Consider the following 64,447-nt stretch of genomic DNA (forward strand, 5'->3'; position numbering starts at 1 on the left):
CCGGACTAGAACCGACAGGGTTGGGCCGGTCTAGGGTTAGTCTAGGGTCAACCCTGACCGATGCTCACCCCTATAACCACTTCCCCTTGTCCGAGTCAAACCGCTGCCATGAGCTAACATTTGGATCCTTCTAATATGGGGTTGTATAGTTTTTACCTTCCCCTTTTATCATATTTATTACCTTTACCAAAAAAAAAATAAAAAAATTCTAACTATTGTATGTTCGTGGGAGGCAATCTTGTGAGTTGAAAAAGTAAGAAGCAACAGGTGATCTCTCAATCAAGTGTAGATGCGGAATATTGAACCATGACTCATGTGACTAGTGAGTTGCTTTGATTGAGGATGTTGTTATCCGAACTTACCGTGCCATTTTCAGCTTCCTCAGTTCTATGTTGTAATAACCAATCCACTATGTATATCGCTTCAAATCCAGTTTTTCATGAGTGCATAAAGCATATTAAAGTAGATTGCCATTTTGTGTGAGAAAAGATTTAGACGAACGACCTAACACTTCAATTCTCATGGACTGAAGACCAACTTGCTGATCTTTTCACTAAGTCATTGCAAGGTAGTAGAGTAATTACTTTATACAACAACTTGGGACTCTTTAATATTTATGCCCCAACTTGAGGGGGAGTTTTGAAGGGTAGTTTAGTCATCTTCATTATTAGTGAGTCCTAATGCTCACTATATATATTGATGTAATCCACAATTATGAAAATAACAATTTCTTCTCTTTTGTTTACAGCATTTTGTATTGGCATTATCCCTTTTGATAATGGCTAGATGAATGGACTTCACAATAATACCCTGTGCATCATGTCTACCGCCAATGGCGACTGTCATTCCGTTCGACAATAAAAATTGCACATCATCACTTTGTTTAAATGGAAGGAAATGACGGAAAGAAGGTAAATGCGAAATTGAAATCAGAACTGAGATATCTAGACTATTATCCCACAAAAAATGATGAGAACCTTACTATCAACGTTAGAAAGGAAAGCTTACTGATTTTCTCTCCCCTCAATTTGGAGAGATTGTTTCATACTGGCGAAACTCATTATTTCACTTTCCTCCCCTCAATTTCTTTATGCTTGTTGCTTAGCCTCCTCTTTCCTCTCTCAATCAAAAGCTCTGTAAATGCAATTGTAGTGTCGGTACAAGAAGGAAATGATTCAGCACTGGTATAAATTAAGACCTGCCATTAACTCTCGAAAACCATACATAAAGAGATTACACATAAATGTGATGATTAATTTAAGTCTATCTAAATAGCTACACGGCACAAGTTGCCCAATCATGCGCAACTCATTCTAAAGGCTAGTTGTACAAAGCTTGACCATCTTCAGAAGTCACTGAAGGACTTCTTCGAGTCACTTGCATCTCCTTCATGAAAGATTGAAACAAACTTCTCTGCATCTAAGCAAGGGTACTCATCAGCACTTCTGGTTGTTCGGTGTCACTACTACATAGCTTAATTAATGCATGAGAGACTTGACACCACCTGAGCCACTAACGGCATACCGGCTAGCTTGGCATCACAATGGCCAATTGCAACTTCCCGCGGCGACAGAGTTCAACTGGGTTTGAAAATATTTTGATTTTGTTTTTGGCATGGCCCAGCAAAATGACACGTGCTATGCTGAAATTTTGACCTTTCTGATCTGCAAATTGCCACTCATTCGTAGACAGGGAGAACCAATCTTTCTCCTCCGATTGAGTTGTTTTGACTTCTATGTAGTGAAGTCTTTCTCCATCCTCTACGGTGATGTCATAGGGTAGACCAGTTTCGCCATCTTCATTGACCCACTTAACAGAACTCCGACTGAATTTCTTGGCAAGATGTCTAAAAGCAACGCGTTCTCCTAGGTTTCCCGTTAACATTGCTTGTTCTGGATCAGGCGTGCTGACATTGAGCATTGTTCTCCCAATCAACTGAGATTGATCCAAGTCCGGTAGATCAGACACTGGAGTCGTATCAATTTGATTAGCTGAGACATCTGAACAAGAATGCAAATTGCTGACATCTATTGATCTATCAGAAACTGAAAGTTCGATTGGAGAAGCTGCTGCTACATCTTCAGTCGTAAACTCAACAATCGCCTCATAGCCCCCGCCACTTTCTCCAATCAATTCATGACAAGTGCTTGTGGTTTTAGTTACTGCCTGTGTCTCAACTTGGCTATAAGGAGAATAAGCTGACCGTGGTGCACTTTTCCAGTCTGAAGGAGGCCAAGTTGAGGTAACTCCTGCCCTTCCCTTGGCCTTAAACAATTTTGGCACTTCTCTTGTTGCTGAAAAGCTGCTGTTCTCTAGTGATCCATCATCCTCAGACAAAGACCCTGAGGAGAGGGCCCACACGGGTTCATCACCTGGTAGGTTTGGCACCTTCTGACTATTCATGATAAAAGACTCTACCTGCTCCTCTCGAGAACCTGACTCTGCCATCGTTGTGATCATGTGAAGAAAATTTGCCAAGTGAATGTTCGGAGTGCCATCAAAGAATAGACGAGAAATCTCCATGTACAAGGCATGAGAATCAGACTCTGGAGTGACAAATAAAGTATTGCCCTGTCAAAATCAAGGAGTTATTTTAATACTTAACAGGGAAGGTCATGCTTCTAAGTGATAAGAATGTGGTCCTCTACTGCTTGATTAAAAGAACATTCCCCTATTTGTTCACAATAAACCATAGAAATGGTTTAGACAATAACATCACCAGCATCAGAACAGTGCAAATCCCAAGTATGGAACAGATTAAACATGTCGAAAATCAGATGAGCCCAACAAGCTTTGGAGTTGGATCAAATTTCAACTTGGAAGTCTCCAAGTGTCACAAAGTGATGTTCTCATTCTGTACAAGAAACATACATATAACAAAATGAAAGGTAAGAAATCTAGATGTCCACCCTCCGTACCATGCTTGTAGGTTGCTTTACATGTTCTTTGGTTAAACAAAGAAAAATAGAAATGTCCAGATTGTTACCGAATTCCTAGGACATACCTGAAGAAATGTTGTGGTCTCCAATCGCTTTTTAGAAGCAACGCTCAAATCCCTTATGATATTCTTATAGTATAATCTCTCCACAACAACAACACGCAAATGACTCAGATTATAAAATCCAGACTGTTTCAGTTTGGCATATGTGTCAGGATGTTCATAGTAAATATAACGCTGCGCATAAGGAAGAACCCAGTTTACAAAAGAAGCCTTGGAGCTAGAATCCATTAGACCATAATATATGGCTTCACGAGTTACAACCTGCATAAATGCTAAGTGTGAGAAAGTAAATATGATGATGAGTAGTTTGCATGACAATCTCGCGGTCCCTGAGCATATCATTCTAATAATGTGTTTGTGATGGTATCGCTAGTAAAGAATTTGCTATTATAAATAACTAAGTTAATTCTTAACATGAAATCTATACTAAAAAGGAGGCAACTTAATAGTTTTTCTTGGAAGCAGTATTTAAATCCCCCAGAACTTACCTAGACAGCAGATTTTTTTGTTTTGGCCAAAACCTAGACAACAGAATGAAACAATACAAGTTCAACCAATTCGAGAAATAAGTTCTTTTTCACCAAAAATATCTAGTAACTAAAGCGCATTTTTTTATTATAAAAAAAAGCTTTAATATTGTTGTAGCATCTAATTTACTTTGGTATATATGAGCATTCCTATATCCATTTTAGTAATCCAAATATTTCAATCGGAAATCTATTATAGGTGCTGAACTTGATATGGTCATTCGACAAAAATCTGCTTGTCACTGCATATCTAAGACAATCAGCCACAGCAAAATTAACACATCCTTCTCACTCTAGACTCGTACTCTCCATTTTACATTCCATCCTCTATCATTTTACACGTTGGTCACTGTTCACTGAACAATTATATGAAAAAAATATCTTGGTCAACAAGGGGTCACTGATCATAATGTTTGCTTCCCGGTTCTTTTCTCTCCTAATATGCAATAAAATCATTCCCCAACGTCACTCTGATTAATGGAAATACTGCCAGACCTGGCACCCTTGTTTGTACCTGTTCGGCAGTGTATGGGTAAGATGCTTTTACTTTAAAAGGAGCTACAGATACTCCAATACCGTGTTGACAGATTTTAAAGACAAAAATAAGAGAGTTTCGTAGCTCCCTTTTGGTGCCTCTACAATGCACTAGGATAAAAAATAGCTGAGGAACATTCTTTAACATTTTAAGCACTTCTCTGAATAAAGGGGTCCAAGACATTGCTCATTGCACGGATATTGCACAGTAGATTATTGTACATTATTTTGTTAATGAGTGCCCCTAGGGCACTAGTTAAACATCCAAATAAAGAAATTTTGTCATTTCTAAAGCAATGTTTCCCCATGCTATGCACAACCAAAGTATTGGACATGCAGATCTATTTATTGACCAGGCATGGTTAAAAGGGCCATGACGATACTCGTTAGCAAGACCCTATTGCATAGGAGGGAGAGCAAAATGCTGGCCAAAACCACAAGCGGTTCAGATGATTCTAGCAAAGCTAGGTAAGTGACATCTAAAAAGCATCCTTGTCAAAAACATATATGTCATGAGAAAATCCCTCATTTGAGTACATCGCATAATAAGTACCATGTGAGTGCAAAATAGAGATGAAAGGCCCTGGAAACTGTACTTCCCCAGTTCCGACCCCAATCTAGACACAACCTTCCATAATACACCGTGAGATAGAGTTGCGAGCAAGCAAATTACCTTAGAAAATGTGGGAATCCCTAGAGAATGCATGAGAAGAGGCAGTTTGACAGAAATCATCTCCTTTTCATCATCAGTGAGCTCCCCAAAATGTAGAAGTTCAATTTTATCCAAACTCCCAAATTCTTTCATTAGCTTCTCATCATCACACCAGCACACAAGTCCGAAGGAAGGGTGCAGAGAAACCCATCTATTATGAACGGTGGGAAGCACGGTATATTCTGATTTTTTAAGATATCCACTAACCTGTAAAGTATCCTCAGAACTAACCTTTCCACATTTCAGTTCATCTACCAACTTGAGAAAAACCTTGAAAACCTGATGCATAAAGCGAAAAAATGGGCTACTTTAGTGACACCTCAATAACCAATAAATGAACAACTTGTAGCACGTACATATTTTGCTGCTTGTGAAGGCAAAACAGTAGTTGATAGATAAAGCAAATTCTGAAAATGATCCTGGAAAGAAGGAATCTCGTAAACGCCGCATATATTGACAAAAAAATCCCGCAAGCCTGGATATATATTGCACAATGTCCTGCTCAACAGGCTATGCTTTGCTCCGACTTCACCAGACTCGGAATCAATTTCTTCCATTTGGGTCAATAACTCAGGTGAATCATGCCAACAAACTTCTTTTGGCAACAAAAATGAGCCCAACACAACATCCTCGACCCCAGAGGCACATGAAGAAGGAATAAATATAAATGGTTCTGAGATGAGATCTTCAACAATCTTCTTTTTTGAAGTATCAACTTCTTTCCAAAGGAAATTGTATAATTTCGACATCTGTGCAGCACTGGCATGAGAAGAAGAAAAAAGTCAACTATCTTGCAGAATAGCAATTCAACAGTAGAAAGAAGGAAAGAAAAGTTTCTTCAAATGAACCACATATGAGGATAAATCCAACTGAAAATCAGGCAAAAGAATGGGAGGACAATTTATCTTACTTTATAGAGCCAAAAGAAGGCACCTTGCAAGCAATCATAATAGCAGAAGAGATAAATGTTGTAAAAGTTCCAAGAGTCAGCCAGAAAATCTATTGAGTAAAGTTTTAATGCTTTTGTAAGATACATACCTGATGACAGCTTAAACTTTTTATCTGGATTTTCTAACAGTTTTACGTAAAAGTGGGACTTTCTTCGGTAACTGGGAGGACAGTTCTTTTATACCTATAAAATGCTATGCATTTCCTAATTTGGCGCAGAAACTAATTATTATACTAGTCCAATAAAGAGGATGTAGTTCCAAATTTCAAAGAATTGCACGTTCAGGAAATGATTAGGAGGGTAAAGATGGTAGGAAGATGACAACCTCATCAGCGGATTGCAATGACCTCGAAAAGAGTCGAAGAAAGAGCAGAAAGGGACAACTTAATGAATCACATTATATGATAACGTTTCCATTACCCAACTTATTAAATACCAAACTTATGAAACTAATAGCAACAATACAAGTTTGCGATGTGAGAATCAGTGTGGGCCAATCTTGACACATTAAATTTCCGGTTTCTCCACACCAGTAAAAAAACCCCTCCCAATGATAGAGATAACAGCTAGCATGACTTGATGGCCAAAATCATCAGACCTTTCCTTTTCCAGAACCGCACAGTCAATATAGCATAGATAGTGAATAAATGAATTAAATAGAGCAATGTATTTGGGAGTGCATGAAATGACATATTGAGTATAGACCTCAGGCCAGCAACAAATGCAGAAAAAAATAATGGGAGAGAATGCCAAGTTTATCCCGTGTTGTTTTCGCTTTATATTTTTGCAAACATGCTGTATATTGGATTGCCTTTTTATTTTTCTTAAACCTTCTCTCCTTATCAAATGAGAAAATAACAAGAATTTTTTTGAATGTGATGTGGTACCTAGACTTAAAAGTGGTCCCTGATCTTCTCCAGACTCCCAGCATTTCCACAACATCTTCAATGGTAACACTGGTCTTAAACCCAATATCATGTAAAAGAGCCATACTTCTCACCTGTTGAACAATCCCTTCATGTTCATTGACCAAAGTCCACAACAGACAGATTTATATATACTTAAAGATAATCATTTTGCATAACATCAAGAAATGAAGCAAAAGAGAGAGCATTATGTTAATGATTTGTTAAGTCAAAGTACCACAATCGATTGGTGGCATTACATTAAAAAGTTGCACTGCATTAACATCAATATCAAGTCAAGCATCTGCTGCCGGTCATGGGGAAAAAAGTCCTTACTTTTTATTTCTTTCTTGGACGGAGTTATCCTTGCATTTACTGCAGGTTGCCAAGTCAATGAAGCAACAGATGGCACCTGAATGCTGATATTAACGATACTGTGAAATAACGATTCAGTGCACTTCCATTTATTTTTATTGACTCTACCACTATTTCCACAGTTCTATCCACATGTAAGATTTGACAATGGAGGCAATGAATTTTGCATTGATAAAACACTTAGATTAATAAAATTATGAGTCCTAATCCTTGAAGACACCAACATAACATTTCCTGAATCACAGGGTATACCCACCAATATTGAGATATCAGATGTGACCGCTTGTTTTCTCTTTTTCCCTCCTGTGAATTCTAGTTTTCTTCTTCAGGGTCTACTTTTATCTAGTATGTGCCATTTCCAATCATTAGATGTCTGCAATTACATTCCTACTCAGAGACCAGAGTGTCAAACACTTCGACCAAAAAACTTTGATGGTATTTACATGATTGTTTCACTAATTCCAAAAAGGACCAAGGAAAAGGACCTGCAGAGGCATATATGAAAACTATACACATCAGTAATTGCCACAATCAATTGGATAAATACCGATATCTCGTATGTGGATGGTCTATACTTCTGCCCCTCACTCTTCCTTCGGAACTTGTCTCCTAAAACTCTTATCATGTTTCTAGGTTGCACTTCCAACTAGCATTTTCATGCTGCTTCCAATCATTGTTTTTCTAGAGTTCATACTCAAAGAAATACAGTAAAAGTGTCCTTACAGATCATGGAAGCTCAGTATTATCTTAAGATGGTTGTTTCAACACCCCCCCCCCCAAAAAAAAGGGGGAAAAGAGATATAGCAATCATGAAACTTTCAAAATGAGATATCTTGATCTTTTTGGAACAAATTTCTGCATAAAGTAGTAAAGATTATTTGCACAAAATTGATTATGATTATTAAACAGTTAAAGTAGGTACTAACAAGCCTGAAACTATCTTTTCATCCTCAAAATTATTTCCATATAGTATCCCCCTATCAAGAGTGTGAGGTCCAGAAAATGGATAACAAGAACATGAGCAAGAAAGAAGTCAACGGTCAAATGCTCAGACCTGGTCTGACAGTGGACAGTCCGGATGCACCCAAAGTAATCAGCAAAAGCAAATCCATAATGGAACTAACCTTTGGGACAGCGCAAGGAGCGAAAGAACCCAAAATAGAGTGCACAGAATCACAGTCGTAGAATAAGTCCTTAGGATAGTGAAGTTTGTCATCAATGCACGAAACAACCCATGGAACACCACAGATGCTGTTTAGGAATGAAGATTTGAAGGGTATCCTATTCCCATTGCACTTATCGTTGAAGTAACCTATGGTTTTTTCACTAAAGTAATCATCCCACAATTTATCGAAAACCTCTAAGAAAAATTCAGAACCAACTCGATTTCCACTTGCTGACAACAAGGACAATAAATTGTCCAACTCAAAGGATTCCCAATCCTCAGCTACAGATCCTGAGGAGATGTGGTTTCTGTCCACTCCTGCCTTCCCAAAACATGTATCGGGCATATCAACCATTCTCCGATCAACTTTAACTACTTGCACAAACTCTGTGATGCCTATTTCTTCAAAAAATCTCTTCCACTTTTTCTTTCCACCAACAACAGATTTAGTTGAAGAATGCTTCAAGTAGTTGGTGTCTACCTCATGCCAATCCAATTGAATGTCGTTGAAAAATTTACGGAGGTCAAAAGAGCTTCCATATTCTTTACCATAATGGATCGGTACCTCAATCGGTCTTTTGTTGCCCTGTTTTGTTACAATGAAAGCTCTGTTTCTCAACTCTGATATCAGAAAATCTCTTTCAACATGGCAACTGGGGCAGCTAGATTGTAGATGGATAAACACAAAGCAGAGAAATTCGGTCAACAGATTGTTGCTCCATCTTGCACTTTTGTCATCACATATAGAAGGCAAGACATGGACCTTCATTATTTCATGTGTAGATAGACGTTGGACACCCACAATAAGGAGCATCCTGATGATGTTGTCCTTTGAACACATGTCTACACAAGAGATATCCGCATCCAATGCAGTTAAGAAGGCAGGGTTTACAATGCGGAGTTTTGCATATAACATTGGAAAGGCATCCATTCCATGCTCACTGTCATTCCCAGATACATCAGAGTGCAGCCATATCGTATCTTCATCCACTGAGCTGAATGTTCCGTCAGAGAGAGGAATAAAAGGAAGCTTACGGAGGGTTTCTATGATATCTGTGCCCATTCCAAGGTCTCGTGATGCTTGCGCTGAATGCACATACATTTTATAAACTGCATTCAGCCATGCAGTCAACCAAGACAAACCCATTGATGGAAGGCTATCCTTTTTCTGGCATAAAGACGTTATAATCTGAAGTAGAAGTTTTGGGCCATACTCCTCGACCCCCAATGTCCTTGCCAAAGGATCAGATAGACTTATATCTTTCTTTATAAATCCTAGGCCAAGATGGTTTTGAAGCAAAAGATCAGGTAAAAGAACTTGAGCCTCTTCATTCCAACCTCGGACAACCTTGCAAGGAGGCACCCATGTAGCTTCATCTCCTTCCAGAAGTAGACAATTTGAGTGACGTAACTTAGAGATGATCGTTCGAGGAAGACTAGAAAAAAACCCATGCACTTCCCCGATCAATGGAACATAGCTCATGTAAGCTGTTACAGCTTTTCCTAGATTGTCCCTGAAACAAGGAAGAGAACAGAAAGATCCCTCCGCATTCACGAACAAATCAGGAAACTCTGACAACAGCCATTGGTTCCAAGGGTTATCTCCATCAACTTCTTCTCTGGATGAGGGAAGAACAAAATCACCTTGCAGTATAAATTTCAGACCATAAGTTCTTAGAGGAAGAAATGCAAAAACAGGTTGCATATCAAGACGTGGGATATAATTTCCGTCTGTTGATTCTTTAAGTCCAAATGCCAAGGCGATCTCTGTTGTTTGGACATTGCAACGACCGATATTCCCATGTAACTTCTTGCATGCAACAAACCAATTCATTTCCTCCTTACCATATGAAATCCTAATGATGCCATTACCACAAGTTTCCTTTCATGGCAATATGGGAATCGTCGTGCATATTTCTGAATGTAATACAACGAAGACGATGAAGAAATAGTAGCAAGGCTGGATGAATATCTGAGAACATGGATATGAAATTATTGCTTCCAGTTCCTTCTAACAAATCCGATCTGAAGGGAAGAACAATGCAAGTTTTCCAGCAGCTAGTATTGAAATGATCAATCTTAGCAGATGTGAACTTGCTTAACACATTATGATCAAGAGGAGGTATAACAGTTGGCAAAACAAAACCAATTTGTCCCTCACTTATGTCAAACTTTATATGGAACCCATTCGAATGAATCTCAGGTGCATCAGTAACCTGCAGAAGAATTTAAATATTTTTGGTGAAGTTCTTTCAGGATGCAATAGGGGCAATTTGCAATGACAATTGATAGCTTTATTTGCATACCATTTAGGAGAATGGTGACATGACGAATTTAGATTTGGCATTAATACTATATTAAAAATCCTAACCCAAAAGCTTAAGTAATTAGATGAAGAGTACATTCATATAATAGTGCAATCTCATTGCTGACTTTCTGTTTTTTTCCCTTCAAATCCATTTTACTGGCATATTGAATCCCTAAACCCCTTTTTGGGGTCTGGCAATAAAATAAGTACAGGATTTGCCCAAAGAAAAGGATATGATGGAATTGTATTAGGCATCTCTACTTACACGGAATACTGATTTGAAACCTATGCCTTTTTTCCCTATATATCCAGCACTTCCTTTTTTCGTAGAATTGCCAACGTCACATAGTGCTCTAATGTCTTGAGCAGAAAAGCCCCGTTCATTATTCAGAATAATGATTCCTGACTTCTGAAGGATAAATATAAGAGCTGGCTCAACATTTTCTAAATAGGTATTATCATCAGCATTTTGAACCTGCAGCAAAAAGTAAATACAATAGAGCATTGAAATTTAATCAGCATTTTTTTTCTGGTATTAAAATATAAATCCCTGTCCATAAGCTTTTTGTCTAACTACGAGGAATAGATAAAATAAATGTAAGGGGAAATATTGGTTAGGTTTACTGTACTCTGAATCGTAATATAAGATGACTAACACAGAAACAAAAAAAGTTCAGAGGAATGCAGATAAAGGATGATCACTTAAGACATCTATCTAAACCAGGGGAATCAAATGAAGCTTTGTCAAGTTTATAGAGTTTCAGTCTCCAAAAATTATCTGAATTAAGTTTATAGAGTTTCAGTCTCCAAAAATTATCTGAATTCGGACTTATCAAATTCAAAATCAAAGGATCTCCTGGAGCAGAAATTGAAATTTGCAGCATAAGCTGTATGTCCATATTTTCTTCGCATAATTGAACTAGATGTCATGTTCATCAGTAGAAGCATAGAAAGTGCACATGTTGACTAATAAAACTACCATAAAGCCATCAAGTTGCTCTTATACATACTATAAGTGTAAGTTGACTTCATTGCATAGTAATAAAAAACAATATACTCTTTGAACATATCACAACATTGATAAGGAAGGCCACTTTCTCTAATGCATATGACTAGGTTTTTGTTTGTTTGTGTGAATAATCAACTGGGCAAAATGATATCATTAACTGCTCCATTAAGGCAGTCAGTAGTCCTAGGCAGAAGTGGCATTTCTTCCTTGTTTCAGCTTGAGGCTTCAGCAAATCAAGCGTAGACTTTCAGCTTAGGCTGTTGGAAAAAAATTGACAGGCATTTAACTCGGTTTCCCTTGTTTGTCCACACATGTATGGGCGCATACTAATACCCTAAGGAACTTGACAAGAATGGATGAATGACATGACCACAAAAGATCATCGCTGACCATGAATCAGACAAACAACTAAAGCAAAAGCATGAGCGGGCCTCCAATGGGGCAAATGAATATTGTAAACTCACAGTACTATCCTGCTAAATGATGACTGCTACAGGCGTGGAAAAACAAAGATCAATGAAAAGTGACAGTGAACTTACTAACTCAAGAAGAAAATGAGAATCCTGAGAGTATAACTCCTGGGAAAGACAATGAAGTGCTCTCCCCAGACGGGCATGTTGCTTTTTCAACAAGCTACTTTCTGTACCAGAAAGACTAGGATCAAGACCAAATTCTTCTCGCCTTATAGATTCAATGATTGAGTAAGCATCCTCATATTCAACGGTTTCATTTTGTGCCAGACTCTTATCAATGCAAACTTCTGGATTATCAGAACTGTGACAAATTTCATTATTTATGGTACTCTGACCCTTAGAAACAAGAGAGGACACATTATTGTCTTCTTCTGCAGGAGATGATTTTTGTGGATTGTATATTGCAGACAGTGAATCTGTGCTTGACTTGGAGGTGTCAGCTTTGAATGATGGAGCTTCACCAGGTTTACACATCTCAACATCAGTAGAGGAGCAATAGACAAGGTAGTCATCAATCCACTCCACAATACCAAGATATAGTCCCACTTCATGAAGCATGATTCGTTCCTCCACAAGTTTACATTCTGACAAGATGGTTGAAGGTACATGTTTTATGACAGATTGCATACCGGATAGTAACACATCAGCAGCAAAAGCACGAAACTCTGAAGGAATATAACTGAGGCATTCAAGAAAATATCTTGATGCAACAAGCACTGCATTACACTTGCCAGTGGAATTCTGGAATGATTCATCCGACAGCTTTGACATACCAGCTGCTTTTTCTTGCATCTGAAGATTCCAACTGTTGGTCACTTCCTTATCGTCCAAGACGACTTCAAATGCACGACGTGCATGGCATTTTAAAAGAGACAGAGGGACATGTTTTTGTCCGCCGAGTATTGAGAACAAAGAGAGCAACTGAACCGCTGTTTGGAAAGGCGATGATTGAAGGGCAGATTGCAGAAATAGATCCACGCTGGCAGAACTATCAATCCGGATCACATTACCATCTTTCGTCACTAAACACAACAAGTCTGTTCTATTAACTTCATTCAACAACCATCCTACAAGAGGGCCAAGATGTGGAGCAAACTTAATGTCCCAATGTGACCAACGACTTAAATCTGACAGCATCGGTGCTCTTAATAAGACTTCGATTGCATCCTGAGATGACACTGATTCTAATTTTCCTATCTTCTGTGAAACATCGGTTACTCTACCAATGGTTTCAAGTTCAACCACATAATCATCATCATGCGCCAGCATAGCCTGACCATGGACACCCATCAATGTCTGAGAGAAAAGGACACATTTTGACATTGCGATGCCTCTGTACTCCCCAACAATATCTAGAAAATTCTCCACTGAACCAACTTCCATTTTGAAACTGAGATTGGGGAATTGCTTCAGAAGAAATGTCGAAATCATCTGTTTGGTCACTACTTCGCCGTCCCACAAGCTATTCAATGCTTGTGATATTATTACCATCAACTGATGCTGCAGCATGCAAACCTCAAAGTGGGACTTCTCATACATATCACCATTCAAGAACTGTTTCAGCTCAGTAGGCATAAGAGATATGTGTTCTGTCAGGAAACTGAAAAACTCTCCATGACCAAGTGACTCAAATTCATTAACAAAAAATTGCTTTGCCAGCCAAGAGTCACAGTCAACAAGCTTTCTCAACAAATTAACTCTCATCTCCAGAACTGATTTGTTGTTGCTTGTTTTCTCATGATCAAGCTGATAATAAGCACCAATTTCTCTGGTAATGTCTTCAACAGGGACACCTATTAATTGATATATAAGTCGATGATATCACAAGACTTGTCTATAAAAGACAACTCAGCATCAACTGCACAAGTGTCTGACATCTCGGAAAAAGAAAATGGAAAATAAAGGTGAACAATGAACAAAATGCAGTGGCATACAAGCCGCCTGGGTAGAGTGTCAACGAGCACATTTCTAAAAGATCATTCAGTCCATTGTCCTTGAGAAACTCAGTGGACCAAATGCACATGAATATCAAAATCGAAAAATGAGTACCTTAATGAATAGTAGATAGTTCATGATAAAATCCAAAGATCCCAGGGCAAGATAGCTCAAGTAAAGATGTACAAGTGAAGAAAATTTCATCCAAATGTCATATATCCAGATCAATCTCTGAGATTCCCTCCCACAACTTTGTTCTAGTTTATAGCTGACTCCACAACTTCCAGTCAACTCATGCATGTAGTCTGTCCTTCCATAATCATGCACATACTCTAACTCTTAACATTTTTTCCATATTGATCACACTGCCACCAATTAGAAACATTTGCCTGAAATGAATTTCCTACGCACAAGAAGGGATGTCATGATTTTCTACATCATTTATTTAAAAAAATTTGATCTTACATAAATTATCTTATTGTCTAAATCATATCTGAACCACTCCTTTAATCGACCAAGTACTTCAAATCAAGCCTGTCCATAGATATAATGTTACAAAATTGTCAAATTTCCAAAATCATGTTAAATGATTGTTTTGTTCAAAGCTTAAGCAATCAGCAAAACTCGTCTATATCTTAATTCAGGCATATCCTTAACCCTCCCTGTTGCATTTTGCATAAAATGCAGCATGTACATGTAACAATGTCAAGCAAAGAATCAATGAAAGGAATTCAATGATAGAAGAAATAGGAAAGCAAGACAAATTACAATAGGAGAAATCACTGGTATTTGAAACTTTGGCCTGTGCTTTGTCACCATGTTAAGATGTTGTTTTGTCCTAAGAGTTGAGATTAAATGGGCTCATTATGTATATCAAATATACTCTACCAGACGAGATTAAAGGATGCCATTCTAGTCAAGTCAAAGCTTACACAAATAAACTAAATCAATTACATGTATCATCAGCTATCAGATAAAGTGACCAAGTAAGATATTACCAATGAAGCCACAATCTTGATTCAACTAAAATTATTTCGAGCAACCACTATTTCAATTTTACAAACATTGGTAACTAGAAGTATATCAAGTGACCTACTATTTCATTTTTACATGCCACTCATTTCTTCTGTTTTACATAGTTGTAACTTCTATACCATCACTTAACCTTGTACTTTTTACAAGATCAATGATAAAGAGTTGCAATTTGGATAGCGTTCTATGTGGAATTGGTAAGGCATCGTATTCTTGTCCAAAGCCAATTATGCTTGCTTGTCTCTATTCCATAGACTGCCCTTAAATGAGTAAGATCCAATGTACTCGTGTGTAGGGTAAAGTAAAAACAGAAGTTAGATTGATGCAAGAACAAAGAAAAGAGGGAACAGTAAAAAACACATGCTTTCAGATAACTGTTCAACTGTATAGATGATGAATATGTATATAAGAACAATACTGGGTAAATGACTCAGGGATCCATGCTTTGAGATGATACTTTTTGCAGGCTCTGCACTGTGCAGAGCATTGTCGGTTGCACTCTCTAAAGTTGAATGTGTATCTTTGCTTTCAGGCAGGGGGGTCGGCAGAGTGATCCCATCTGCCATTTGTTTACCAATAGCATCATATACATCTTCCAACATTCCACATTTGATACAAGTTACCTGCAATGAAGAAAAGAAGTAACCTATTGGCAATATAATCAAAAGAGAAGCCATGAAAACTGGCTTACATAAACTCATGATTCCAAACTAATACAAAAAGACAGCGTTTTAGACAAGAAGTTTGATAAAAAGAACAGCCCTTCCAGGCAACTTTTAGTTAGCACAGCATAATAAAACCACCAAAGGAGTACTCATGCCATTTGTTCTCAATTCGGCAGTTCAGACAATCTGAAATATACTCTCTTGCTTTAGCACAAGACTATATATTGGGCATATTTGAAATGACTTGTACTTCTCATTTTTTGCTTTTTGCAAATCTTGTGACATGCACTTGACTTTGATCTAATAACAAAAAGATGAAACAATTCATAATATCCATATGTTGACTTGTAAATTTGCAATTTTTTAATTCTTGTAACTTCAAAATATTTTCTAATTCACTTTACCAAAAAAAAAAAAAAATTTTCTAATTCAAATTTTGAGTGGGGAAAAAGCCAAAAGTTGGGCTATAAGCCAAACCAAACCTGTTTTCTGATAAATTCAACATCAAGGCATAACCAAAATTTTCAACTTCATAAATAATTTTGGGAAAATTTCAAATAAAGGCCTAAAACACACTCATTTTCTCAAATAAGAGCTTTTTTTTTTTTTTTTTTTTTGTCAGTAAAATAAGAGCTTGAAGTGGGCCTTGTTTCAAATAAAGGCCCAAAATAACAATTTCGGTCTCAAAGAAGGGCCTAACTTCCCAAGGGCATTTTCATCCTTTAATTTTTTATTTTTTATTTTTTACTTTGTTTCATTTTTTTGGTAAAGGTAATAAATATAATAAAAAGGGGAAGGTAAAAACTATACAACCCTTGGCTTTACTTTGTTTCATTTGTTTCTTCCTTTTTTTCCTTTTTCATTTATTTCTTTAAAAAAAACCAAAAAAAGTCTAAAATTTAAAATAAAAAAAAAAACCTGAGAGGGGTAGCCTCCCACGTGTTTTTTTATTTTTAATTTGTTTTTTTTTTCTTCTTATTCTTCTTTTTAAGTTTTAGTCTTTTTTTTTCCCTTTTATGAGTTTGTCTTTAAGAAAAAAAAATAGAAAAAGGAAACTGAAAGAAAATAAAAAAATTAAAGGACAAAAATGCCCTTGGGAGGTCAGGCATTCTTTGAGACTACTATGACCACTTCAAGCCTTTATTTGAAACAAAATCTACTTCAGGCCCTTATCTGAGAAAATGAGGGTAATTCACGCTCTTATTTGAAACAAGGTCTACTTCGAGCCCTTATTTGGAATTTTCCCTAAATAATTTGATGAAGTAATGGAATAGACAACTAGAGGCAGATTAAAGTTGCATGGATGGTGACAGTCCTAACAAGTTGGTTTAAATTGTTTTTCCTGGCCAGGCATTGTTGGAACACCAGCTACAACATCTTTATTGATAATGCTCCCAATTGGATGTTCATTTATGTGTTGTAATGTCTATACAAAAGAGGAGGTGAAGCCACCAACAGATTTTCTTGTTAAAAGGAGGAGGAACTATTAGATGCTCATAACTTCCAACAAGTCCAGTAAAGTGCTATTTGGAAACCTCCTCCTCAGAAAAGAAGGTGGAGGGCAGGAAAGGCATAAAAGAAATGCATGTTTGAGAAATTTTCGAAATTTATTGCCTGGTGGAAAAAATTAAGAATTTTCACTCAAAGTCTATTAGGATAGATCATGGAAGCAAGGTCTGGGATCACTACTACACATCCCTGTATTGCCTAGCTCACATGGAACATGACCATAAAAACTTATAAAAGGTATTGCAACAATTTTCCAACTTCATCTGGATTCAGGTTTGATATTAATTGTCAGAGAGTGAAAATCTGGGCTAATTTTTGGTTTCACAATAATGCTCTCTGTGAAATTATCCCCAATTATTAGCTATTGCAGAAGATAAGATCTGCTGTCATCCTAGTTGATTCAGGTAGTAGATTTTCTATATGGGGATCGGACTGGTATTACAGATTCATTTCGTTTTCTAAGAATCTGTCATTATCCAAGACCAGAGGAGCGGGGACAGACAGAGAACTGTGTTAAGCAACAGAAGATTTATTGTTTAACAATACCATTGGGATTTGACAAATGAGAGTAACATTTCTTTCCCATGAAGCTACATTGGGGATCAAAGCTCCCTCCATAAGTCCTTGTTTTTGTTTCTAGGGAGTCTGGAAACCATGCTTCCACCATATATTATTAGCTATGTGAGACTACCCCAAACTGCTAAAGCATGCCGATGTTGCTTTTTCAGGTAAAGCTGTAAATATTCTGCTTCATTGTCCAGAAGCAACAGAGAATCAATCCAACTTACTATCATTGTCTACAATTTCTTGGATTATACCACAATTTATCAAAAGGCTCCACAAGCACTGGAAGTGGAGCTGAGGAAATAAAAAGGAAGAGAGATGCGGAGGTCTCCTCCTTTATGCATAAGGTGGAATATTTAGTTCCAAAAAAAAGATTAGATCTTTGAAGAGCAAGAACTGCAATTCTCTAAGCCAAAAGCTATCATTAATAAAGATAGATGGAACTATATCTTGGTTCTCTTTTCTTATGCTTCTTATTCCCTCTTTTATGTGTTCCTATTGCACTTGTAACTGACATACATTAGTCTGATAATTCCTGAATTCTTGAATGTACTGGAATTATCAAAAACTTTCACTATCTTACACAAATGAAGAAACTTTTCATGGATAGTAACTGAAGGTATTAAGTCTAAACGTTTCTCTATCTGCACAGATTAAACAAGGTCCTCCAGAATAAGAACAACTTGCTATACCTTAGTGCCAGAAAACATGTGACAAGTTTGCTTAGTTGGAAGTTGCTTAGTTGGAAGGGTACTTTTAGGTAGATTAACTTACTATGACTAGCTTAATTTCCCATGAATAAGATGATTCAAATTTTAGGATAAGTTAGAGTATGTTTCCTGCTTCAAAATGAAGGAAGCCACTAAAATCTAGATGTTCAGATAAGAAACAGCCTCTCTGATTTTATCCTCATCCTACTTTCCCCTCATAGCTTCATGTCCCTCTTTCGCTGGCTCCTCTACAAACAGAACTTTGCAGAGAAATACAAACTAAGAACCAGAAACAGGTAGAACATAGAAATCAAGGTATAAAAGGAAAATAGGTATTAACTTTCATGAGAAAGTGAGATCTGCTTTAACTGTCAACTTGAAAATTGAACCTTCAAAGGCAAAATATATACAGTCTAAAGGAAAAATAAGGAAAATCATGATCAACTCACAGCGACATTCAACAACCCGACCAAGGGATATGCTTGAAGCATCCTGCCCATCTTGCGTCGCTTTTTCTGGTTAAGTACATACATGTCTAGCATTTTCTCCGTGACCTAAAAAGATGTAGAACTTGTTTCAGAAGTTGTGCATGCTGAATTCTAATTAACCACCCAATCTACTGCCATAAGACCCTTTTTGACATCATCAAAATTTTAAAGTTCATCTGTAGTTCATGCATTTTTTATGTGGTCAGTCAAGATGGTGAAAGCTTGAAGTTATGTATGTAGGAGGGACTGCGGATCAACCTCTTCCTATTTTCTATTGCCAACATTAGATCTATGCAAGAGTATAAAACATTAAATCAACCTATGACTAGATCCAGGTGGTGACAGGCCAAGGAAGTGCATAAAATAAGCCTCTAATTCAAAATTCTGAAAGAACATCTATTGAGTTGAAGTGCCGAGTATCCCATAGTATGAACGCCAAGGCAGCCAAATTGCATTAAAATGTTTAAATCAGATAGATCATAATTCTAATGCAGAATTTTATATCTTATAATATCTTTTTTATGAAATTCATAAATGTGCATGACACAGAATACTTATTTAAGGCACTACACCGAATCTTACAATTTGATTCAAACTCGATCCATTATTCATAAATTTACGATTTCAATTCACGATACGCATATCAATGCTTTATGCCCATTTAATATTTTGATTGTTTATATATCGAAATTTTATAAAAGGCATCCTTTGAATTTCTTACATCCGTCATTTGGATTTATATAATACAATGGCGTGGTATTTCTTCAATATTATACGTTTATATGTCTTATTACAATTTTTTCCCACATTTTTGCAACTAATGGTAGACTTTAGTAAGATATCTTTCTTTTTTAATTTATCCTAAAGGTTTTTACTGAATCTCACAATTCATGGTCCAAATCCTGATTTGACAACATTGCTTGCAGCACACAATGTTATATTACATACAAAATTGTATACATGATATTATTGGAATATAGTTACTAAAGTTTATATATGATTATGCAAAATTTCACAATTTACTCTGAAATCACACATACTATAATACTTAAACTTTATATGTAGTAGCATTATTATCATTGTAATTAATAATAATTTTATATAATTCTAATTTATCATGTATAAACTACTTGCTATTTTATATAAAGTAACGAAACAACATTACTGCTATTATATTGTTATAATAATTAAGATAAAAAACGAAATACATGAACTAATTAATAGTATAATTAGTTGAAATACCTAATTACGAATGCATAATATAAAGAGCAAAATTACTAACTAGTTGCTATTACAAAGTAAAGGCTCTTTAGTTTTTTTTTTTACCTCTATTTTCACTACTTTTGTGTCAAACTAAACAATACAGTAACTATTTCATTACCAAAACCAAACAACGTGATAGCTATTACAGCAGTATTCTGCTATAGCCATAACAACAACTCTATTACAACTTAGCTTTAAGGCAACCTAACAAATATACAGGGTGCATTTGTTTCTTCAAAAATGATTTTCCAAATTTTCATATATTTGGTTCGCTGAAAACGGATAATCAACGGAAAAAAATTTACTGTCAAGGAAAAGCACACTTAAAAGGGAGGAAAATGATTTCTCCATCTTAAAAAGAAGAAACTAAGCTCCTTTTCCACACGCACGCTCACAGAGAGTTTTAATCTATGTACTTTCCCTCTCTGCCAGTCTTCACTCCTCTTCAGTACCTTTTGTACCTTTGCTTTTCTTCATAGCAAACTAGCAAACTATTTCATCTTGAGTGAAGTTTTATGAGCAATGACAGATGAAGTTTGTTTATTATTTGCATTTTCTATTTTTTTGGCATCCTTCATTAGGCCATTTTATTTGGTAATAAAAAAATTAAAATTTATACTTCATATAGTAGCATCATTTAAGATAAGGAGTTAGATATCATCATAGTATTTATTACTAGGAACAACATATAATTATAATGAAAAGAATAATTTTTAAAGGTGAGATCTAAACATCACCAGCCAACTGAAAACCAGCCATTTTCTTTGGAAATGATTTTCACAGTAAAATTTCTTGTCCTTCAACAAGTTTCTTGTGAAACAAATGCACCCCACTGGTATTGGTGAATTGAGCATGATAGAGAATAATCACACAAGTCAAGGGATTGTCAATGTAAGGAGTAGTGTGATTGTCACAATTCAACCAAAGAATTGAAAGTGGAAGCACTTGTACATGGCACATGAATCAAATAGCTAGATGGTGGAGCACCTCCTAGGGAATGAATATTACCATTGCTCATTTAAGGAGATGCAAAATAGTCAAAACCTGAAAAACTAGGTACGGATATTAGATGAAAGTTTAATGGCATCGATCATTTCAAGAAATGAAAACCATGAACTTACCTTGGAGAGAGAACATGCTTGACACGCTTCCTTCCATTTCTTCATGAAACTTCTCATAGCACTAATCTCCAGAACCAGTGTAGCACCATTCTTCTTTTTACCCTTTTTTGTGTAATTGGCTCTATTCGTCAAAATTTTGTCCCTCTCTTCCATGTCTCTTTCAAGCCATTCTACATAAGTAAGATCTTTGGTCTCAATAATCTCAGAACTTTCAGATGCCTTGCTGAGCATGTTTTGGCCTGCTTTTTCATCCCTGTTACAATCATCATCATGCTTCTTATCATCATTAAAGAAGTTGTCACCATCTTCATCATCTGAACTTGAACAAACCAAATTTAAGTCCTTGCCAATAAAATCTTCCTCCCATGGCATACAAATATCATCCAACCGCTGCTCATTAGCTTGTCGTTGCAGCTTCTTCACAGATTTCCTCAAGCTTGTCTCTTCTGATCTCTTTGCATCTAAGATAAAGGATATATGAAGCCTACATATATGAAGGGAAAAACAAATAATGAAACCTTCATTCATGAACAACAAGTTTAATTTAGTTGACATAGCAGATAATAATGTCTACAGAACGCAATACACCTGGATGCATAGGAAACACACAAATGTCACCATCAAGAAAATTTAGCTATTTATAATTGCACTCTCAGTATGATTTATTATCATCATATTTTAATGAGCCATTTCTGGTTGATCCCTCATTTTGACTTACCATCTGATCTGGCATTTTTCAAGGAGCATGCCAAATGGCTTTGACACATTGAGAGGGTACAAGAATGACTAACCACTCTCAATTAGAATAACACGAGAAGCTAAGGTGGTCATATTAGAAATTCAAAGCTCAGAATAGACCTATATCCATTCAGAGGCATATGTTGATATGATAATTAGTCCGATGATGGAAGTGGACAAGTTCCTGATACCTTTAAGTCTCCCTTTGCAGTCCTCACTCACTCCATACTCTACCAGCACCCCCCCTTCCCCTTTTTCCCCCAACCTAACCATCTCATTCCAGCATTGAGAATTGTTCTCTAACTTCTCTAACCCATAACCATCTTGTTCAAGCCTAGCATGCCCCACTAAGCTCATAATGCATGAGTTGTGTACAGTTTTAACAAACAGGAGATACACTTAAAGATGCACAGACCATTCACCAGGATGCATTAATTGACTTGAACTGCAAAAGGCAGACTACTCATCCGCATGTCTGATGAACAAAAAAGATTAGTTTTCTACAATTACTTCAGTGCCTCAAATAAGCGAGTTGTTTGTATATTCTCAAAACTGCAACTTGACCGTGGGTTTCTTTTAAATCCATTTCTTGTTCATCCCATTTTCTCATTATTCACTGATCCTAAAGATAAAGGGCTGTTATGTTTGCCACATAGAAAATCCTCAACTAAACAATTCAACAATATGCAGCTACACCATGTAAAGAAGATGTGAATTTAGCAAGTTTTAACTGTTCATCCTATGAGAATTTAGCACACAACATCAAAAGTGCTGCATGATAGAGACAGCGTTTAAGTAGTGAACCCAAATAGGGAAAGTTTCACATTGAAAAAGGCTTCTTTGCATGTACTACTTATGAAAGCTATCAAGCAGCGCTAATGAAATAATTAAACTATACGACTACTTGAGTTACTCTGAAGAATTCAATGCTTAAAATCTAGTGTCAACTTTGTTAAGCAAGTCAATTAGAATCTGGAAAACATCAGTGAAATCAAGTTGTGGAAAGCATTCAAAGCCATGAAAACTACCTCTAGTTAGATTCTCTAGTCCTTCAATAATTTGAATAATGCAATCACTAATCTTTGTGTCCACAAGTCCAAATAAACTAAAGAAAAGAATTATCGACATGAAGGATATAGGGAAAAACATTTGCAATAGCGAATAGGAGTCAAATTCTTTTGCTACAGAAAACTATTCTCAAGAAGTTGGAAAATACTTACTTCTCTAAGCTTATATAGTGTTTGACAAAGCAATAATAAAAGATTCAAATGAGCGGAATGGCAAAGACAAGCAACGGACTCTGCATACCAAATCAGCTTTTCTAATTATGTTCTCTATCCTACATAACTTTGTTATCAGTTAAACAAAATAAAAACAAAAAATACGCACCCCAGGTTCCAAATTCGTACTCCAAGCTTTTCCGTTCCCGAGACTGATTTCTCTTTGGCTATAAAGCTGAGAAGATCCTCAATCTCAACAGGTTTTCTACTCTTGCGTTTCTCACTCTTGCGTTTAATAAAGAATTCAACAAGAAGACACACAATCTCCTCACTAGTTATCTCGAGCACTTCAGTCATATCACTGTTCAGGGAAAAGTAATGCATAACAAGGGGATATTGCAAAAAGGGGCCCAATTCAAGTTCTTCAAATCGTTCAATGCCCTCATTTTTGCAGATTGCTATTTGCATATCATACAATGAGGTGATTTTCCGGGTTTCCACAAAGCAATGGATGAATGCATTTATCTGCAAAACATTAAACAAAGGGTGAGTCAACAAGAAGAAAGTCAGTATAAATCTATCTCCAAACCTTAGACATGTTGTGGCGACAACTCTCTTTCCTGCCATTACCATGTAATTTTACGAAAAAGAACACTCTAACAACTTCAGATTCTATTTCACCAAAAAAAAAATAATAATAATAAATAAACAACTTCAGATTCTAACCAAAAAGGGAAAGAAATGAAAACGGAAAAGATATTACAGATAGTCTAAAATAGGCCTGTCTTACTCTAAAAATAAGCATTTTGCGCATTTTGTAAGAACTTCAACATCTAATATGCAGGATCCAGCACCGATTGAGCCATGGGAAGACTTATACGGTTAATATCTACACAATAAGAAAAAGCTCCAACTCTCCCTAATCTTTCTCAGTACCTGAATGATCAAACTTACTACTCAGCTGCTTTTCCTAATCCCCGCAAAATTGAGCAGATTCTTTTTCCCCATTCTCCCATTTGCTACGGGCCTGAGTTACAACACAATGTAGACATTCCAATTACTTACATTGCACAGCCCTTATATTCTGTTATGCAGCTGTACACCATTACGAACAGCAATAATCATTATCTCATGGAAGAATTCCAATTGACTAAAGACCTTTCCAAACCTAGAGTAAACTTCAATTGTAACTTGTAATAGATAGAAACAAATAGAAACCTTATTTGGGTGTTAACTTCTTCAACTTTTCTAGCATTTGGATAATCACTTATTCTTTATGATTATTTTATAAATCCCACTCTTTTCTGACAAATCACAAGTAGGTTGCAGCGAAATGTTAAGAAATCATGAAAATAGAAAAGGAAAGAGAATGATGATGAATTGAGGTCCTTGTATACTATTTGAATATCTTACTTGGAAGATACTTGCTTGGGGTATAAGGGTAATGCAATTGCTTGAGGAAGAATGGTATTGCCGGGAAGACGGACAAATTTCAATCCTTAATTCAATGGGTATCTCACTCAGTTACATAGAAGATTATTGGAAATCCACTAAATTGACCCACAAATGTAAGCAACTCAATATAAACAGTGGATGGAGTCCATTAAGATTATGTTCCGTCAATTTGATGATGGAATCCCATAAGAACATAAACAAATAGGTAAAAGGCAAAAAGAAAAGCAAAAAGCAAAAGGCAAGATAACCAACGACTTCATGGCCTCACATAACCATTATAGTACCCTGACCTTAAAGAAAGACCTTGACGAAGAAGTCTGTCAAATTCCCAGTTGACTAAAAGTCCTTATAGTCAACATCCTAATTCCTACTAAGCATCCTCATTTCCTATGTTTCCTCTCTTGGAAAGGAAAATCCAGGGGAGAAAGAACCGCCAACCCAGATTGCAGAGAGAGAAGGCACTCACAGATCATCCAAGTAAATGCAACTCAACCTTAAAAGGCAAAATTCTCTAGCCCCTCACTTGAGAGCTAAGTAAAACATGAGAGAAAGAGAGAGAGAGAGAGAGAGCGTCTTCCCTAAGCCATTATTCATTCCACACAGTTTCAAGCAGTCTAAAGACAGAGAAGAGACGAAACTTATGACAACGATGAGAAAACCTTCACCTTTCCTTCAACAGCCATTAAGCTCCTAAGAGAGGGCACCTGCTGCATGCTGAACCCCAGGGAGTCCCACGACTCGACCTGCAGAGCCAAGACCACGGCCTGCGAGACTTTCCACGACGAGACGCTCTCTCCGGTGGCGAGGAGATCGCGCCGAGCCTTCGCGACGGCCCGGTCGATCCTCTCCAGCCGCTCCGCGTTGCTCGGAACAGAATGTTGCGCATGCTGGTAAGGTTGACGACGATGATCGGGTGGTCTCGTGAGAAGGGTCGGAGGAGGCCACGCTCTAGCGGGAGGATAGTAAGGATTGTGGTGCAGCTGCACAGGAGGCGGGGGTCCGCCACCGCGACCGCCGCCTCTTCCGCCGCCGCGGCTGGGAGGGCGAGGGCGTATCGGCGGTGACCCGTCCATATTCTTCGTCGGAAGTGGTACAGAAAAGCACTGTGAAGCGCCACACAGAGAGAGAGAGAGAGAGAGAGAGAGAGAGTACGTGAAAGAGAGTCGACGACGGACAGAGGTCAATTTTCAAGGCAAAGAAAGGAAAAGGCGGGCGCTTTAGCTTCTTTGCTAAGTTTGGCCTAATCTTTCTTTGTACTAATTGCTAAAATAATAACCAAGCTGTTGGATTCTTTCCTATTTTCTCACTCCACTGCTTTTTATTTTCCAATTAAACCCCTGTGCCATGTTCAGGAAATATAGGAAAATGGGGCCAATGAAAGTTTTGATTGAAAATGAAAAAACTTTTTAAAAATTTTAAAAGATTAAGAGGAGTGAAAATTCAAAATTTTGTGTACTTTTCCTTTTTAATTTTTCTTTACTCCTGCTCAAAACCATATTATGAGTATCTGTCGTGTATTTATTTATTTCATCCACAATCCATCTATAATTTTGTCATAAGGAAACGGGGTAGCATTAAAGTGGAGCTCTCTAGAGAGATTAGAATCTTTGGATACATATATATTTGTAAGGTAAATAATATCTTGACTTTTGAACCAAAAACAATACATAAGGATCTTGGCACCAAAAACTTATACTCAAAAAGACGAACATGTCAAACCGAGTGAAAGGGTGTCGAGAAAAATCTTTGGATATATTCATGTTATCATTAAGGCAACAAAACACGTATGGTTAGAATATGTTTATCAATTTGAGGCAATGATATGAGTATTAGAAGGGAAAATTCCAAATAAGGACCTTAAGTGTTTTTATTTTTTTAAATAAGGGCCTAAAGTGGATATTGTTTCAAATAAGGGTGTAAAACGCCCTTCTTTTTTAAAATAAAAGTCTAAGTAGATATTGTTTTAATTAAATGTCTAAAGTTACCATATTAATACTTAACTTATTGGCGGATAATGGCATTTTCATTATTTATTTATTTATTCCTTTTAATGTATTCAATGAAAAAATTAATTAAAAAAAGGGGAAGGGGAAGGGAAGGCAGCAATGGTGGGAGATGGCCGACCAAGGGTCAATGAGTGTCACCGAGCCCTAGCTAGTGGACCACAGGTGAGGGCCTACGATGGTGGGGTAGCACCTATGATGGTGGGGTAGCGACGACGAGGCCTCGCCTCTTGATTTCCTTCCTTTCATTTCTATATTAGATTAAATTTTTTATTAATATAATTAAATAATAATTAAAATTAAAATTGCATTGGACCAAAATGCCCTTAACCGACCAGAATATTTAGGTAGCGGATGAGATTAGGTCCTTATTTAAAATTATCATGATCATTTCAGGCTCTTATTTGAAATTGTCATTGTCACTTTATGCATTTTTTGAGAAAATGAAGATATTTTAGGTTCTTATTTGGAATTTTCCCCATGAGATTTGTTTTGATATGTAGAACCCATTTATGATCAAATGTAATTTGGACCCTTTATCTCATCAGTCAACCTTTAGTCAACTGTTGGTCAACCCTATGCAAACTTAATGATTTATGAAAATGAAACTAAAATTTGAGGTTACAATCGACAATTTAAATTACGAATATGATAGGAGAAGAAAAAGTAAAGTCAATAGTCAACTTAACGATTAAGTAGATCATTAATTTTTTGCTAAGGTAACATTTAGGCGACGGCCACTTTCGTGAAGAAAGAATCAAAATCTTTTCTTGCAATGAAGAGAGCCATTGTAGGAGGATACAATCCAAAATGGCATATTCGAAAGCAACACTTAAAAAAGAGACTCTATTACTATATTTATATAGATACCAATCATGGAAATTGCAGGAATGTTGTGGCCAAAGTAGGAGGTTGAAAGGGGCGATGGGTTTCCGTCATAATGTAGAAAAGTAATATTTGATATCTTTTAATATAAAGAAAATCGCTTGTACCCTTTAATGTTCAAATGCGTATATCCGTTTTCATATTGCTAAAGCCAAGGTAGGAACTGCATCAATGATAACCATTTGTGCAAGATAGCCATATAGTAGTTCTTGTTTCCATCCCTTGGCAAAATATAACCAATGAACAGAATGCAATTTAGATCCATAGACAGCCCACCTTATCCGACATTTTTGTAATGTAATAATGGTTTATTTGTACAGTATTTTCTTCTTTATCATCATCGTAGATAATTTGTTTTATATCACGCTTGGGTATGCATAATCATTGCCTTCATATTGAAGTCGTCGTCCTCGTCCTCGTCATTATAATAAGTAAGTTAAAAAAAAGGGATAAAGGAGAGGACGAGTGCCCCAAACTTAACGTCATAACGTGTGAGTAAAGAGAAAGGGGGGAAGTTGACAGGATGAAGAGGAGAGAGAGGGCTTTATAAAAGCAGAGACAAAAGACGGGGAAAAGTAAATACGGAAAAGAAGTGATGGGAAGCTATTCATGCGAGGTAATTGCCGAATAATTTACTTGGAAAATAATCTTAAGCCCTTCATAGTAATTCTTAACACCGACGATTTGAGTATTGGATTTAAATCGTGCACACCATAAGGTAAAGGACCTCGCTTTTATGTCCAGTGGATTGTCACCATTGGCCTACAAATAGTTGCCATCATAGGTTGCCATCATAGGCAAGGATGAACACTTTCGCATGTGCAAGTTCCCTTTTATCATCTGTTTGGACTTTGGGAATCTTGTACGGATGTACGGTGCCTTCTTCTTCTTACATTTTACCTTTTTTTTTTTTTTTTTGAGTCTGATACAATGAATCAAATGTTAGTCACGTGGGTCCATTTGCAAAAGTCGCTAGAAGGTATTAATTAATGTTCTCTTACTAACATTCCCATCTTTCTCTTTGTAAGTTTGGTTTTCTTTTGTACTTTTGGAAAAAAGTAATTATAATTAATGCATTCCATCGTTATCTTGTAAGTTGGTTTTCTTATGTACTTTTGATAAATAATAATTGTAATAATACATTCAATGTACCGATTTATAGATGGGCGTTTTAAGGGGTGCTAACATCTTCCTCATGCGAAACCGACTCCCAAACCTAACCTTTGGCCGTTGACAAGATAAAATGCACTTCCAAAGCTTTTTTTCTTTGGTTGTAAAAGCATTTCATTCATTCATTCATCAGTAGAAGTGCTACAAGCGACATTAAGAGAAGATTCTGAACATAAAATGTCCCATGGAGGTTGGGGGGGGGGGAATACACTAGAGGAAGAGTCTTTGTGCGGTGTGCTTTTGCAATCCAATCGGCTGCTTGGTTGGACTCCCGCGAGATATGCGTAATACTCTTTAAAGGTAATTGGGCCAGCAAACATTTGTCTTCTTCCATTATATTGCGCAAGGCCCATGGAATTTCTTCTCAACCCATAAACATCTCAACAGCTAAGGAACTATCACTTTCACATTTGTACTTGCATTCCTGATGCCCCTTTTCCTTCACGTGCTGTATGTGTCTTTGGTCCAGAAATTGAACTCCTCGCACAAGTGCTAGGGTTTCAGCTTGAAGGGGAGTACTTGCCCAGATGTCTGTCGTGAAACCATAGACTAAGAGACCTCTCAAATTGCGTAAAACTCCTGCGATTGAGCTCGGTTTGTTTGGATTTATACATGAGCAGTCAACGTTCAAGGTTTGGAAGCCTTCAGTCGGTGGGTGCTAGCGAGTCGGTGAGTTTTCACATTTGGGTTCCTTTGATTTCTTCATTTGAATCCAATGGTTGAAGTTCTTGACTTGCGCTGTTACTACAGTTACTAGACCAAGTGGGTCGAGTTTTTTAGCCCGAAAGATGATGTTGTTTCTACTTTTCCTTATTTGCCATAGTATTGTTGCAAGTAGTTCATCTCCTGGTGCTTGTGCTTTTGATCCAAAAATTTCCAGCAACCATTTGTCTAGTCTGGTGATGTTTAGGGCATTTATGTTCAATTTTACTCTTGGATCTTACCACACTTTGGTTGTTTCTTCACAGAGCAAAAACATATGCTCTATTGTTTCTGGTTCTCTAGCGCAAAAAGGGCAAAGCGGATCAGGTAATGCTTTTCTCTTAAACAAAATTCTCCCTTGTTGGCAATGCATTTTGACACAAACTCCAAAGGAAGATCTTTATTTTTGGGGGAATCTGTAGGTTCCAAATCTTCGTCCATAAGGAGTGCGGGGGGGGTGAAAAGATGCTTTTTCTATATTTGTGTCTGGATTTGTAGTCTTTACATGCACCTTGTTGTAGCCGCTTTTCACTGAATAGGTACCCCCGATTTATTCCCGGACCAGATTAGTTTGTTCTCCTTTGAGTTGGGAGCAATAAGGACGGTTAAAATTTCGTTGGCCGTTCTCTCATCAAAGAAGGTTCTTATTCTATTTTCATCCCACTATGTCTTCTGTACATTAAACAACTCAGCAACCATGATAGGATCATCCTGATTTGCTAGTCCCCCAACTATCCCAATAGAAAGCCATCTATCTTCTCGAATCTTAACAAATTTGCCATATCCGATTATCCATTTCATTTATGGTTCTATGGCTTCTCTACCCATAAGGATGCTTTGCCATCCCTATGAAGGGCGGTTCCCCTTCTTTGCTCGCTAGAATTATGATTTAGGAAAGTAGATGCATTTTAATTTTTTTCCCCACAAGGTTGATGGACTTTGGGATAATCTTCACACTTGTTTACCAAGCATGGTGATGTTTAACATTTTCAAGTCTTTGAAACCGAGACCCCCTTCATCTTTTCTAGTTTTGAGAACTTCCCATTTTTTCCAGTGTAGTCCCTTCTTTGCTTCAGTTTGCCGCCACCAAAAGGAAGCAATTTTTCTTTCAATAGCATTACATACAGAATTTGGAACTTTAAATATTGACATTGCATATTGAGGGATTGCTTGCACCACACTCTTGATTAGAATTTCTTTCCCAGATTTTATAAGAATCTTTTCCTTCTAGCCTTCTAGCTTCATATTCACTGTCGCCAATATCCATGCAAACATTTTTTTCTTTGAGCTTCCCCAATTAGAAGGTATATTGAGGTATTTCCTTGTCTTTTTTATTATCAGAACTCTTAATTCATGTGCCATATCTCGCTGACGATTCATAGGGCAGCCCCTACTAAAGTACACACCTGATTTGTTAAGGTTAATTGCTTGACTTGTGGCATAGCAGTATTGATTTAAGATTGAGGCAACTTGTTGGCATTCTTTGACGGTCCCTTCCAGAAAAAATATAGCATCGTCAGCAAACAATAGGTGTGTTAGGGTTGGACAATACCTATTGAGAGTTATCCCCTTTATATCTCGTTTTTCCAGCGCTCTATGCATCATCCAAGACATGACATTGGCCACGTGATGGTGAGAAATATGGCGTTGGTTCTCCATTTACTTTCACACTAAAGGAGACAAATGATACACATTGCATAATAGTCCTACCCATCTTTCACAGAAACCCATTTTCAGCACGCTGGCCCTCAAAAAATCCCACTCAACTCGATCATAAGCTTTATTTATGCATATCCAATTTTAGGATAGCTTGGAATTTCTTTTTCTTGTTTTTGATTCTCAGTTGGTGCAATACCTCTTGAACAATCAGAATATTGTCTTGTATTTGTTGGTTTTTCACGAAAGCACTTTGTTCATTTTCAATGAGCATAGGCAACCACTTCTTTAGTCGATTGGCCATAACCTTCGATATGATCTTGTAGCTAAAGTTACAAAGGCTAATTGGTCGATACTGGCTAACACTTTCTGGATTCTTTATTTTTGGGATGAGTGTGATGTATGTTTTGTCTAGGAGGGGATCGAGTATACCTATTAGGAAGAACTTTTGAACTAGTTGGAGGAGGTCAACTTTAATATCTTCCCAACAATGCTGATAAAATTGGCCATTTAATCCATTAGGACTAGGTGCTTTGAGTGCTCCTAGTTGGAAGACAGCTTCTTTCACTTCTTCTAAAGTTATTGGTTTCAGCAGATTAGCCTTCATTTGCTCACTAATCACTTTGGGACATTGATTCTGTGAAAGCTAGTATGAGCACCTAGAGGGGGTGAATAGATGCGAAAACAAATTTTACAGAGTTACAATCACTTTGGGACATTGCTTTTAAACCAACGCTGCTTAATAATAGATTATGAAAGGGAAATTAGACTCTAATAATCAAATAGAGTTACAATCAAAGTAAAAGAGATTAGGGAAGAGAATAAAAACACAAGGTTTATAGTGGTTCGGCTTAATCCAAGCCTACGTCCACTCTTTCGCACTAACAGCCCACCGGCTGGATTTCACTAAGAATCAAAAGAGTTGTTACAGTATAGCTCTTCCTTGATTCCACAGTGTAGAGACTTTGCTACATTTCCTCAAGGTCTCATAGAAGTATAAATTCTCTTTTGAGTACAAGTTTTCGCTCAACAATTGAATTGACAAAGAACAAGGAGCTTCAGACTTTGGAATTTCTCTATTGTGCACACACTCGAATAACTGAAACGTCTTCCTTATATACTTCTTCATGCCATCACACCCGTTGGCACTTACCAAAGGAGTTCTTCCAATCTACCCATTGGACAGAATCAATTAGGGAGATTTCGAGTTATTAAAGGAATATGACGATAGCCCACTAATCCTACTTGCTCATACAATCAGGATTTAGGTTTCCATAAGTAGTACCTTCCTAGTATACTTTGCCAATCAACGGATCCAAGATGCCTGAATCAATCTCAATTTGAATAACGGATTCCGAGATGCTATATCCAGCCAAGAGATTTTCTTTAGTCGATAGAATCAAATCCTTAAAGAAATACTTAATTCTAGATAAGTCTTCTTTAACGGTCTAGAAGTTGTCAATGAGGATATACTTTAAATTTTGAGTCTAGTGGTTCGGCAGTCTTTAGACTTTGGTGAAAGAGTCTGCAAGTCTTCAGACTAGACTAATGGAAACGTTTTGTCAGCTTCAAAACACGCAAGGAAGTTTTCTCCAACAGATTCAAGATTGGCGTTATGCAAAAAAGGCTCTTTTCATTATTTTCGTCGCACGAGATTTGCACGTGTTGACAAAATTTTTGAGTCGATTAGCTAGTATACTTGATATGGGAACGATGTGGAGAGGAGAGTGTCGTTCAAAAGGATTATTTATATATGACAAGATATTTGCACGGTTGATAGATCAAGTGGATCTACTGAGTCAAATCGATCGAGGCTATCCAAACTTTAGACAATTGGAAAGCCATTCTAAATTTGGGCACAACGTGCACGAATGAGGCTTGGATAAAGTCTTAAATTTAAGGGAATTTAAGTCCCCTCAACCAAATCCTTCTCTTTCTTATCTCTCTACCCCACCCTCCTTAGCCTTTAACTTGCGGCCATTCCGTCACTACGCCCTTAAGCTGCCTTGGCTTAGGTCACCCATTGTGTTATTGAACTTGTCGGTTCCCCCACCACCGTTATTGGCCCCAATAGCGACTCCTCGCCCCTTCAGTCTTTGCCGCCAGTCAATCTTAATCTCCTCCACCTTCTCTATCTAATTGACTCTCTCTCTCTCTCTCTCTCTCCTATCTAAACTTGACGATGGCATCAAGCTTCTCAAAACAGATAGAGTCCAAGGCATCCATAGAGGCATTGGGCCTCTAGATTCGTGTGACTCATTCCAATTTAAAATATTTGAAATTAGTCAAGGCTTATCTCATTTAGTTATTACTGTGGTTATTATTGTGATGGACTAATTCAAAATAATTTAATGAATTAGTCCATTCTCATCTCATGTAATTGTTATTGTAATTATTACTATAACTGAATTAGTCCATCTATATCTCTTGTAATTACTATAACAGCTAGTGGATAAACCCTATAAATACAAACGCTATCCTAGAGTTGAAGGATAAGTGAAACTCATGCTCAAATTTATAGTCTATTTTTACATGGTATCAGAGCACTAGTGGGATCCTTAAAACACCTACACTCCTTCTTTCTCTTCTATATTTCAACTTATCCTATTCATGATGTCATCTCTCACCTCCATTTCAATTGTGCAACACCACCTTAGCTTCAAACTTTATGGTGATAACTTTCTATTGTGGAAAATCCATTTGTTTTCGTTGTTTCATAGCCAATCCTTGATGGGATACCTTGATGACACCATTATTTGTCCCACTCAACCATCACCCCCACAAGTTCCACTATTGCTATACTGAACCCTACATATAATGAACAGATTTGGAAAGACCAACTTGTTCTTAGTTGGATGATATCTTCTCTTTTACTCGATGTCCTACCCTATGTGGTTGGATTAATTACTATTGTTGATGTTTGGAAGGCTCTACAAACTTCCTTTAGATCTCTATCGCATACAATCATTCTTCAGCTTCATATGCAACTCCATAATACATCTAAAGGTGATAAATCTATCTCAACTTATCTCTACAAGGTAAAGTACATTTTAGATCAATTAGCTGCTACTGTGACATCCTGAATTTTTCAATTTATTTTATACTGAATTAATCGGGCATTTCGTTGACGCGTCTATAGGGCTATTCTCAGAGCTGATCACTCTCGAGATAACTAGACTAGTTGGGGAAGCTATTAAGGACCTTAAAGCAAATGGACTTGAGAATTTGATCAGGAATCGACTTCTCGACTGTGCTTATCTTTAGAGACCATTACGGCATAGTTAAAAATTGATTTGAGATCAGAAATATGTCTGTTTGACTGAGATATGTGGCTGATCGTGTGTGACTCTACTAAATTGGAAAATTCTCATCGACCGACACTAATTTGATTTTACTGTCATTTTGGTACCTTGTGTCCGCAATTGAATCCTCGAGATTCTCACGACAATCGAGAGTTGCCAATGTATCGAGTGGGTTCATAGTGGCTCGAAGAAAATCAACCACAGGTCATTTGCCTTAAAAATTTCTGAAAACTACCCAGTAGTCTAGATCACGCGAAAAACGCGCCAAATGAAAATTAACCGTCGGTTCAAGTTTGATTTAAGAAATTGAAGATTCTGTCATGTCACAATAAATTCTAGAACCCATGACTCAATCTCAGAAGATCTTTCTGACGCTCGACACTTTTTGGGAAAAAGTCGTCGCGTGGTTGTTTTCGTGCAGAACAAGTCGAGAATTGTTTTGATATATGAGATGAATTATTGGGCGAGGGAAATTGGATGCAGGATCGTAAGTGGAGACCAAGTGCTCTAGTTTGGAATTTCTTTCGGGAATCAATTAACCGATTCAAAAGCAATTGGGATAAGAATTTTCTATTATGGGAATTTATTTTCTTTTGTTTTCTTCCCATTTCTTTTTCCCTTTTTGGCCAAACACCTTTTCCCCTTGGCCGCAACTTTCTTTTCTTTCTCTCTCTCTCTCTCTCTTTTCCCTCGTATGAAGCCCCCCCACACCGACTACTTATGCCATTTCCAACTTTGCTTCTTTTACTTTTTGACTTTTCAACTCTCTTTCTCTCTTATCTCTCCCTCACTCTCTCGTGGACGACTCTCTCTCCCTCCTCTTGTTTGCGCGAACCAACCAGCAGAAGCAGAAGTAGCAGCCATCGTTGCCTGGAGCCGGAGCAGCCACCGCCTAGACACCGGAGCACTGTCACCACTGTCCGCCTCATGCACACTCGCCCGTGCGCCGTCTGCCTCTCCGTCCAGCCAAGTTGCCATCCACGATCCTGCCTGGTCTAGCTACTGTTTAGTGGCCGTGAGGAATGGTAGAGGCCCATCGGAGCTTCCCTCACCGCCAGTTTGCCCTAGTTTGGCCTCCGCATCTCATCCCGACCCTTTACCGCTCCCAACCATCTCATTTCCCCTCTGTTTTACAACAAATTCAGCAACCCAACAAGTCGGTTTCTAGCAAGTTTGTAAGCTGTTTTGGGGCGTTTCCGGGCCCCGAACCCGCGACTCGCTTTGGGAAGAAACAATCCTCATGTCATCTCCATCGGATTGATTCGACTTGTGCGTAATTCCGGTGAGTAATCTCACTAATCCTTGCTTAGTAAACTAATTATGCTTGAGGGTTGATTAGTGTTAATTAAATAGGATTAGGTGGTTAGATTAGAGTAGATTAGTGATTATTAATTAATTGTGATGTAATTAGACATTTTAATTGTGCAATTAGAAAATGGATATATTCTATTATTTATTGAATGCATATCGGGATTTTTCCTGACCCTTATCGGGCTTCAATTAGGATTACGGGCCTAAATTGGATTTTTAGTATTTATTTATTAATTTTCGAAATTAATTAATTATTTATTTATTTTTCGAAAATTAGACAGGAATAGCCGTTGATCGAAATTTCGTGATGATCGTTGTGGTGCAGTCCGTTTATTTATTTGGGCTCTACGTTGTGCTGAATTGAATTAATTACGCAAAATGAAGAATTATTCCTAAATTGATTGAAATTGAGTGAAATTGAATGATTGATTGGTAGACGGTCGAGTATGGTTATTCAACATTGTTAATGCCTCGATGAGTCATAAAGTGGAGAGAATCGTGAGATTGAACTGGGAATACTCATGGCTAAGATCAATCAGATACGGGGTATAGACACACGTGGTTCGGTGATAAGGAAATTACTAGTGAAAACGGCGCCTTAAAGAACGTACGATGATGTCTATTACATACATCACCTTGGCAAAAATGACACCCTAGAAATGACACGTGGTTTGGTGATTAAGGATATCATTAGTGAAAACGGCACCTTAAAGAACGCACGGGGTCGGTGATGGTATGTCATTTGGCGAAAACGGCGTTCGAGAGAGTACGTGTGATTCAGTGATTGGAAATGACCTAGAAATGAAACGATTGAAATGTAATCGACTAGCTCGATTAATCAATGATTTGATCCGATTGTCGTGAATTGATTGCCTGTATGATACAATATATGAAGCATCTGTATATAACCCTGATTTGCAGGTTGGCACTGATGCCAAGGTAAGTCTTTTGACTCTAACTATGCTTAGGCAACCATGTGGTGTATTGGTTCCTAATCGAGTCTTAGTGGGGTAGAACTTGCTGAGACGTAGTCTCAATGGTTATTGTATAACCATTTCAGGCCCCTAGATGGCAGCACCGGTACCTCCCCCTCCTCTAGAGCAGTTTGGCATTCCAGTGGACATTACCGAGAAAGAAACTCACTTCCATGTTCATGGCCGTCCAGAAGGGTTAGACTATGTTTTGATTGAGTCGACGGTGTGAGTTGAAGTTAGTCAGGACGACCTAAGACCCCATGAGTATCGGTCTTGGTATCACTACTTTTATGATGGGCGAAGAATAGGTCCCATCCCTGAAGAAGAAATACATTACTACGTCATGGAGAAAGCTTTTGGTGAGGGGACTGCAGACCCCGATGGTGGAGGCATAGATCATGCCAGAGATCCTGCACTCGGGAGTGAGCCGACTTAACCTGTATACATTGTAGAGGATGAAAATTTTGAGGAAGGTAAGATCATGGAACAAGAAGTGGAAGGTCCAAAAGAAGATGAGGATTGGGGGAATGCTGAGGAGGAGTCGGTAGAAGAAGAGCCTAAAGAAGACGAGGAGTCTGAAGAGGAGGAGAACGAGACGGAAGAGTCAGAAGAGGATTAAGATAATCCTGAGTATGACCCGGATGAGGACTAAGATCCCATCCTCTTTTGTGAACCCTGTTTATATGTGAATAGAGTGAGATTAGGAAGTTGTGAATAGGTTTGTAAAGCACTTTGAGTTATGCTCTGTATAAAAGTATGGTTGTAGATTTCAATATGAAAAATATAGCCTTGCTTTTTCTATCCCATCGTTTCATTGTCTGGGGATTTATAATTGCTTCCGCATGTGCTATTAAAAATGAAAGGGTCGGCGATACATAATCCTGGGATATCGAATTATAAAATCGACTAAGGAGAAGGATGTGTGCGTGCCCAATGATCGGGGCGTGACATCCCCTTTTTATTTTTAATAGCACATGCGGAAACAGTTATAAATCCCCAGACAATGAAACGATGGGATAGAAAAGTAAGGCCATATTTTTCATATTGAAATCCACAACCATACTTTTATAGAGAGCATAACTCAAAGTACTTCACAAAGACATGCTAAATGGATGGAGTTCATCGAGACTTTTCCATATGTGATCAAGTACAAAAAAGGTAAGGAGAATGTGGTAGCCGATGCACTTTCTCGAAGGTACACGATTCTAACTATTTTAGAAGTAAAGTGTCTAGGTTTCGAGCATATCAAGGGCTTATATATTGATGATGATGACTTTGGGAGAGTATTTGAAGCATGTGAACATACTCCATTTGATAAATTCTATAGGTGTGAAGGTTATCTTTTCCGTGAAAACAAACTATGTTTGTCTAAGTGTTCTTTGTGTGAATTGTTGGTGCGAAAAGCGCATAATGGTGGTTTAATGGGGCATTTTGGCATTAATAAGACTTATGAAGTGCTACATGAACATTTTTATTGGCTACATATGAAGAGAGATGTCACACGTGTCTGTGAGAGATGCATTGCTTGTAAGCAATCGAAGTCTACAACTAAACCGCATGGCTTGTATACACCATTACCTATTCCAACGCATCCTTGGACTGATATTTCTATGGATTTTATGTTAGGATTGCCTAGGTTTAAGTATGGTAGAGATTCTATTTATGTGGTTATTGATCGGTTTTCGAAGATGGCTCATTTTATACATCGTCATAAAACTGGTGATGCATCTCATGTTGCTGATTTGTTCTTTAGGGAGGTTGTACGTTTGCATGGCATGCCTAGATCGATTGTTTTATATCGAAATTCTAAATTTCTTAGCTACTTTTGGAAAATATTGTGGAAAAAACTAGGAACACGGTTGTTATTTTCTACTACTTGTCATCCACAGACTGATGGTCAAACCGAGGTAGTTAATAGAACTTTAGGGGTATTGTTGCGTGCTATTATTAAAAAGAACATAAAATCTTGGGAAGATTGTCTACCACATGTTGAATTTGCATATAATAGGAGCATGCATTCTGCTACTAAATTTACACCATTTGAGGTTGTCTATGGTTTTAATCCGTTAACTCCGTTAGATTTAATCCCTTTACCCATTGATGAGCGTGTGGATTTAGATGGAGCAAAGACAGCCGAATTTATCAAGGCGTTGCATGAGAAAACGTGCGCAAATATTGAGCGCAAGACTGAGTAATATGCAATGCAAGCTAACAAAGGGCGCAAGGAAGTGGTGTTTGAACCCGGCGATTGGGTTTGGGTTCATATGCGCAATGAGCTTTTTCCTAAGCAGCGACATTCTAAGTTATTACTATGAGGGGATGGACCATTCATGGTGTTGGAAAGAGTTAACAATAATGCCTATAAGCTTGATCTTCCAGGTAAGTATGCCATTAGTGCTACATTTAATGTTTATGACTTGACTCTTTTCGATGCAAGTGATGATTTGAGGACAAATCCTTTGCACGGGGGAGGGAATGATGTGGACATCAAGCCATATCGAGGAGGAGGTACTAGGGACCCATTGTCTATTCATACTAGTTCGATTACTGGAGCGCGGGCCAAGCAATTTAGGCAAGCTGTTGGCGTCATGGTTCGTGATCTTCGGCGTGGAGATGACCTTAGATCAAATCTTAAAAAAATTTGGAAATCTTGGCGCAATTTGATTATTTGGTCACCAAATATTTGACCAAGTCAAATATACATATATATATATATATGTTATTGTTTAGGAATATTCTAGAATATGACGCATTATATTTCTAGGGTTGGTTTTAGGGTTTGTGTGGCGGCTAGAAGGCCTATATTAAAGACTGACTGAATTTCTTTAGGGGACATAATTTATTTTTGAGGAAAAAAGTTGAGAGATTCTCTTCTACTATTCTTTTGAGGACTTGACTTTATCAAGGTTCCCTTGTGACAGTCGATTCGACTTATCGAGCGAGATAGCAAATTCTTTCGCTCATGGCGTCTATAACGTTGATTGGTTGACACGCGTTCGTCAACAGGTCACGTTCATACCGAGGTTGCCAATCACAGGCTTGATTGGAGGTCGAGGTTCACAATTCGCACCATTCGGGCCTTCGTAGAACGATTTTTCTGCAATTATTCACATCATTAAGCCATGGAGAGTTTCACACAAAACACTCACTTTACTTCAAGGGATTCTGCTCAACACATTACATCCTCATTGCCTTTTATAGACATTAAGAGGTCACACACAAACAAGGACCATGCTCACGGGTCCTGAAATAAACAGAGGCTCCAGAAACTTCTGGTAGGGAATTATTTTTGGTGATATGAACAGTGAGAATGAACAGTGATTTCCCTAGCCTATTGCTACAGTAACGCTACAGTGACTTGCTACAGTGATCTGCTACAATCAACGGTCTCGTCCGTCACAAGCATTATAGTCATAGTTTGAGTCATCAGAACTATGCATTGCTAGAAGATGTTCTTCATATTTTTGCTCAAGTCCTGCAAGTAAATCTGGTGAGAGAATTTGGTTTGACGAGAATGCTTCCTCTTGATCTAGAAGGAGCTTGTAGTGTCGGCAGGAATGCTTGGTTGAGGCCAATTAGATGGTTGAATATAGTAAGATGTATCCATGCCTAGAGATAAGGACAAAGGTCTTTGATCATAAGGGTCTTGGGAAAGAGGACCTCCCCATCGTGCATAAAGGTCTTGAGAGGACTATGCAGGGTCATCTGTGTCCGCCATTTCTTGCTTGGGTGCAATTTTTGGCGAAGTGACCCTTTTGGTTACAAATGAAGCATCGAGTTGATTTCTTGTGACCTGAGCGGTCTTTCCTCTTGCGTAAATATCGTCATTTCTTCTTTTTTTTTCAGAAATACTTAGATCCATGTTTAAATTTCTTTATCCAGAATTTCTTGAAGTGCTTCTTTTTTTGGAAGATTTTCCACAATAACCATTACAGTCTCGCTTAGAGCATTTGATCTTCAACTTTTGGCGAGAACATGCCCCATCAAGTTCTCTGTGGTCTATAAGATAAGTTTGGAACATTTGGCAATTTAAACACAAATTATCGAGGCACAAATGAATTTCTTATTGTATTTCACCCAACGGAATGTCCGCAATTCTCCTTCGTCTGTTGAGAAAAGATCTCTCAACTTGTTGGAATAATTCTTTGTCTGTTGAAACCATCCTGAATTGATTCCAAGATTGTGAATGTGCAACAAGATTTTCGAAAATATGATGAAACCACCAAAAAGATGCTTTCGAATTTCCAGAAAAGGCTTCATGCCTTAGAATCCGAACAACATCTGGGGTATCATCATCTCGAAAGCCCCAAGGCGGAAATAGAAAAGCTCAAAAGGCAAATCCAACTCTTTGAAGAAGGAAGGTTCAATCCTTTCAACCCATTTCTGACTACATTGTGGGTTGACCATTTGCCTCCTCCACCATCTCATAATACGTCTATATTTGCTGTTCTCACAAAAGTCCCATTAGAAAAGATAAGACAGATGTGGTAGAAATACGAAATCGTCTCAAGGAACTAGACTAAATAAGGGATGAAAAGGGAAAAGAGAAGATGCCTGAAGAATCCTCGCTTGTCATAAAGGAAAAGCCAAACCAAATGATACTATCGAATCCGTTGGAATCATTCTTGAGAGATCTGGGTAATTAGGAGGCATAGCCTGATCCTCAGCCTGATCCTGCAATAAAAAAGGACCAGATCTTATTTCCATCAGAACCAGCTTTTCCGAACATCTTTGATACTGAATTAGACTAGGTATCTTTCTCATCCTCGTCATCTTTCTCAATCCCTACCATTGATTCCTTTCTTATTGTACCAGTAACTTCATCAATATTCATGGCCGATCGTCCATACCAGGATATAGAATCCAACCCTTCTGAACCAGAAGTGGTTCAACCAAGCAATCCTCCTCAAAATATGTCCATCTCCTCTAAACAGTTTTTTACTATTGATGATATTCCCTATTCAAAATGGCCAGAAAGATTTGAGGAATTTCATACTCGATTAAATGCCCAAGCTCTTACCAATCATGATAAGTATGATGTCCTTTTTGATTTTGTCACAAGGTTCACAAGTAGCCTCAAACATTGGTGGCAATCTGTGATCGGGCAAGACCAGGTTCAATTTTTACTTTCACATGACTTTGGTCATGCTATTACCCTTCTATATCATTTCTTCATTAGAAAACCTTCTAACCTCCATGAGCTCAAAAGGAGATAATTTTTTGAAAGAAAATGCTGCTCTCTCTAGAAAAGACATCTTGATAAGCATTATCGGGAAATGCTCAAGCTCTTTTATGATATTAAAGCTGATCCAAACCTAAAGCAATTTTTCCTGACTTCCATTCCCAAAGAATTATCCCAACAAGTTGAGAGGTCTTTTCTCAATAGACAAAGGAGAATTGCGGACATTCCGTTGGGTGAAATACAACAAGAAATCCGTTTGTGCCTTAATGATTTGTGTTTAAAGCGCCAAATGGTCCAAACTTATCTCACAGACAACAGAGAACTTAATAGGGCATGTTCTCGTCAGAAGTTGAAGATCAAATGCTCTAAGCAAGACTGTGATGGTTCTTGTGGAAAATTTTACAGAAAAAAAAAGCACTTCAAGAAATTATGGATAAAGAAATCCAGACATGGATCTAAGCACTTCCGAAGAAAGAAGAAATGACGATATTTACGCAAGAGGAGAGACCGCTCAGGCCATGAGAAATCAATTCAATGCTTCATTTGTAACCAAAAGGGTCACTTTGCCAAAAATTGCACCCAAGTAAAAAAAGGTCAGAATCATCTAATACATCATATAGAGAATAAAACTGGTATTTCACTTGAAAATGATGATATCGAATCTCTATTTCCTGCGGGTGAAGAACCATCCAAACAAACTTTTGTGTCATTCATTGTTACCAAACTCCCAATGAGAGTAATTTAGATTTGAATTCTAAAGACCTTTTTCACATATCCCTTGCTTCTTTGGAACAAAACCTTGACATTTCAAGCCAAATTCATTGTTTCCATTTTTCTATGAAAATCTTTACTTCAAAGTTTGCCAAACCTATCACTATCATTGCTCTTATAGACATTAGAGCAAGTTCTTCAATCCTAGACACTAAAGTTCTTTCTAAAAAATATTGGACTTCCTGTGTTCAATATTTCAATTCTGCCTCATGAGATACTTTTTCTACGAATGTAAGAACTACCCCAGTAACTGTTCAATTTTTTGCCCAGTGTTCCATAACCACAAAATTTTTTGGATCCAGTCTTACTAATAAAGATTTGATCACTGGTTGGGATATCATGACTCATATTTCTCAGCTTTGTATCATTCCTAAAAAAGGTCTTAAGTTTAAAGACCAATTCTCTGAATTTGTCAATATCAAAAAAAAAAAAAAATTTCCATTAAAATGAATCTTTTAGATCGGATCATGCATAAGCTATTAGAATTTTGTTCAAAATCCCATTCTGAATTCTCTAAGAAGTGTTCTTATCCTTTATGGAAAAATCCGAAATTCTTTGTTAGCCTTCCCTTCAAGAAAAATGAAGACATCAATTCAACCAAGGCGAGTCATATGAGAATGAACCCAGAACGTCTGGTTGCTGCTCAAAAAGAATGCTCGGAACTACTATAACAAGGCTTTATTAAAATTTCAAATTCTCAATGGGCTTGTGAAGTCTTCTATGTCAATAAGCGAGCCAAGCAAAACAGAGGAAAGATGCGGCTAGTAATAAATTATTAGCCCCTAAACCTTTTTCTTCAAGATGATAAATTTCTTCTACCTTCCAGGAATTCCCTCTTTATCGGATTATCAAAAGCCCATATTTACTCCAAATTTGATTTCAAACTTGGATTTTGGCAATTGGGCATCCATCCTGAAGACAGACCCAAAACAGGGTTCTACATTCCGAACCAACATTTTCAATGGAAAGTTATTCCTTTTGGCCTAAATGTGGCACCATCCCTATTCCAGAAGGTCATGTGTTAAATTTTCCAACCCATCTTATCTAGTGCAGCAGTATATATTGATGATATCATGCTCTACAGCCCTGATGAAGAATGACACTGCCAACTTCTTGGGCAGTTTGCAGAAATTGTGAAAAAACATGGGATTATGCTTTCTAAAAAAAAGATGAATATTGCCTAGATAGAAATTGAATTTCTTGGTATGCACCTTAATAAATGTACATACTATTCAAGGCTACACATTGCCCAGGAATTGTTGAAATTTCCTGAAGAAAACTTCACGACAAAGCAAGCACAACAATTTCTTAGGATAATTAATTATTTCAGAGACTTTGTTCCAAACATTGCCAAACTGCTGATTCTACTGCAATCAATGCTGAAGAAAATTCCCCACCTTGGGGAAAATCTCATACTAAAGCAGTTGTTGAACTTAAGAAGATTATGTAGACTCTTCCTCAATTACAAATCCCATCAACAGGAAAGAGAATTCTCCAGACTGATGTGAGTGATGAATATTGGGCAGCCATCCTATTAGAAGAAATTGATGGTAAGAGACACTTGTATGCTTAGAAAATTGGAAAATTTTCTTAGGCTGAAATGCATTATCACTCCACTTTCAAATAGATCTTGGTAGTGAAAAATGGAATAAAAAAGTTCAAATTTCATCTCATTGGTCATCATTTCCTGGTAGAATTAGACATGGCATCATTTCCTCAGATGACCAAGTTCAAACAGAAGCAGGTTCCAAATTCTCAACTGCTTCGATGGGCTAAATGGTTTTCAAAATATTCTTTTGAAACCAAACACATTACCGGGAAGAAGAACGTGCTTGCTGACTTCTTGTCAAGATCAAAGGCACCAGTAGAAATCAACATGTACATCATGAGACATGCTTTCCATACTCTTCATCATAATGAAAAGTATAAGATTGAAAGAATATGAGATTGACCAAGCTAGCAATACCCCCAGGAGATTGTTGAACAAGTCCATAATGATAGCCTCACTGAAAACATGGAAAATCTCATGTGGCAATGCCACACAGACCTATTCAGACTCCATCGAGGTTCAATTCTTTATCATTTTGGATTAAACTCGAACTATCCGTTCATACATCCTCTAATCTAGAAGGAAGAAGACTTCCCTGACAAGTTGCGATGGTTATTATGGTACTTAACCAATAAGTACTTAATAGTTGTTGAAATTCCAACCAGAAGATTCATTGCCAACCTCACCAGAATATTTGGACTTAGTCGAAGCATTGAAAATGAGAGTGATAGAAACCTTTTAGCTTTCCTCAACTGGTTTTATCCTCCTACTCACTGGAGGTAGCTCTTATAGCAGGATTTGAGAACCATCCAACCAAACCTTAAGGTCCACACTATTTTATTTTTCCAATGTCCATGGGCTTTTGTAAAAAACAATGGTAGCATCATTGATGCTCCATATATTATTGGTACCACATCCTATAGACCTCAACCACACCTTACAAAAGCTCGGATTTACAAATTTTTTCCAAGACCTGTTGGTTGCTGTGAACACTAGTATTGAGAACTCCAAAGAGTTTTGTGTCAAGAAAATAAAACCATTCCTGAAGATGTATTGAACTATAATGTACCTACTGCATGGGATCATTATAGCCTTACACCTAAAGCCAAGGAAGCACTTGAGGAATTCAAACAAGCTGCATCATCACAGGAGCAAGAAATGACAGACACAAATGACCATGCATAGTCCTCTCGAGACCCCTATGCACGATGGGGAGGTCCTCTTTCCTAAGACCCCTGTGGTCAAGGACCTTTGTCCTTATCTCTAGGCATAGATACATCCTACTATATTCAACCATCCAATTGGCCTCAGCCAAGCATTCTTGCCGACACTATAGGCTCCTTCCAGAATCAAGAGGAAGCATTCTCATCAAACCAAATTCTCTCACTAGATTCACGTGTAGGACTTGAGCAAAAATATAAAGAACATCTTCTGGTAATGCATAGTTCCGATAACTTAAATTATGACTACAATGCTTGTGACGGACGAGACCGCTAACTGTAGCAGATTACTGTGGCAAGTCACTGTAGCGGCAGTAGGCTAGGGAAATCCTTGTTCATTGTCACTATTCATATCACAAAAAATAATTCCCTATTGGAAGTTTCCAGAGCCTCTATTTATTTTAGGACCCTTGACCATGGTCCTTATTTGTGTGTGACCTCCTAATGTCTGTAAAAGACAATGAGGATGTAATGTGTTGGGTAGAGTCCCTTGAAGTAAAGTGAGTGTTTTGTATGAAACTCTCCATGGCTTTCTAAACTCCTTCTTCTTCTCTAGCCTAGTAGGATCCTTTGAGAAATGCAACTTGGATGGTTAGAAACATTACCATCTTGGCGTATCTAAATGTCTCTAGGCTCTGAACTAAAGGCCATAGTGGTTTTCTACAAAAGGCTGTTATTGAAGGGCTTGAACAGGAGGTTTGCTCATAATGGGAAGGCATACCTGCAGGAAATTGACTCTGTCTTCTCTGATTCTAAGCTGGGCGGTGGTGGTGGTTGGTGCAATTTATAGAGGAAACATACAAAAAAAAATTGACACTTAACTGATCACATTCTAAAAAACTTGGTACTTAAACGTTCACTTTTAATCACAAGCGGCAATTAAGTTATCACTTTTAATAATAACTTGACACTTAAATAATTCTTTTTTTGGCACTTAAGTAATCACTAAATATAACTTATAGCACTTGAGTAATCACTCGTGTTTGTCCTATGTATATGCTAGTTTACGGCAAACCAGAGGAGCTGTTGGTTTATATATTTAGTTCAACTTATGACAACTCCATTCAATTCAATATTTGCTATTAGTTTACATTCTGTTCAAGTAAAGAAGTCACCACAACACATTGACCCAATATACATCCATCTTTGCCAGTTTATATTTAAGAATGAACAATAACATAGGACAACTGTATCTCATTCATTCATTCCATTTCCTTGACCTTTCCACAACACAAGAAGTAACACATAATACATATGACAAAAAAAGAAAAAAAAAAGAAGCCACAATGATTTTGTGGACAGCACAAAACTTCTTCTCATTTTCCAAAAAAGTAAGTTACATTTGATCCAAAATAAGTATATTTGTCCATTCATTTACAATTATGGCAGTCGGAGATATTTCTTCTCATCTTCCAGTACTTTACATTTCATCATAGAGAAGGATATACAAAAAAACAGCATCACAATAAATGTTTGGTAACACTTCCGTTCAATTTTCATTATTGAAACTTCATTCTTCAAATGGTTAGATGAAGATGCTTGAGTTTGCATTGAGTCAACATCGTCCAAGTCATCCACAAGCGTAGATGGAGGTTGATGTTGTCCATCAAGTAGGTCCAATATCACCTCTATGGCTCGGTGAGAGAATTTTGCATCGACCCATTTGAAGTATTTGCACTTCAACCATTCTTTATATCAGGTGCATTCATAGAATCTTCTCTCGAGATTCATTTGAGTTCACGATGTTCTTTTTGGACTCAAAGCCACAATAATAAACCTTTTACCCTAATCGCCAATGGTCATTGTCACATCGTTGGAGAAACCATAGTCATCAGATGGTGACATCCATGACGCTCTAGCCACTATCGCCAAGGCTTGGCGACGAGATCTGGCATCATTTGAACCATAGCCATGGTTGCCTATCCTTGCTTGAGGAGCATCTAGTGTGTCAGACTTTTGGAGCACGTTGAAGCAATAGGACATGAAGTTCTTCTAGGTGAGGGGCCAAGGATTGCAAGTGTATTTGAGAGTTTGATTGATTTGTTTTCATGTGATGATTATTGGATTCACTTCTCAACAAAGAGTGATGTGGGTTTGTTTGTAATTATGGAATTTTGACAGGTTTTGTTATTGATCTAGAACTTTGTTTTGGATGGTTTAGTGTCGATTTGGATATCTGACCAGTTTAATGCCTTAAGGGATGACTTTTTGTTTAACGCCGATTTAAAAATTCTATTTATTATTGAGTTATGGCTAAAAACTCTAAATCTAGTGTGAGCATGGATACCGGCCTTACTAATTTGAAGTTGAGTTCTGTCAAGTTAGATGGGACTAACTACCCTTCTTGGTCTATGGCAGTCGAGATGTATTCGTTGGCTACCAAACAGTTGAGTTATTTGACTTCACCTTCACCTTTGGATAAATAAGATAAAACGAAGGTGGATGATTGGTGCTTTGGTGATGCTGCCATTTAGACATTGTGGAATACCATGGATTTTAAGACTAATCCTCAGTCTATGTTGTCACGCCCCGAACCTCGAGTGCGCGCATATTCCTCGATGGTCGATAGAAAGCGATGTTCCCAGGACGCGTCGCCGACCCATCATTTTTATTGCACATGTGGAAGCGAATTACTAATCCCTTGACCACAACAAACATGGGATAGAAAAGCAGGACAACAATTTCCCAAATCAAAACACACTTTCAAAAACACCTTAGGTTCTTATACAGAAGGTCTATCTCAAAAAAAACTATTGAGCTACCTATGCTCCCGACCCTTCTACTTCAAGCTCCTGGTTCTTCACACTAGAGACCTGAAAATGGTTATACAATAACCAATGAGATATAAATCTCAGCGAGTCCTCCCCTAAGCTCCCGGTTAGGACACCAACTCAACTCGAGGTATCTCTTTAGAACCACCTCACAAACAAGCCATGACTAACAACCAACAATCAACAGACAACAATCGATTCGCATACAACTTTACCTGGTATGCCATATCCTGCACGTTATAACCCAGCACGATACACGCAGTGCACATGGCCATTAGGTGATGTAATTCATCAATCACATACGAGTCGCATCACAAGCGATCTCACCTGGCCATTGCCACTCCCTACACGTTATCGATTCATGCGTGTGTGTCATAAACAAGGTAATCAACTCATGCATGACTGGAACCAATGAAGCCATGATTCTCATGCGTTCTTGCACATTAGTGCGTCACCTATCCCGCATCAATCCATGATCTCAACACTCATGCGTGTTCCAGTTCTTAATTATCGCCACACAGGCACGATCTACCCGACACATAGTGGTACGGCCACACAGGCACGGTATTACGCCACACAGGCACGATATTATCACCACACAGGCACTATATAATACGACCACATAGGCACGATATTATCGCCACATAAGCTCTATATTACGCCACACAGGCACGATCCTATGCCACAAGGCACGATCTTATGCCACACAGGCACGATTAATTATCGCCACACAGGCACGAGCTTTTCACATAGGAGCATCGCCCACTTGACACACAGCAGGGGACAGATTCAACTCAATGATCACGCAAGTACACTACTACAACTCCCTTGTTATCTTTGGGCACTTAGTCAATGCACACTCGCTTGCATATACACTTTCAAATCATTTTCTCCTAAAGACGGTTCATTTCGGTATCCCTTGGACAAACTGTTTTCCCCTTTTTTTGTGAAAATCACTTACCCATCCATTCGCTTCATAAAATCAACACACATGAAATTTAGACACTTTTCGCATTCTAGATGAACAGTGCACATGAACAGTACTGCGTGAACAGTGCACGTGAATAGTATTTGTGAACAGTGTCGCATGAACAGTAATTTTCAGAATTTAATAAACAATAAATTAAATTAAGAAATCATTAAAAACATTAATTAAAGTAAACAATCAATTAATTAAAGTTAACCAAGCTTAATTAAGCACATAAACCACATTTAGCACATAAAACGAGATTAAGCTAAACTAATCTAATCCATCCATCTAACCACCTATCTTAGGACTAAGACAACTTAATTAAATCACCTAAACTAGAATTAACACTAACTAAACCAACCCTAAGCAAGTTTAGGCACTAATCGAAAGATTATGAGCTAAACTGACTCGTTAAGCAGGCTTGAGACACGGACGCGGTGGCGACGATAGTGGCTATGCTCTGGGACCTCTACCACGATGATCCAAGGCGGTCCTAGGGTTGGAATAATAGCCACAACCTTTGCTTCCCTCTGAAACTCCCAAAAACTGGACTGTCGGAGGAAAAAACAAGTTGGACGGCTTATCAGAGCTCCGATGAGGGGGTGGCTGGCAACCGGTGGCACCTAGGGGTCAAGGGGGACTTGCTAGTGGCTGGGCTCAGTAGAAGTTTGGTCGAAATGGGAGGAGAAATGCAGAAAACGCAAAATAGGCGAAATCGGGCGGACTCTAGGCGGTCCCGCGAGCGGTGGCTTCTCTCCGATGGACAGGTCGGCTGGCGGCTCCGTTTGGTGAGCGACCGAGCTCGTCCGTACGGTCTAGGCCTCCTGGACATGGTGGTGGGTGGAGTGTGGGCTGATTCTCACGAGAAGGTAATGAACAACTCGAGGTTTTGGAGAAAGGTCAGCTGGAGCAAAACAGGGCCAAGCGGTTAGACTACCGTTGGCTTTTGGCCGGCCGGCGGGTCATCCGACAGCTTCGACTGGTGAACGGCCAAGTCCTCTCGTACGGTCTGGACCTCTTGAGCACAGTGGTGGGTGGCACAAGAGCTGATTCGTCCCAGAAGCCAACAATCAACTTAGCTTTATGGAGGAAGGTTAGCTAGAACAGAAGCAGGAAAAGAGGGAGAACGAGGGAGAGAGGGGTTCGGTCGAGATGGAGCTGATGGAGGAGAGAGAGAGAGTGAAGTGAGGGCTGCTGTCAAGGCCCCAAAAGCTGGCTCCAAGTCCCCATGCAAGTCCCCTCATCTTCTCTCTCTTCCTTTGCCCTTATCCACACACTTTTAGGGGCAAAATAGTTATTTCCACCTTGCACAAATTACCAATCTATCCTTAGGTTGAAAATGATGGGTGGGCCTAAGAATTGAGCTTGGAAATGAATAGGAATGGGCTTGGGAATTGATTGGGCTTGATTGGGCTCAAATGGGCTTATGGTTTGGTAATGGGCTTGGAAGAAGAAAGAGTGGATTGGGCCCAATGGGCTCACTTGCTTGCTTTGGGCCCATCATGGTGGCTGTCCCACCTTGGGCCTAAGGCCCACATTGGCTTGGCCTGGCCCACGTCCTCATGGGCTCACTTCCTCAGTCCGAAAATCCATTTTCCAAGTACTCGGCTTAACTGTCGCTGTCAACTGTCAAAGTAGCATCATCCAAAGTCCATCTCGGATGTTCCTGATAATTCGAAGTCCAATCTTTAGTTCTCATGCCATGTCAATTTCGTCTAATACTTATTTTGGGTACAACTCAGATTGACAGGTGGCTTTCAGGATTTACGCATAACCAACTTGTGCCAAACCACGTTCAAGACATCTCGACACATGGACGTCCTTGACTACATGAAATTACGAAAAATAGATTCTTATTTCAAAGTACATGATTACTGAGGATCGACCTAGGGTCGTTCGCGGGCTTGATAATGGTAAATGGAATCACCCGTCGTTCCATTATATTTTGTCCGTGAATTGACTTCTAGTCGTCCTTGAAATCGGCTTGCCTATCTATAGGACTGTCCTCATGCAAGTCTCACGATCAAGTTGTTTTCCCAGGTCAAGTTCTTTAGTCATACGAGTTCTGTCCTCCTTAGCCTTTCCCCTCAAGGTCAGTATCTCAGGAGTGATCAATTCCGAATGAGATCAACCAACAATGTATTGACGAAATTCACATTCATTCATCTCTCAAAGGGTTCGAATTTCAGGATGTCACATATGTGGTGTACATCGGCCAAAGCGATTTGGGACAAGTGTGCTGTTATATTTTTAGATTGAGATAACATGACTCGTGTTTGTGATGTTTGGGAGGAGTTATTTGATCTACGTACATTAGACATGTCTATCTTATATTACTATTATATGTTTACCACTCTTTGCGAGAGATTGAACACTTATTTGCCTATCACTAATGACGTTAGAGAGTTGGCCAAGTGTCGGGAAGATATGAAAATTAGGTTATTTCTTCGGGTGATTGGTCCTACTCATTCTTCTCTTAGACGCTAGACTACTTCTCAGAGTACTCTTCCATCAGTTGATGAGGTCTTCTCTCGGTCCTTCAAACATGCCTACTTCATCATCTACACTCTATTTCTGCACCTATAGTAAGTGCTATGGTTTCTCGATCTTTTGGTGGTCATGGAGGTTGGGGGTGTGGTTCCCATGGTCATGGCAGATCTGGTTCCTCTCCAAGTTGTGATTGTGATGGCGGTAGAGGTACTAGAAGTTTACGTTATTATACTGAGGCTTATTCCTATATTCTACATCTTGAGCTTCATCCACAGGCTGCTCATGCCGATATGGGTAAGCCTCTAGTGCAGAAGGTTCCTAATCAGTCACAAGAATTGCCTAGCACCATCTTATTGTCTCACGCCGAGTACGAGTCCTTAGTATGTCCCCACCAGGTGGTGGATTTCTCAACCCCTACTGCTACTTTGACATAGATTTCTTTGGGTAGTTTGTCTTGTTTACTCTCTTCTGTGCCCACTTCTAGGTCCTAGAGTTGGGTGCCACCAATCATATGAACAGTAACTATAACTTATTATATAGTAGTACCCCAATGTCACCTTGTTATGTTACATTTGCTGACGATTCATAGTCTCATATCACTAGTCAAGGGGATGTAACCTTGGGTCCCTCTTTTTCTCTTTCATCTGTTTACCATTTACCAGCTTTCCCATATAACTTGCTTTCTGTTAGTTCCCTTACTAGAGATTTGAATTGTTTTGTGACATTCATCTCCACTTGTTGTGTCTTTCAAGATCTAAGGATTAGACGGATGATTGGTGGAGGGCATGAGTCCAATAGGCCATACTACCTAAATAAAGACCTTATTGCTTCTACCGTTTAGAAGAGCACTACCTTTGATTTCTTTAGGATGCTTTGTCATATCGATCATCCATCGCCTAATATACTTCATCATTTTTCTCCTGTTCATCATTTATGAGTCCTATCCAGTGCGATGCTTGCCAAATTGATGATCTTTCCCTTCCCACGTCAGAGTCGTGTGTCAAGTCCTTTTGAGTTGGTCCATTATGATGTTTGGGGACCATGTTGTATCAATGATATGTCTAGTTATAAGTACTTTGTTACGTTCATGGATGACTGCTCCCACGTAATGTGGTTATATTTAATAAATGATTGAATTGAAGTTTTTTCCTGTTTTCGTATATTTTACTTTGAGATTCTCAATCAGTATCATGATCTGTTAAATGTTTGCACTCCAATAATGCCAAAGAATATATGGCTATTTCCTTTGGTTTTACTCCCTAGCAGAATGGGGTGGCGGAACAAAAAAATTGCTATCTCTTGGATGTTGCTTGTTGTCTCATTTTCCATGTGAACCTCCCCAAAACATTATGGGGGCATGCTATTCTTACAGTATGCTATCTCATAAATTGCTCCCCATCCTCTGTGTTTCGTGGAGGCATACATTTCTCTACTCTCCATCATACAAGTCCACTTTTTTCTCTCTATGTGTTGGGTTGTGTTTGTTTTGTGCATCATCTTGCTCTTGGTCATGATAAGCTCGATCCACGGGCTGAGAAGTGTGTGTTTCTTGGGTATTCTCGAACTCAGAAAGGGTACGAGTGTTATAGCTCGGTTAGTCGGCGGTTGTATGTCTCGGTAGATGTAACCTTTTTCGAGGATTAGTCATATTACTCATCTACTACCCAAGCAGTGACTCTTTCCGAGAAAATATTGTCCTTAGCCACAACCCCTTTACGACTTGTCTCCTTGCTAGGTATACTTGGGGGGTCGCCTGATTTTCAGTTTGCTGACAAGACTTATCAACAGTGTTGTCTTGTTCAACATGAGGTAGTACAATCGTTGCTTGCATTAGATATGCATGATTCTCCACCAATTAATGCCTCGGCCTTTGATCTGCCAGTTTTTTCTAAGCCTAATCTTACTACTGATATTCCCATTGCATTACGCAAAGGTATGCGTTCTTGCGTCAGTCAACCCGATTCTCAGTTTACCCCAATTCTCGGTTTTCCTTCATGGTGAGTTGGCAGATGAGGTATATATGGAGCAACCTTGGGCTTTGTTGCTTGGGGGGAGTCTATTATTGTTTGTCACTTGTGCAATACATTATATGGGTTGAAAAAGTCTCCTCATTCCTAGTTTGGTAATTTTAGTGATTCAATTAGGGATAAGTGTATTAGAAGTCTTAAAACTTATCATGAAAATGCAATTGAGTCCTAAAACTTTCAAAAGTGCAATTAAGTCCTAAAACTTGTCACGAAAGTTCAATCAAGTCCTAAAACTTTCAAAAGGTTCAATAAAGTCCTAAAACTTGTCTCGAAAGTGCAACTGAATCATAAAACTTTCAAAAAATGCAATCAATGGAAGGACTTAGATTGAACTACTATGATAAGTTTTAGGACTTGATTGCGCTTTTTGAAATTTTTAGGACTTAATTGTATTTTGTGACAAATTTTACGACTTAATTGCACTTTTTTAAAGTTTTAGGACTTAATTGCATTTTCATGACAAATTTTAGAACTTCCAATGCACTTATCCCATTCAATTATTTGGTCTGGTTTATGGTGTTGTACCATGGATCATTCTATTTTTAGTTCCACTTCATTTATAGGATGTGTTCTCCTAGTTGTGTATGTGGACGATATTATTATCACCAATAGTGATTTTGTGGGTGTACAAAAGTTAAAACAATTTTTACAGACAAAGTTCAAGTACAAAAGATATGGGTCGTCTCGCAGTATTTCTTGGGCATTGAGGTAGCTTACTCACATGATGGTATCTCATTATCACAGTGGAAATATGTTCTAGATATCCTTAGTGAGATTGGTTTCTTGGAGCTAAGCTTGTCGATAGTCCAATAAATACTAATGTGAAACTTGATGCAGAACATGAGACTTACTTCATGATCCGAGTAGGTATCGGAGATTAGAGGGTAAGCTCAATTATTTAACACTGTCACCCGACCAAATATTTGTTTTGTTATTAGTGTGGTTAGTCAATTTATTTGTGCTCCTCACACTACATATTGGTAGGCAGTGCTACGTGTTGTTAAGTACTTGAAGGGAACATCGGGTAAAAGGATTATGTTTAAGAATCATGGATATCTTAGTATCACTTTGGCTACTCTAATGCTGATTGGGCTAGGTATCCTATTGATAGGAGATCAACTTCGACTATTGTATGTTCGTGGAGGCAATCTTGTGAGTTTAACAAGTAAGAAGCAACGGGTGATCTCTCAATCAAGTGTAGAGGCGGAATATTGAGCCATGGCTCATGTTGATATTGCTAGTATAAACACCTAGAGGGGGTGAATAGGCGCACAAACAATTTGTCTCAAATACAGAAGCAATTCTTAACAAATTGAAATACGATCGAGGTATAGAGAGTAAGGAAGAGAAAATTGAACACAGGATTTATAGTGGTTCGGCTTATTCCAAGCCTACGTCCACTCTTCCGCACCGACACCCACCGGCTGGATTTCACTATGATCAAAAGAGAAGTTACAGCACAGCTTTGCCTTGATTCCACAAAGTGTAGATGTTCTACCACACCTCCTCAAGGTCTCTCACAAATATAGACTCTTTTTTGTATACAAGTATTCGCTCAAAGGATTTATCTAAACAAATAGGAGCTTCAGACTTTGGAATTCTTCTATCGCGCACTTCTCGAACAACTAAGAACATCTTCCTTATATACTCCTTTATGCCATCATACCCGTTGGCACTTACCAAAGGAATTCCTCCAATCTACCCGTTGGACGGAATCAATTAGGAAGATTGTTCGAGCTATTAAAGGAACGTGTTGATAGCCCATCAATCCCGTTCGCCCATACAATCGATCTCGGTTTCCATAAGTAGAACCTTCCAATAATATTTAGACAATCATCGAATCTTCAGTCATTGAATCAAACTTGATCAATCAAAGGATTCTCGATACGTCTTCTCCAGCCACGAGATCTTCTCGTCCAGAAGATAAGGTTAAATCCTGAACAAAACATCCAGTTCGATAACCTTTCTTCAACGGATTAGAGACTCAATTAGGATAGACTTTGAGTCTTGAGTCTGTCCTGAAGTCTTCGGACTTTAACTAACAGAGTCTGCAGACCTTCAGACTAGACTGATGGAAACGTTTTGTCAACTTCAAAACACTTTCACTGAGATTTCTCCAACACATGTGACTAGTGAATTGCTTTGATTGAGGATGTTGTTATCCGAACTTACCATGCCATTTTCAGCTTCCTCAGTTCTATGTTGTAATAACCAATCTGCTATGTATATCGCTTCAAATCCAGTTTTTCATGAGTGCATAAAGCATATTAAAGTAGATTGCCATTTTGTGTGAGAAAAGATTTAGAAGAACGACCTAACACTTCAATTCTCACGAACTGAAGACCAACTTGCTGATCCTTTCACTAAGTCATTGCAAGGTAGTAGAGTAATTACTTTATACAACAACTTGGGACTCTTTAATATTTATGCCCCAACTTGAAGGGGAGTGTTGAAGGGTAGTTTAGTCTTCTTCATTGTTAGTGAGCCATAATGCTCAATATATATATTGATGTAATCCGTAATTATGAAAATAACAATTTCTTCTCTTCCGTTTACAGCATTTTGTACTGGCATTATCCCTTTTGATAATGGCTAGATGAATGGACTTCACAATAATACCCTGCGCATCATGTCAACTGCCAATGGCGACTGTCATTCTGTTCGACAATAAAAATTGCACATCATCACTTTGTTTAAATGGAAGGAAATGACGGAAAGAAGGTAAATGCGAAATTGAAATCAGAACTGAGATATCTAGACTATTATCCCACAAAAATGATGAGAACCTTACTATCAGAGTTAGAAAGGAAAGCTTACTGATTTTCTCTCCACTCAATTTGGAGAGATTGTTTCATACTGGCGAAACTCATTATTTCACTTTCCTCCCCTCAATTTCTTTATGCTTGTTGCTTAGCCTCCTCTTTCCTCTCTCAATCAAAAGCTCTGTAAATGCAATTGTAGTGTCGGTACAAGAAGGAAATGATTCAGCACTGGTATAAATTAAGACCTGCCATTAACTCTCGAAAACCATACATAAAGAGATTACACATAAATGTGATGATTAATTTAAGTCTATCTAAATAGCTACACGGCACAAGTTGCCCAATCATGCGCAACTCATTCTAAAGGCTAGTTGTACAAAGCTTGACCATCTTCAGAAGTAACTGAAAAAGGACTTCTTCAAGTCACTTGCATCTCCTTCATGAAAGATCGAAACAAACTTCTCTGCATTTAAGCAAGGTACTCATCAGCACTACTGGTTGTTCGGTGTCACTACTACATACACCGCTTAATTAAGGCATGAGAGACTTGACACCACCTGAGCCACTAACGGCATACCGGCTAGCTTGGCATCACAATGGCCAATTGCAACTTCCCGCGGCGACAGAGTTCAACTGGGTTTGAAAATATTTTGATTTTGTTTTTGCCATGGCCCAGCAAATGACACGTGCTATGCTGAAATTTTGACCTTTCTGATCTGCAAATTGCCACTCATTCGTAGACAGGAGAACCAATCTTTCTCCTCCGACTGAGTTGTTTTGACTTCTATGTAGTGAAGTCCTTCTCCATCCTCTACGGTGATGTCATAGGGTAGACCAGTTTCGCCATCTTCATTGACCCACTTAACAGAACTGACTGAATTTCTTGGCAAGATGTCTAAAAGCAACACGTTCTCCTAGGTTTCCTGTTAACATTGCTTGTTCTGGATCAGGCATGCTGACATTGAGCATTGTTCTCCCAATCAACTGAGGTTGATCCAAGTCCGGTAGATCAGACACTGGAGTCGTATCAATTTGATTAGCTGAGACATCTGAACAAGAATGCAAATTGCTGAGATCTATTGATCTATCAGAAACTGAAAGTTCGATTGGAGAAGCTGCTGCTACATCTTCAGTCGTAAACTCAACAATCACCTCATAGCCGCCTCCACTTTCTCCAATCAATTCATGACAATCCTCCTTTATCACTTGCGAGCAAGTGCTTGTGGTTTTAGTTACTGCCTGTGTCTCAACTTGGCTATAAGGAGAATAAGCTGACCGTGGTGCACTTTTTCCAGTCTGAAGGAGGCCAAGTTGAGGTAACTCCTGCCCTTCCCTTGGCTGTCCGTGATGCCCTTTAGATGTTCCTGCCGCACGCGCGCTACACTCGATGTATTCAACGAGTCTATAGCCTTGGCCGACAGGCCGGGGTAATCTTTGAAATTTCATCGTGATGGGGATAGATCATTGCAATTGTTGGTCTTCAACGAGGAATTCCTAGTAAGCGAGTCATCAGCCCGCGTTGACTACGTCCCCGCCTCTTGTACACACCGCCCGTCACCCTACCGATTGGAATGGTCCGGGTGAAGTGTTCCTGGATCGCGCGGTGGCGGCTCGCCGCCGATGACGCGCGCGAGAAGTCCACCGAACCTTATCATTTAGAGGAAGGAGAAGTCGTAATAAGGTTTCCGTAGGTGAACCCGCGGAAGGATCATTGTCGCCCTGCCCAGCCAATGACCAGAGAACCGGAACTAAACCTCAATGGGGACGGCGGGCTCAGCCCGACGTCCTCTCGACGTGCCGAGGATCGGCTCGAGCACTCCTGTGGCGCCTCGGCCTTTGTCCTGGGCGGCGTATCAACCCCCGGGCTGGAATGCGCCAAGGAACTTTAACAAGAGTGGCTCCCGCCGCCCCATACACGGCGCGCGGGATGCCATGCAATCTCATTACTCATAACGACTCGGGCTAACGGATATCTCGCTCCGCATCAAGGAAAGAACGCAGCGAACCGCGATACTTGGTGTGAATTGCGAAATCCTGTGAAACCATCGAGTCTTTGAACGCAAGCTGCGCCCAAACCATTGGTCGAGGGCACGTTTGCCTGGGTGTCACACATGGCGTTGCCCCTAATCCCCTCCGTCCTTTAAAACCTGGCGAGCTGACTCGGGCAGATGATGGCCTCCCGCGACGAACACGTCCTTTGTTGGCCCAAAATCGAGCGTCTGAGCGATTCTAAAGACTCACGACATCTCGGGGTTGATTAGACCCCAATGATCAATGTCGCGCGTGCCGCTCATCGCGCGCTCCGCGACCGCTTTACCACCAACTGCCAAGCTGTGGCTACCCGCCGAGTTTAAGCATACTCTGAGGAAAAGAAACTAACAAGGATTCCCTAGTAACGGCTAGCGAACCGGGAAGAGCTCAAAGATGAGAATCGATCAGCCTCTGCTGCCGAATTGTAAACTGAGAATCTCTCAGACGGACCGGGCCTGCCTCGGAAAATGCAGAGGGTGAGCCCCGCGTGTCCGGGACTGCCGCACCACGAGGCACTGGGCGGTCGGGCTGTTTGGGAATGCAGCCCTAATCGGGCGGTAAATTCCGTCCAAGGCTAAATATGGGCGAGAGACCGATAAGAAACAAGTACCGCGAGGGAAAGATGAAAAGGACTTTGAAAAGAGAGTCAAAGAGTGCTTGAAATTGTCGGGAGGGAAGGGATGGGGCCGGCGATGTGCCCGGTCGGATGTGGAACGGTGAGAGCCGGTCCGCCGATCGACTCGAGGCATGGACCGATGCGGATTGCAGTGGGCGCCAAGCCCGGCCTTCGATACGCCCGTGGAAACGTCGCCACCATGATTGTGGAATGCAAAGACGCGCTCACGGCGTGGCGGCATCTCGCCCAGCATCGGCTAGTGGGCTCCCCATTCGGCCCGTCTTGAAACACGGACCAAGGAGTCTGACATGTGTGCGAGTCAATGGGTGGCAAAACCCTAGGAAGGGAAGTCAGATTGGTGGGATCCCTTTTGGGTGCACCCGACCGACCTTGATCTTCGAGAAGGGTTCGAGGAGAGCATACCTCCATGACCCGAAAGATGGTGAACTATGCCCGAGCCGGGCGAAGCAGGAAACTTCGTGGAGGCCCGCAACATACCGACAAATCGCTCGCGTCCACTTGGGCATGGGGCCAAAGACTAATCGAACCGTCTAGTAGCTGGTTCCTCCCGAAGTTTCCCTCAGATTAGCCGGAGCTCAAGAACGAGTTCTATCGGTAAAGCCAATGATTAGAGGCATCGGGGGGGCGCAACGCCGACCTATTCTCAAACTTTAAATAGGTAGGACTAAGCGCGGCTGCTTCGCGAGCCACGCCACGGAATCGAGAGCTCCAAGTGGGCCATTTTTGGTAAGCAGAACCATGGACAGGATGAACCGGAAGTCGAGTTACGGTGCCCAATCAAGAAGGCTAACCTAGAACCCACAAAGGGTGTTGGTCGATTAAGACAGCAGACGGTGGTCATGGAAGTCGAAATCCGCTAAGGAGTGTGTAACAACTCACCCGCCGAATCAACTAGCCCCGAAATGGATGGCGCCCTCGCGCGACCTATACTCGGGCCAAGGCAAGTGCCAGCTCGATGAGTAGGAGGGCGCGGCGGTCGCCGCAAAACCCGGGCGTGAGCCCGGCGGAGCGGCCGCAGGCATCTTGGTGGTAGTAGCAAATATTCAAATGAGAACTTTGAAGACCAAGAGGGGAAAGGTTCCATGTGAACGGCACTTGTACATGGGTTAGTCGATCCTAAGAGACGGGGAAGCCCGTCTCGATAGCGCCCGTGCGCGAGCTTCGAAAGGGAATCGGGTTAAAAATTCCCCGAACCGGGACGTGGCGGCCGGGACGGCACTAGGGGAGTCCTGAGACGCCGGCGGGGGCCTCGAAGAGTTATCTTTTCGTTTAATACCGCCCACCCCGAAACGGCTCAGCCTCGAGGTAGGGTCCAAATGGCTGGAAGAGCACCGCACGTCCGTGGTGTCCCGGTGCGCCCCGGCGGCCCTTGAAAATCTGGAGGACCGAGTGCCGCCCACGCCCGGTCGTACTCATAACCGCATCAGCCCCAAGGTGAACATGCCGGTCGATGGAACAATGTAGGCAAGGGAAGTCGAAATGGATCCGTAACCTCGGGAAAAGGATTGGCTCAGGATCGGCACGGGGTCCTAATCCCGAACCCGTTCTGGCTATGGTGGATCACTCGAGCCGCCCGCGAGAGCGGGCCGCCGCGTGCCGTCGGGGACGGATTAGGAACGGCTCCTGGGGCCTTCCTGCGCGAACGAATAACTCGTAACCTGGTACCTTACAAGGGGAACTGACCGTTTAATTAAAACAAAGCATTGCGATGGTCCCGCGGATGCTCACGCAATGTGATTTCTCGCCTGCTCGAATGTCAAAGTGAAGAAATTCAACCAAGCCGGAACGGCGGGAGTAACTATGACTCTCTTAAGGTAGCCAAACGCCTCGTCATCTAATTAGTGACGCGCATGAATGGATTAACGAGATTCCACGTCCCGTCTACTATCCAAATAAAACCACAGCCAAGGAACGGGCTTGCGTAATCGCCGGGGAAAGAAGACCTGCTGAGCTTGACTTCTAGTCCGACTTGTGAAATGACTTGAGAGGTGTAGGATAAGTGGGAGCCGGAAACTACGAAAGTGAAATACCACTACTTAACGTTATTTTACTTATTCCGTGAAACGGAGGCGGGCAATGCCCCTTTTAGAACTAAGGTCCGCGCATGCGGGCCGATCCTAAGAAGACATTGTCGTGTGGGAGTTTGGGGCGGCACATCTCGTTAAAAGATAAATGTGTGTGTCCTAAGATGAGCTCAACGAGAATGTAAATCTCGTAGAAACAAAAGGGTAAAAGCTCGGCTTGATTCTCGATTTCCAAGTACGAATACGAACCGTGAAAGCGTGGCCTATCGATCCTTTAGATCTTCGGAATTTGAAGCTAGAGGTGTCGAAAAGTTACCACAGGATAATCGGCTTGTGGCAGCCAAGCGTTCATAGCGACGTTGCTTGATCCTTCGATGTCGGGGCCTCTTCCTATCATTGTGAAATAGACCACCAAGTGTTGGATTGTTCACCCACCAATAAAAACGTGAGCTTGCTTAGACCGTCGGAGACAAAGTTAGTTTTACTTACCGATGATAGTGTCACAATAGTAATTCAACCTAGTACGAGAGGAACCGCTGATTCGCACAAATTGGTCATCGCGCTTGGCTGGAAAAGCCGCGGGCGCGGCTACCGTGCGCCGGATTATGACTCGAACGCCTAAGTCGAATCCGGCTAGAAGTGACGCATAAGCTCGCCGCCGATTGCCGATGCAGCAGGGGACTTGTTCCCCCAAGGGCACGTGTCGCTGGTGAAGCTCGCGGTGGATGAACCGCCAGGCCGCCTTGAAGCACAATTCCTATTGAGCGATGAGGAATCTTTGCACGACTTAAATACGCGACGGGGGTATTGTAGTGGCAGTGGCCTTGCTGCCACGATCCACCGAGATTCAGCCCTTTGTCGTCGTGATTCGTCCCTCCCCCAACCCCTAACTCCACAACCAACCAGCAAAATTCCTCTTCTTCGAAACGAGCTCGAGGGTCGCGGCCTCCGTGAGGGCCTCCGATTTCTCCTAAGTCCTGGGCACTCCTAGTTCTCGCACCCACGGCTTTGAGAGCGAGTAGTCCCCGCATCATCGGAGGCTTTACGTATCTCCTAAGGCTCCATGACTTGAGAGTCCATGCACACAAGGGTATGTGTGTGCCTGGGCATGAGCATGTGACTTGGCCGCCGACATGCCACGACTTGAGTGATGCATAAGCGGCATGAGAGGAAATCAAACGCCCGAGTGTGGTGACTTGTGCTCGGCCTACTTGCCATGACTCGAGAGTGCTTTACACATGTCCCGTCGTGACAAGGCCAACGTCCCGTGACTTTGTGCCATCCCCGCACCGTGTGCATCGATCCTTCAATCCTCTGACTTCCCCTCACCATGCGATCGATCGTGAAATTCTTGGATTGTTGAGGGACGAACTAGCTGCCGAAAATTTTTGTAAGTTGTTTTTTCTTTCGGTGAAAAGTAAAAAAATGGCACCAAAAATTTTGGTAAGTTGTCTGCCTTTCATAAATCCAAGAATTTCACCTCCGAAATTCTAGTCGAGCCTCGTGATCGATCGTGGTAGAGGACCTTGGATCACAGCGGATCGATCCATGCCGAGGCCTTGGCCGTGTGCCTCCACCTCGCAATCCTCGGACTTATTTAAGTTGGATCGATCGTAGAACCGAGGGCCTTGGCCGGGTGGATGGCTTGATCTTTGAGACAAGCATGTGACTACCGGGTGAGTCGGGCACGATCGATCGTGGGGATCGATCTTTGGTCGAGCGATTCGGTCATGGTCAGCCTTGCCTGGGATCGACGGGATCACCCCACCGTGCGGATCGATCGGGTCGATCCCCTACGGCGGGATCGGTCCCCTGCGACCGTGTGGGATCGACCTGCATCGACGATCGACCCCTGCACTGCGGGATCGATCCCGCCGAGCGGGTCAGTCTCCGCACCGTGGGATCGAATCCTGGCCGAGCGTGATCGTCCTGGTCGAGGGCTCCTGTGGGTGGATCGACCCTTGCACCGTGCGGACGCATCGTGGGTCGATCCTCGGCCGTGCGGATCGGTCCTCACCGTGCGGATCGACTGGGACGATCGGATTCGATCTCTCGCACTGCGGATCGATCCTGGCCGAGCGGATCACCCCCTACCGTGCGGATCGATCCCCTGTCAGCGGATCAGTCCCACGAGGGCTCATGTGGACCACCCATGCACCATGCGGATCGATCATGATCGATCTCGCCGAGAGGGATCGATCGTGGTCGAGGGCCTCGGTCGTGTGGACGTCCACGCACGCGCGGATCGATCATGGATCGATCCCCTGCCGAGAGCCTGGCCGTGGCGGATTTGATCCAGATCGGTCTGGTCAGAGCCGGGCTGTGGATCCAACGCACTGGGTGGCGGATCGGGATTAAGGATCGATCCTGCCGAGCGCTCGGGCCAGGCGGGATCGATCATGGATCGATCGGGTGGTCGAGGGCCTCGGGTCAGTGGATCGATCCATGCACCGTGCGGATCGATCATGGATCGATCCCTACGAGCTGAGCGGATCGATCGTGGTCGAGGGCCTGGCCGTGTGGATCGATCCATGCACCGTGGATCGATCATGGATCGATCCCGGTCGAGCGGATCGATCGTGGTCGAGGGCTCTTGGCCGTGGATCGATCCATGCACCGTGCGGGATCGATCATGGATCGATCCTCTTGGCCGAGCGGGATCGATCGTACCGACCGCCCCGGCCGTGGATCGGTCCTTGCCGAGCGTGGGTCGATCTCGCACCATGCGGATCGATCGCGGATCGATCCCGCTCGACCGGGATCGATCGTGGCCGACCGCCTCGGCCGTGTGGATCGATCCGACTGGCATGGATGATCATGGATCGGTCCCTGAGCCGGGACGATCCCGCACCATGCGGACGATCGGGGATCGATCCCGCTGACCGGGATCGACGGCCGACCGACCATGGTCCGGGTTGCAACTTCACCGATCATTTCTTGTCCGATTGAATCCATTCTTCTTCCTAAATTTTGTTTGTGTCATAAAATAGCCTCCCAATGTTTTGCCCACGTTCCAAATATTTTTTCTAATTTTCCGGATTTTCTCAATTTTTTAAATACTAAAAATAAAAAATATTTTCGGTCACAAAATTTTTTTCTGAGTTTTCCATAATTTAGATCACATTTTTCTAAGCATCTCGCAAAAATCTCATCAAAATTCAATTTCTACAATTTTTTGGAGGGGTGGTGCCTACTCAAACATGGTGAATGTCTACTCCCGCTGGGGCAAAATGTCATAAGGCTCTTTAGGGGGTAGGGTGCCTGTAGGGGCCACGGGCGGTTTTCGGGCGATCGCTGCGCGATGCATGAGTCATGTCACGGGCACAGAAATGAGTCAATAATGAGTCATAAC

The 64,447-nt window shown here is 40.0% G+C and overlaps 2 protein-coding genes and 1 pseudogene across 2 annotated transcripts; 1 reads left to right on the top strand and 2 right to left on the bottom strand.

The window, feature by feature from the left end:
* Positions 1-1,182: 1,182 nt before the first annotated feature.
* Positions 1,183-10,049, bottom strand: LOC104429842 (protein NO VEIN-like). Its single transcript, XM_039300658.1, has 6 exons — positions 8,128-10,049; positions 6,611-6,723; positions 5,131-5,533; positions 4,736-5,053; positions 3,005-3,262; positions 1,183-2,571 (listed from the first exon to the last, which is right to left on the bottom strand). Exons 1-6 carry the CDS (start codon positions 10,000-10,002, stop codon positions 1,528-1,530), a joined length of 4,011 nt encoding a protein of 1,336 aa, XP_039156592.1. The 5' UTR covers positions 10,003-10,049; the 3' UTR covers positions 1,183-1,527.
* On the bottom strand, positions 10,037-25,792 carry LOC104414312 (protein NO VEIN). Its single transcript, XM_010025377.3, has 8 exons — positions 25,324-25,792; positions 23,373-23,728; positions 21,246-21,729; positions 18,823-18,927; positions 15,344-15,548; positions 12,025-13,751; positions 10,742-10,951; positions 10,037-10,384 (listed from the first exon to the last, which is right to left on the bottom strand). The coding sequence occupies exons 1-8, from the start codon at positions 25,729-25,731 to the stop codon at positions 10,037-10,039; spliced, it is 3,843 nt and encodes a 1,280-aa protein (XP_010023679.3). The 5' UTR covers positions 25,732-25,792.
* A 32,928-nt stretch (positions 25,793-58,720) lies between these two features.
* Positions 58,721-61,967, top strand: LOC120287977 (annotated as a pseudogene).
* The last annotated feature ends 2,480 nt before the right edge of the window (positions 61,968-64,447 follow it).

The sequence above is a fragment of the Eucalyptus grandis genome, chromosome 8, assembly GCF_016545825.1.
Source record: "Eucalyptus grandis isolate ANBG69807.140 chromosome 8, ASM1654582v1, whole genome shotgun sequence".
Classification (NCBI taxonomy): Eukaryota; Viridiplantae; Streptophyta; class Magnoliopsida; order Myrtales; family Myrtaceae; genus Eucalyptus; species Eucalyptus grandis.

Coding starts and splice junctions, on each gene's coding strand:
- LOC104414312 (XM_010025377.3), bottom strand. CDS start 25,731: ATGGACGGGTCACCGCCGATACGCCCTCGCCCTCCCAGCCGCGGCGGC. Junction 23,729..25,323: donor TAATGGCTGTTGAAGGAAAG/GTGAAGGTTTTC, acceptor AATGTTTTGCAG/ATAAATGCATTCATCCATTG. Junction 15,549..18,822: donor TCGGGTTGTTGAATGTCGCT/GTGAGTTGATCA, acceptor TCTTCATTGCAG/GTAACTTGTATCAAATGTGG.
- LOC104429842 (XM_039300658.1), bottom strand. CDS start 10,002: ATGAATTGGTTTGTTGCATGCAAGAAGTTACATGGGAATATCGGTCGT. Junction 3,263..4,735: donor GGATTCCCACATTTTCTAAG/GTAATTTGCTTG, acceptor GCATTTATGCAG/GTTGTAACTCGTGAAGCCAT. Junction 2,572..3,004: donor AGACCACAACATTTCTTCAG/GTATGTCCTAGG, acceptor TGATTTTGACAG/GGCAATACTTTATTTGTCAC.